Genomic DNA, 72089 nt, shown 5'->3' with positions numbered 1-72089 from the left:
GCTTGCACCAACGATCTAATCCACCCCGTCCCAATCCATTGTTTCCTGGGCCGGTGAGTCCCGGAGCTGACCTCTGTGGGGAGTCTTCCAGGCACCACATGTTGGTTTTGTGTCCATATGAACTCTACTTGCTTGAGCAGTTGGGCCTATGGCACCAAGTCTGAAGGACACAGCAAAACAAGGATTTAACTACAACCAGATGCCGCACTGTCCTCCCAGATCATCCGTTATGCTTTGTGTTAGATCTTCCTCAGATAGTCCTGCTGCCAGTGGAAGGGGACGCCTGTTTGTTTGTTTATGAGGGACAATCAAAGCGTTGCAACGTATTCACAAATATGTTTTAATTCTGGCTGCCAGCTAATGCCATGGCACAGACTGAACATCTGGCTTTGCATTTCTGCAAATGTTATTTCCATTTGTGATCTCAGAATTATTCATGAACAATAATTAATGGATAATCCTACAACTACACACACTGTAACAACAAACAGACACTTCTTTTTAAACTGCAGTAAATCTTTGTCATAACAACATGAAATTTTAACCCAACCAATTTCTATTTTATAATGATATCATTGTTACAGCTTACCTCTGCTCACCCCTGCCACTAGACGTTGAGTAAGCACGTAGCAGCCTGCTGGTTATACTATTAGCAATACAGATGAGAGATGTCTGCATGTCTGTAAAGTCAACCTGTAATTATCATGGCTGTATATCCCCGGGCGAGAGACTAAGTCAGATTTATAGATTTATTCTGTCTTCAAATTAGCATCATGCCTCAGATTCCAGCATTTCATCTCTCAGGCTGCTGGAATGTTTTGAGAGTAAAAAAAAGGAGTCATTGTAATTCACAAATACACATCCCAAAACCACCATCTGTAAAATAGTGTTGGAGAGGCAACAATATATGAGTGTACCGTTCAAAAGAGCCCTCTTTCGAGTGCAGCTGTCCTCCTTTCATTTTTGGACACAGTTCTGGACCATTTGGATAAAAAAGGGCACTAAAGTATCTAATTCTGTTCATTATTATAGGACTGTGCCCCTACTGCAGCGCAGCATGCTGCTGGAAGTCACCAGTGACTGCGTTAGGTCTTTTTGCTTATTTAGGATTCATGAATGATTTTTCCTGCTGCATTTAAATGTGTTGCTGCCACATGGCACAGTTCAGTACACCCTCATTCATAAATGGCTCCAACTTTCCACATTAAATATGTGTACCAAACAGAGATGAAACGGTATGAAAATTTAAAGCACAGTCATCAAACACAGTTTTAATTATAATTGCCAGGGAATTATATCATGGTTTATTGTGAAACCAGTATTCATTTCAGCCCTAGTATCAAGTACAATACTGTATGAGTTACGTTTGTTAATTATTGTCTTTAATCATTAGAAAAATGCTTATAAATGTACTATTTTAAAGTTTTTAATTTAAGGAGTTGACTAGCCAACGATATTAATTCACTTTGACAGATAATCATTCTGTTTCACAATCTTATGAGAACATTGCGTTGTTAAATGCCTGTGACATACTGTAATACATTAAATATGTACTGCCTTGAATTTAAACAAGTTCATTATAAGAATGTTCCATTCGGTAATTTAAACCAGGCATGAATTTTATTTTGTAATGCTTTGTTAAAATTGTTTGCAGAGTAACATTGATGAATATTTTTGATTTATTTTTATTGACATATTTCAATAACAACATACAAATCACATAGAAAGTCCATGCCCAAACCTACACACACACACACACAAAAAAAAAAAAAAAAAAAAAAACACAGTCACACACGGAGGATGGATCCCGTTAAGCGGTTCTTCATAATCCTGAGTTAAGGACACAAAATGCATAGCAGTAAACATCATGGGAGATTAATAAATACAACCCCAAAGCTTTTAATATAGGGTATGTATAATTATCAAATTAGCAAAAAAAAGAGTATGCAGGAACAAGACAAAAAAAAAAAAGAAAAGGAAAAAAACAATTAACATGTACTGTATGTGTAAATGCAATCTGAGTCAAGATATTACAGAAATTCACCCCAACATTCATCAGCTGAAGATGTAATAACATTTGAAATCCAGTATTATAATGTAAAACAATTATACCACTCAGAGAGGCTAATTTTGACTTTTGATTCTTTAAGTACATTGCATTATTGCATTATTTTTATTGCATTAGTGCATTATTTTCACTTACATACATACATGTAATGGCTTTACTACTTTTATTAAAGAAACAAATCTGAATACTTTTCACAGCAATGAAGAAACCACTGAGAACCACAAAGTTCATGAAATTTATTTCAGGTGTAAGCTCAGGTTTTCTCCTGTGCCACATTTTACACCGACGTAGAACACCCACTGCTGTTTCACTTAGCTTTTGAGTTTCTTGCTTTCACTTTAAAACAACTCCCAGAAGCACAGTAAGCCTCTAATTTTTTTACAAGCATATTTAATCTGCATGCATGTTTTAACAGCACATACTGGAATGCAGGATCTTTTTAAGAACATGTTTACAAGTGCTCCCTTACCCAGCTGTACTATGATATATGCATTCCTATGTGTCAATATGCTGTTGGATTAGTCAGATTCCAGCATACATTAAAATGTAATTTGTGCCCTTTGTTTGAAGTTAAGTGTTTTTTCCAGGAGTAAATACATTCCTCTGCTGGCTTGTCCTGGATTGATATCTGCTGACTCAGAAGAAAGATTGCATACCTACAAAGCATCTAATAGACAATGCCCCGAGGTTATTCTGTGCACGTACCGTACATGTGCAGACGGCTTTGTGTGCAGAACAATTTTTACAGTTCAACCCAGTCCTTGGGGTAGCAACACAGACTCTCATTTATTTATACTCTGTGTCTGCAGACTGTAGTCTCCTGCTGTCAGCAAGAAAGAAACATTCATCGTAAAAGAGGTTCAGGTGTTCAAAATAAGCTTACAAGCAGTTATACAAAACAACTTTATTGTATACAGAAATATATTGCCTTCAATTGAGGAAAAAAGATGCTCTCTTTTTCTGAATTAATCAGATAATTTGTCATGTAAAAATGGCTCTGTTTCTCTGAATTCAGGAGATAATTTTTGTGCGAAAAGAATTAGGCTGTTATTCTGAATTAATGACGAAATTAAAAAAAAAAAAGTAGTTTTAATAATAAGTTTATTTAATATGGTTAACCATTGATTTGAAAATGTTTCATATTAAACAAAGAATTCAGCTGTTCTTCCTTTTTAAAATATTTTTTGCATTTATTTGATAGGGACAGCTGAAGAGCAGCCAGGAAGAGAGAGAACAGATGACAGAAGGCGCATCAGCGGCCGCTGTAGAGGACAGATAGCCTCAATGCATTTTTTTTCACATGAATTATTATCTTGTTAATTCAGAAAAAACAGGCTTTTTTTTTTTTAAAGTGAATGTAATATACTTTCTTAATTGTACTAGTATTTTGTGTTAAAAATAGACATAAATGACAGATTGAAAATATAGTTGTACAATGCTCAACACTATGGTTACTCCTTCCTTGATTCAGTGTAAATCTGGGTTGACTTAAAGCATTCCCATCTGATTTGAATTTGATAATCAGACAGCACTAAGATATAAAGCCATAAACTATGGTACAGTTGTGTGAGCACTTTTAAATGATTATCCTAAGACAATACAGCCAGTGAACTCTGCGAGCCGTCCTGCATGCCTGTGCTCCAGGCTGTATTATGACTGGTTCAAGTCAGCGTCCTGCTCATACATCTTTCTAAAATTATACACCACAATGAAGAAAAGCGGCCACTTCTAAACAATGTCAAAAATTCAGATTTAGATCCCCTCTTTTTTTATCTTGTTATTGTGTTACACAGGGACTGAAAGACGAGTCACAGCGTTATGAAATCATGTGAGGAGGGCAATTATCCATCACAAAAGCCCCACAGAAAAAAAAAAAAATAACCCACCGGCTGGAGAAGACAACAGAGCCTTTTGTTTGCCTCATTGTCAGTGACACAGTGCCGAACTCCTCCTCATAATGGCTTGTTTCTCCAGTGAGCCGTCTGCCTTTATCAGGCCTACTTTGTTCTCGACAGCAAGTAAACTGAGTTTCTGAGACACATAATGGGCAGCTTATGTATAAGCTCATTCAGGTTGCGATCGGCTGTCGTGACCCCCAGATTTGAGTCACGGCCAGCGCAGAGTTAACTTATTCCTCCTCACACTTGCTGTATGCATGACACAGAGTGATTTCTGTTATTGACATTTGCCTAGAGTGACGGCATCATGTGACCGGGGGCGTCATGTGACCTTGTAGTGGAGTTGTATCATCAGTGCGATGTAATTATAATGCTGACTTAGCAGTTCAGCCACTTGAAGTCTATTGACCTTGGCCTAGTGGCTATTGTAAAATGTCTCAGCTGCTGACAACTGACCACACAATGACAGGGTTTACAATCGCCACAACTATACTGTACCAACCTCACTGGACACCACAGGCTGCAGAGAGAATCAGAGTAGGGTAGAAACATGAGCATCTAGGGCTGGGTACCAAACTTTGATACTTACATAGCACCGACCGATTTGCTTCAGTCTTATCGAGTATCGAAAAATGACTTGTCATTCGGTACCAGATTTCAATACCTAAAGAGTAAATCTTATCAGCATCAGTGAGCAAATAAGCATGCACGTGCTTGTACCAAGATCGAAATATGCTGGCGCAGGAAAAACTGTGGACAGTATATCAGTGGATGGAGCTACTGTGACATCACCCATTGGTTTGTGGACTGTAGTTTTGAAGCCTGGAGTCTGGCATTACGGGGTTTGCCATTTTGGGGTTTTTGTAAGTAGCACATGCGCAGTACCGATAAGAGCGTGCAGCTGGTACGTGATGTATTGCGCAGCATTGTTACATTATGAAACATGATTAGTTTGTATAACATGCACAGTGAAGAAATAACATGCACACATTCTGTGAGAGCTTTGCAAAACAAAACATTGACCCATTATTGATTAATACTGTCAATTTCATGAGCCCTGTGTGTTGCACTGAATGGACCCACTGACAATGGCTCATCAATTACGTGGTAGTCTGCCCTAAACTATACCCTGCTTTATCTATTTCATTCGGTGAGTCCGTCAGATGGAAACCTCAGCACACCCTCTCCTCCCCACTGTGAGGCTGTGGCAGAGAGTGTTTCTAACGACTAACATGATGTTGTCAGACTAACAGGTAAAAAGCAGAGGAACACCTGAGGCTGACATACAGACCTGAGCCAGCTACTCTTTAGCACAGACAAAGTAAGAAGATCTCACTCTGTCACTGTTTCTTAGTGCCACAAATGTCACCTACACGTTCATTCCCTTCTTCGTCTTTGGATTAGATCAGTTTCTTGATTTGGTCTAGTTATCATGATAGAGCACAGTGTGCAGAGCACCAACAGCTTCCTCCTTTGAAATGTATAATTAAACTATAATGTGTAATGTAATTTTCCTCTTGTTGAAATTGATTTAGTAAGATTGGTATTGAAAAAAGTATAATTTAGGAAGTTATCAAAGTCAAGTTATCATATTGGTACCAGTATCAAAAATCTTGGAAAGATACCCAGCCCCAGGAGCACCACAAGGTCCTCAGTCATGGTCAGCTTGTCTTTGGTATGAAGAAGCCGCTGTAAGTCTCAGTTAAGGTCTCGGGCGGCTGGACCTGTCCTCACCTTTAACACAGCATGGCATATATAAACCAGACAGCAGGACTTGTGGAGGACCAGTATGCTTTTCATGCAGAGAAGTATCATTAAGTTTCACAGAGGTGGAGAAATAGCGGGAGAGTGGTATGCATGCCAAGTAAGAAAGATATATATAAGTCCGACTCCATCTACTTAGCACACAAATTAAACCAACTTGTCAGTGAACATTTAGAAATCATCGCTTGGGTCTCAGCGGGCCTCGCTGTTTGAACTGCAGTGTAGGTAGGCACTGTTTATCCTGGACCGGGCCCTTGATTAAAATGAGGAATGGAGGAAAAAAAAAAAAAGAAATGGCTCAGTCTCTCGGTGGTCAGCCACAGCCTCCTCATCGCAGCCTCCACCAATGATCTGACTTTCCCCTTTTTTGCGATTTTATGCAATCACAACTCCAAGAGCTATTTTTAATGTGTGTTTAGGTTGTGCGCGCGCCATTCGATATTAAACATTTCCCCTTATTACTTAAAGGCCGACTTTATTTTCCCTCAAAGCTGTGACTCCAAAAACAGCTGTCCAGACACCACAAGAAAGAGCCTTAAGTCACTGGAAGATGTAGATACCACCGCTGGACTCCAAAAGAAAAATATCTACTTTTCATTAAGATTATACCATACCGTACCTTACCAAACAATTCACATAGAACATCAACATCCTCTTGGCGACGCGGCGGCGCAGATTATGTTTCTGCACTTCCATGAGTTTTGGCTTGTGTTGAAGTAAACCCCTCCAATGTCTCTTGCTTCATCCTATGGCTTCAGGTCACCGTCCCGCCTCAGCAGCGCTGTAAGGAGATATTTACGTTCACACCAGAGGTGCAGCGGCCAACAGAAGCTGATTGCAAGTGGTGTTTGTTTCCAATGAAAGCATGTTAATTCGGGCTCGGCCGCAGTGTAAACTACCTTGGCGTTTTACAGATGTCGCCTGTTAAAGTGAATCACTGTACCTGCCTGTTTGCCCGGACCTGGCCGTTCTGATGCCTCGCCAGAGAGTGTACACAACACGAGCCAAAAGGGCTATTAATAAGCCCTTCCCTTTCTAATACTGTAATACCTCCACGTGTGTAATGTCTACTCTGGGCTAATTATGTCATGTCATTTTTAGCTTTCGCAGAGAGACGAATACAGACAGCCTCACAGCCTCAGTCTGAGTTAATTTTAACTCATCTTAGGTATCATTATCCTCCAATATTTTTCCAGAAATACTCTGTTGCAAGAAATAATTTTCTAAGAAAACAGTCCACTGCGAAGTTCATCTGCTGTGACAAAGCGAGGAAACAGTCTGCCATATACACACATACACACACACTGTGTTAGTACACACACACACACACACACACACACACACACACACTGTGTTAATAGCATGTGTAATTTTAAGCATGTTCCAGCACATGATACCTCTATTATGTTTCTGTGAGAGCTTGTGATAACAAAGTTGAGTCCATTTGAAGGTGTGTGGTCCTGAGTGGTAGGAGAGAGAAAGTGTCTGGCAGGGTGGGCCATCGACCACAGTCCTCAGGGCAGACCTTGGCCAGAGCTCGGAGTATGGCCAGGCTCTTCAGCTCTGCACACATACACACACACACACAAGTATAGCAAGTGTAGTGTACGGCCACCAGTGGAGAACCAGAAATGAATGAAATATTATATTCCACTTCATATTCCAGCCTTTAACATTATTACCTTCACATTAAAGCATTTTTTGACAGCAAGGAGCACATATATTATAAAATTGTCTGTGCAGCAAAATGAAGGCCCATCCAAGCCGAACTTTATTTTAAACTACACGCAACAAGTTGTTCTTTGTATTAAATTAGATTAAAACCAGGAAATATGTTCTTTATTAGACGGTAAACAAATACCACGATACCCAAATTAGATACTATATACCGAGTGTAACAAGTCGTACTTTGTATCAAATTCGACAGAACCAAGAAATAATATTAGACAGTGTTAGATCTTTCATTAGACCCTCATTAAACTTTATTAGAGGATAATTATGGACATTTTCTACAGTAAGACCCTTATTTGACTTTATGTCGCTCTACCTCTATATTTTGGTCTTTACTTGATCTGGTTTATTTGGATAGATCTGGTTCACATATTATTTTTAAATGGGTAAGTTGCAGATATGTGATTTCACTCTCTTGTAATGTGTCCCAAATTACCCTCGAATAAAATCTAACAAGGGTCTGACACAATGGAAAATAATGCACTTTGGTTCACAGTACAGTTCTGTTATAATATGTAATTTGATACAAAATATGGCATGTTACGTCTTATTAGTATACTGTAAATAAAGGGCGTAAATAAAGTGCAACCAGACATACATAAAATATGTATATATATATAAGCCAGAAAAAGCTTATATAAATATTAAAGGCCATACTTCAAAATGTCAAGACCAAGTAGTAATATAAAATTGATTTACAAGAGAATGATCAATTTACATAGAAGTCATCATCTACAAGTTGAGATGCAATACAATAAGACCCAAAAAGTGCCACAAATCTTTCTTTATTAATGACTTTTTCAGATGGATGTGAACAATGATAGTGTAGAAGTTGCGGTATGTAGATTTTTTTCAAACAGATGGGTCTCTTAACGTATATTGATTAAAGGAGATCAAAGTCCTTTGAGTGTCTTGTATAATACGAGTGAATGTCTGAGGAGAACTTGAAAAAATTCTGGAAAGCACTTGGCAATTCATGAGTTAGGTATACTTATTTATACATAAACACATACGTCTGTTTTATGTTCACATTAAAAATTGATACCAGTTTGTATTTTCTGAAATACTGATATGTTAAATCCTTTAAAACGCACATATGAACTCAATATAATTGCCTTTCTAACAAAATAATTGCTAAAATCCCCCCATTCAGCTTGGAATAAATTCAATAAATATCTTTTAACTGAACTGTTTATTTGTCAAATGTCCCCAAAATACTATACTTTTGAAAACAAAATCAAATCTTTAATTTGTATCTGGGGTTAGTTGAATGAAACCTCCAGACTTGCGTATAGACGTGAGTAGAGGCTGTGGTCAAGGTTCCAGTGTTGGGAATGGTTTGTTGTGGTTTCCTTAAGGTAGATGAACCGCTGACCTGACCAAAAGTTGGGCAAGTAAAAAACAATATTTGGCCAACTTTAACTAAACTTTGTTACAGTATCTGGGGAAAACATCATCCATTCTTTGCATTTTCAATCTTTTTAGTTGTTAAAGAATTCATGCACTGATATCTGAGACTGCAACATCATCGTAGTTCATATTTTCACCATCAAGGTTGTTTATCACATGCCATGCCACCCAAGAAGTTATATTTCCTGCCATATGAGCTGGGTTTGACATTTATGCTTTATTTTCATTCAGTATTTTAGATTCAATCATGATGTGCAAATTATATTCCCATCAAACTGTGTGTAATTTACTGTGGCTCAGATGAACTCGCAGCGGTGCTGCACTCTGTCCTAAAGTTGAATGCTTCTGACAGCAAGGCATCCGCTCGCAATAACCTTAAAAATGTTTATACATGACCTTAAATGTTATTCTTGAAAGACTTTACTATAAAGTACCAAACAAATCCTTATGTGCAGCCTGTCTTTGCTATTGCACTGGTGATCCAAAACATACAGCCCGACAATTATTGAGTAAGACTATGCTTGAATAGTTTTGAATATATATATGAGCATCAGGATAAACTGCATGGGTGACATGACTGATTAAATCTGTGTACGTTCTGTGTGTTTGCAGCATCAGAATAGCCCTTCCCTAAGGATTCTGTAACATGTGCTGCAACTCAAGAGGCATGTTCTTCTTTTAGACAGCAAATATTTACAAATCACTCAGCCAAGGAAAATGTTTCACTGCACAAAAATAAGGTAGGTGGCAAAGACTTGTGGAAATGCTGTTGTGCCGAGGAATTTGGGTGGAGAGAAGATTGTTTGTATTTCATGTTTGACATTTTTATTCACTTTTTTTCCCCCAACACCATGACTACGAGGTTATTAAGATTTGAAATAAATGACAACATGTTTACTTTTCTCTCCGCCAGAATGCTAGAACTCGTATTTCTTGAGCTGTTATCAATTAATTACTCAGACAGATTTTTAATTATAAATGTTGTTGCTCAAATTTCTTCATGTTGCCTGAGTGTGCAAACAGGAGTGAAGAGTTGCTAATTCATTGATTGGGAGCAAATTGGCAATCCTACTGAAGTAAAAGTTTTTAAAAAATACTACTTTTAGAGTGTACTGCAATTATGAAAGTAACATAAGTAGTGTAACAGTGAAAGTAACGGTGAAGTTGGTATTACATTAACTGTTTTCCAAAGAACATCAATGTGAAAAGGCCAACAGACTACTAACTACAAGATAATTAAACATCAGTAACATTATAGTATAGTAACATTACACATGAAAAATTAACACAGCTAACATTAGCCAGCTAACTTACTTCAATGTGCTTGCAGGTTAAAAGAGTTATTAAAAGTGGAGATCTCAGTGTTTTTACGAGGCACAGCAAATATTTTATCATGTTGTCTTTTTTAAATTTTAGGTATAAAAAGAATACGAGATTGGCCAGGAGTTATTGGTGGAAGCTGCCTCTTGCTCTGGGTGTTTCTCCATCTTCACTGCATCATGGTCAAAAGTCTGGTGGTACTTATTTTTCCTCCGAGCAGCAGCAACTTGTAGAGGTGCTCCTCACACACTGTCCACACCACACCAAATCCATCCATTTACACCAGACTAGTTGTAACAAAGGTAGAAATGGCAAATGTAGCAAAGTAAAAAATATACTTAAATAAAGAGTAAAATAACCATTAAACATTTTAGTCTAAAAATACACCCAGCGATTGTTTGTTATACTGGCCCTTTAACAGTTAAAAACAAAAACAAAAAGATATTTCATCACTTTCCTTTTATGGTATTTAGCCTGGAAAAAAGTTTGGGTTTTATTTGACCAGATTTTGATAAACATCTTTGAGGGATCTGCTGCCATCCTGATGCAATCGAGGTACAAAATAAAAGATTATTTGTGAGGCTGACAATCACAAAGGAGTACATTTAAAAATTCAGCAGCAACATCCGTAATACACAAAACACAGTGTGAACAGTTTTCATTGGGATTATTTCTGCAGTAGAAAGTGGTTCTGATGAAAAGGATTCACAGTGAGGTCTGTGAAGAGTAATGGGAAAATTGTTTCTTGAAAGATGTGTTGTTGCTGATTTTTTCTAAGTAAATTCTGTTCACTTCCATTGTATTTCAGAGGAGGCATAATTATTAGAAAATGATATCTTGAAACTCACACCATGAAACCAAAACTACTTGCATGGTAATATACCACCATAAGTAAGAAAACATGTTTTGTAATTTGGATAGGCGGCCCCTTTGAATCACAGGCTGTAATTAAACACCACTGATAGATTTATGCAAATGACAGATTAAAAGGTAGTTTCCACTGGCAATAACAAATCTTTACTGCTTAGTCATACTTGCCCACTGGCCAGTGACAGGATGACTATGATACTTGAACACTTTTGAACCTGACTGAACTCCCAGCTTCATTCCACACATTCCTCTTCCTCTGCACTTACTCCCCGTCTGTGTTTTTGATCTGTTCAAACAAACACCTATGATCGCTGATCAAAGACGAGCCGTTGCGCTGCTTCGGGACGTGTGAGGGTGTGTTCTGCATGTGCGTGTGTGGGAATCTGTGTGTGTGATGATTCACCATTGATTGTCATGAGCTGCCTGCCCTACGCTACATGTTGACAGGCCATTCTTGCAGGGTGTCTGTGTTACGGTGTGTGTGTTAGACAGGCATCTCTTTCACAGAAAAGACAGGTGGCTGTGATTTACGGCCTTTTACAGGAATTGCCCCCGTTTGTCGCTTCTATGAGAGCCAATTAAAGCTCAGTGCAGGCTTGCATGCCTACATACACATGCACACACACAAGGGCTGGGCAATATATCAATATTTTATCGATACTGTGATATGAGACTAGATATTGTAGATTTTTGATATCTCTACATGTCATATATGGCTAAATTACAGTAAAGTGAGGTGATTTTCTTTACCAGGGTTGGTTAGTGGTGATTTACATGTAATCGGGATTACATAATCAGATTATAATTTTTTTTTGCTGTTTTTACCATTTAGATCATAGTTAACTTTTAGATTATGTCTTTTTAAAATATGACATTTTAACATGATGTAACTTTTTTCAGTCATAACCAATGCGCAGCACTGCACTTTGTGGCAAACCTGTTGGGAGAAAAAAGAACACTGTGCAAAAATGCATTTGCATTGAAAATGTTTTTAGATGTTTATAGAGAAAGAAATTAATATTTTTGTGGCTGCATCCACTCTGCAGATTAGATTACATTTTTGTAATCCAATGGATTATGTTACTAATTACAAAAAATGCAGTGCAATTTGTATTCAGTAACCAGCTACATTTCAAAGTAATTTGACCAAAGCTTGTACTTTACCTCAATGTTGATGTATTTAGTTAAAAATATTGTGATATTTGATTTTGTCCACATCACCCATCTCTTATACCAACCCTGCTGTGAAAATCTGCCACTACAAGTAAAAGTTCTGCAACTTTCTAAAGTAAAAGTATGTCAGTACTAAAGCAAAATGTACTTAAAGTAGTCTTTCTGCAGTAAATGGTCCCTACTACCCTTACTGCTGTACATGTTTAAAGGACAGTTCACCTAAAAGATCCTACTGTAGACAGAAAGTATTCCTACATGAAACTGCTCACAACAAGGTCTATGGATTATCTTGAGCAACTGGGTCATGATTTCTGGAAAGAGACACTGGTTTTGAATTTTTGATTTTTCATGTATTTTTTGGTGCGTTAAGCACTGCAAGCCAACTGCCATTTAGCTCCATTATATTGGAGAGAAGCCAGATGTCTCTATGGCCATTATCTCCAAATCTCTGCAACTCACACCAGAAATATCTAGATGGATAATGGTCATTTAATTTACAACACAGATCATCATATGTTTGCACTGTTCAAGAATTTGAGAAAATGTGTACCTCAAGATATATAGATTAGATATAGATATATTGCAGCACAACCTAAAAATATTGACATTATTTCTAAGTCATATTGCCTAGCCCTAAGACACACCTCTTTTTCAATCCTTGAACAAATAAAAAGTCATAAAAATAATCTTTTACTCATGATGGAGTGCTGAGGATGAATTTCAAAGCCTGAGGAAAGAAGCTGCTCTGTTGTCTGGTGGTATAGCAGCAGATACTTCTGTATCTCTTGTCAGACAACAGCAGGGTGAACAGGCTGGGACGGGTGTCTTTTAGTATTCTTCTTTTGCTTCCGCTTCTTCCTTGTTTCAACACTGCTTGGGTAGTTTCCCTTCATTTTTCAACAGCCTGTACACCACATCGAGCTGTTTCCTGAATAATTTCTGCAGATGTGTCGTATAATCATGGAATAGTCCAAATTAACAGGTAGGCCCAGAGACATTCATGACTTTAACAGTCTGTTGCCGTTTTAGCATATGGATTTTTACAAAGACATAATTAATGAGCAAAAAGTACAAAAAAAAAACTTTCTTCACCATAAGTTTATGAGGCACTTTAGGGGGTCCTTGGTAGCTTGGGGCCTAAGGCAACAAGGCCATCCTTTGCCTAATGGTAAGTCCCCCCCGCCAATAACATTACTGTTATCTATAACACAGCATCATAAAACAGTGTAAAGCAGCTGAAAAAAGCTTTGAGAAAGAACAAATTCAGGCTGCAAAAGTGACACTGAAGCAGCTCTTCAGACTCTGTAAATAAGCAGCTTCACACCACCTCCGCTTTCTCTTCACACACACACACACACACACACACACACACACACACACACACACACACACTCAGCCAGCCTCTCTGTCTCTCTCTTTCCCCATTCTTTCATAGAAACAAACACACACACTCAGACACACACACCCAGTCTCACACCACCAGCCAGCCAGCCAGCCTTTCGCTCCTCACTCACACCCTCAAATCTTACCAAGCTCAGCTCTCCCTGCTCAGAGGCAGACAGGAGCAGCACAGCAGCCTGTTAAAGGAGTTGAGGGAAGGAGCAGCGGAGTCACAGAGAAAGAGGGAGGGGGGATGAAAGAGTGAAGGGGAGAGCAGAGCAGAGAGAGCGCTGTTCTCCATATGCTGAGGAGGCATGGGCGGTTGAACAAGCTGCCCCCACTGAAGCCTCCTGACTCATGGGAGCGTCAGACCCCGATCCCCCAGAGAGCCTGGAAACGCTGCCGAACCACGCGTAAGAGAGAAGGAGGGGAGAGAGAAAAAAGTCCGGGAGGAGAGGAGACGTGAAGAGAGGGAAGAAAGCCACAACGGTAGGCTGTCCCACTCGACTGCTGTGCCGTGATGACGTCAGAGGGCATGTGACCCAGGCTCTCCAGTGACGGCACATGGAGGGCAGGAAAGAGACGAGTTTTAAAGCTGGTGCCTTTTGGGTTGTGTGAGGGCTCTGCTCGCCTCCCAAACAACCACAGAACCACAGACGTGCGGCTCGGGGTTGGTGTTTGAGGGCGACCTGGAGTGTAAATGGTTAATCGTCGCGGGCCAGCACCAGTCACAGGGACGGCGCTAAGCGAGTAAGTACGTTCCAACCACACTCGCCAAGCAAGCAAGTCCGACACCATCTGATCTATCCGCAAAGGCGATATTTGCCTCTGCAATTTTTTTTTCACTATAAAACCAGACCTGGTTGTTACTTGTGGTCATCCAAATAGTTGATACATAAAAGCATGTCTTGTGGATGGCTTTTCCATTTTTTTTCTTCATGACACGCTGCGTGCTCTTGGTTTAGGACGTGTCAAGGGTCACGGAAACCACAGAGGAACAAAAGTGGGGCTTGCTGCAACCAGAGGCAGCTATGGCATCTAACAGCCTTTTCAGCACAGTGACACCATGTCAACAAAACTTCTTCTGGGGTAAGTAGTACTGCTTCCCCCGCTTGCTGTTGTGTCTGGAGATGGGATGGGTTGGGGGGCTCCGGGTCACGGGGAGGACTCGGGGTCAGGTGTTGAGGTTTGGATGGAGGAATTAATGGGGTTTGGGTAAAGGGGGTAAGTTTTTTGGAAGTGATTGAAGAATTTGAGTGGAGGGGATCAGCCGAGGTCATTGAGGACCCTGCTATCAAGGTCCAAGCTTTTGTGGTGGAAGATAGACCCAACTATCATCAAGGCTTTTTGCGGTGCACAAGTACACACACACACACACCAAAAAAAACAAAACGCTCTACGCATTTAAAGATTCCAGTATTTACTCTATGTGATGTTTATAAATATTTCTGAAACAGGGAGATGACATGTTTGTGCAACATACCCTCAGATTTACAAAGCGATGCCATTGCGGAACCAAAAACAAAAGCACGGGTGATATTTTTGACAAACGTAAACAGACACTGCACCAGAGAGTTTACAGTCGAGCATTGGAACAAGATGTGGGGATTACTAGATTGTGTGTGTTGGGTGTCTCTGGTGTGCGTAGGGAAGAAGTATTGATTAGTTTGCCAAGAAAGGTCTGTAATCGCTTCCTGAAATTGTTCGGTCGCGCTGCTGTCATTAATTAATCAGTGTAGATTTCTGCAGCCTCCAGGGAGCATTTAATCGATAGACATAAATCCACTTTGAACAAGAAGTTGATCCATGTTGACTTCTGTGATGTTAATTTGTAATTTAAGTGGTGGAATAACTCATTTGAGCTTAAAACAATCAATTTAGTCTGACTTATGCTTCTCTGCAAATTACTTAAAAGAACAAATATGATTTGTTTTGTATAATAAACTCCTGATTAATGCTTTATTCCCCCAAAAAACTTATATTTTCAAAGAATTGCACAATAACCCTTTTCAGTTACATTTCTCTTCATTTTTTCTCGTATTTAACATTCTGCTTGGATCCCAAAGTGGATCTATAAGAAATAAGACCCCAAAAATTCAAGACCTGCAAACAGTAGCAGTGTCAACTTTATGATTTTCAATGACCTGTGAAGGCCAACTTGTACACTTCAGTTTTGTGGCCTCTGTTTTGGGTTTGCTGTGTTCTATTGTGACAGCTTCTTTACACAGTCTAATTTAATCAACAAAATAAATGATGTTTTAGGTTTACCAGATGAATTTTCAAAATTTAAACAAACATTCCCATTCCTGTGCGACACAAGAAGAAATAGACAGGCTCGGTTTAATAACATCACTCCCTCCTCCTCCCATCTGTCTGTCTCTCTCCGCTCTGGTCCATAGCCTCCGTTTCTCTGTCCAAATCAAATGTTTAAAAGATGTTTTTAAGAAGTCGCTCCGTGGTCAGACACAGCTGTTCGGGGCTCTACACAGAAGCAGGGTGGCTCCTAATACGCTCTGAAAGCCGGGAGAGAGTGAGCGTCTTCTACCAATCACCACCACCTATTACCATGTTAACCCCTGACCCCGCGGCATGTCTCTGGGGTCGCGAGCACAGGAGAACGAGGGGAGAGGAGCAGCGCTGCAGGAAATTGAAAGCATGCCGTATAGTCGAGGCAGAGAGGGAGAGAGGAGCAGATGTGTACAGATGTTCAGGTGGAGAGGCTCAAGAGGAAAGATAATCACTGATCGATTCTTGTATCCAGTATACAGTTGGTTGTTTGATATTGTGCTGCAGCTCATTGATGTTGCCCCTGTTTATGAACATCTGGGTAGTAAATCTGTCAGTACAACCACAAAAAGTCCCCTTGACAGCGCAATGTGATTTTGCAAGACCACCAGCGCTTTCTGTTGAATTTATGATTTAAAATAAATAGATGTAGTGTACTGTATTGTATCAGGACTGACAAAAAGAAGGATTGAAGTCCTGAACATTTTAATTTTGGTTAAAAAGAGGATCTGAGCTTGAGTGAAACTTGAGTTTGATTTTCAGCATTAATTAAACTGAAATAGAGTGAAATTTGAAATATAATTTATTATAGATTTTAGATTTAAAATCTCTGGCATATAAGCATTAGTTGACTTTTCCACAAAATTTCAATTCATTTGTTGGACAAAAACATGATATAACTGAGCTCATTTTATATATTTTCTTCCCTTGCTCCCACATTTCTCCTGGATCATTTTGTCTGGCGTCAGCCAGTTTCCTGAGAACACAACTTACAAAATATTGTTTTGTTAGTTAAAAAGCCACATTACTCCATCCCGTCTGTCAATTTGCATTTAAGGACATTTTTAATTTAGGAGTGAGCGCACATTCCCAGCGATAAATTGAGCTGACTGGAGGGAGTGGGCAAATATTCCAAATTGAGAAAAGGGGGCTCATTAAAATTTGTCTTGGCATTTACATCAAGCAGTTTTCATTTAATTGCCTCAAATACATTTTTTATAACTCCTCAGACTGGCAGATCTGATGGAGGAGGGCAGAGTAATCTTCACCATGTGTGGCACCCACTCAACCACCATGCCTCTCTGGGGAACATTTAAATGCCTATTTTCTCTATTACAAACTTAATTACATATAGACAATTAAGTCATGGGAGCAATTATCGTTCAGTAAAGTTGTGCAGTTGCAGTACAGAAAAAAATTTGCTTACACAGACGGACCCAAATCAACACGATCAAAAGAAAAAGCGGGCCGATGTGGGTAAATATCTGAAGACTCCGGGCGGAAAACTTTCCCCAAAGAAAATCTCAGATAATTTGCAGGGAAACCGTATATGTATTTGAGAAAGGCAGCTTCTGTTGCATAAGTGTTGCCTTAGATCTAACCACAGGCCTGCTTCTTGGAGACATCTTAAAAGTGAACCAGACATCCTCCCCTCCTCTCCTCCTCCCCCCCCTCAGCCAGGGAGAGACGTGAAGCCCACTCATCAATAGGTAATTTGAAAAAGCCAGGGGGAAAAATCTGAGCGCTTCACTGGCTGCTACTGTGCAGAGAAGACTCTTCCCTTAACTCCAGGCTCAAAGGAACTCTATTTAGCGATGCTTAATTGTACCTCTGAGGCAAACATGTTATTTAATCCCAGCAGGGTCATATTGATGGAGTAAAATGGTGCTGTGTGTGTTTGCGCACAGCACCGGCTATTAGGACTTATTAGTGCTGGAGGTTCACATTAGTCTACATAATTCCTGAGGGTAATCAGGGAGGTGCAGAGAGTTAATGTGATCAGTGTTTAATCAAAGATAGATTAATAGGTCTGTATTTTCACTTCATACGTACCAGCACTGAATGGTGGGTTGATTGTGGCCCTAAATAGGCTGTAGGCAGTTATTAAGGTCTAAATGAGAGCGTCATGGGAACACTGTAACCCGTGATTTGAATGGCCTGAAATACGTCTTTCCCACTGTGGATGTGAAAGTTTAGGAGAAAGTTGTCTGTGTTGTTCTTTTAATTTGTAAAAGTATTTGCATAGAGCGTATTTTTAAATATAAAATCAGTAGGATTTTCTAAGCTGTTCATAAACACACCAGAGAGAAAGCTGATTGTTGAGTCTCGTTTCCAGGATGTTAAATACCGAGGTTTTGGTAAAGCGTCCCGAGGACAGCAAAATAATGAGAAAGTAAGGAAATAGAGGCAAAGGGCAGGGTCTCTGCAGATCCCGTCACCACCACAAACTTCTAATGGATCATAAGTGATGCCTGTAAGGAATTATCTTTATGAGTCTATACATTGTTTTTAAAGGAAGATGATAAAATATAATGCCTTCAACCATTATATCTGAAATGGTGATAAAAGGATTCAATCAATGAATCAATGAAAATGAAACAAAAAAATCCAGAAATCCAGATCATAAGCCATTTTCTTTATGTAGTGTCTAGAGCTGCAGTGGTTAATCACGTATTAAATTAATCTCCAAATATTTTGACGATCAATTAATCAGTTTGAGTATTTTTTTGAGGAAAAAAAAGTTCAAAATTCTCTGATTTCAGCCTCTTCAATGCAAATGTTTTCCAGTTTCTTTGCTCTTTTACGAGAGTAAACTGAATATGTTTGGATTGTGGGCAAAACAAGACATTTGAGGACGTCACTTTGGGAAACACTAATCAACATTTTCACCCATTTTTTTTTTTGACATTTTGTAGACCAAACAAGTAATCAAATAATCAAGAAAACAATCAACATATTAATTGACAATGAAAACAACTGTCAGCTGAAGCCCTAATTTGATCAATGAATCAATAAAAATGAGAAAAATAAGATTGAGGCGTTTTGTGAGGCATTTTCTTTCCGTGTAGTTTCAGTTGCTGTACTTTGTTGCCTCGTCCAGAACAACTCTGAACTATCTGCTTCTTCTCCATCCAAATTAAGCAGTGAGGAGTTATTGAATCATGGCAGAAAAGGAGTTTTACTGCAGAGTGAGATTACATCCACTCCTGTAATACGGAGACTGCAACAACAAACACAGAGTTCAGTGTAAATACTTGCAAGGCACACTGTGTGTTATCCTTTCTTTTATCCCCACATTCAGTAGCTGGGGGCCTAATTACTCTGTTATGATAGTGACCTGCCAGTTGACTGTGCTTACTGTAGGTGTCTGCCTGTTTAAAGTGTTGATAATAGACTCAAGAACAGTCTTCTCAGTGGAGCAATAAAGCTTATTTGTTAAACACTATGAGTGCTAAACTCTCTCATAAATCAATGCAAATGTTTAATTTCTTCACTGTGTTTACTCTACATACATGCCAAATTGGTGTGTGTGATTTTTGGAGAGCTCTGCAAACTCATGCCACAGTACGCATAGCTATGATTTTTGCATGCGCCATAATTACCAGGTAGCTTAATGCCATTGCGTTAGCTGGTGAAGCTTTTAATGCAGCGCTGTGCTATTTTCACACTTAACAAGATCCTGCAGCCCTTCATCCATTTCAATTGCATCATGCTGGGCGAATTACCGTTATCCGATATAAGCCCTCAGAGAGGAAGTAACTACCTAACACTTTGAAAATTGGTCTATCTTGGAACCGGTTCACCCTAATGAAACAGAACACCAGTATTATAACCCGGATTCATATACCTCTTTCACCCTGCTCTTTCTGTTTCATGTCCTCTCTCCTCTCTCCAAAGCGCTCATGTTTTATTTTACTTATTTAAGTCTGAAGATGGTTTTAAGCAGAGCTGATACAGCAAACCACAGGAAACCTGAACATCATTGTTTAGCGTCCCCCCCCTCCTTGCTTTTCCGCGAAAACCAAGGCGGCTTCGCTTCCACTCGCTGTGTTTCTATAAGGGGGAAATATGGAGTGTCGAGCCTCCTAGATGTTTGGGTTCAGGCTGTAACGACGTGAGTGAGAGCGTGGCCACAGCACCTACACAAGGCCTTACCTGTTCTGCCCCCACGCCGGAGAAAAGGGCAGGTTTTTCCCCTTGTTAGTTTAATCTTAAAGGAATGCGGTATCCCCTCTGACTCAGGCCAAAACTCCCAAATATATAAACCTACTTACCAGCGGGTCATGAAAAGAGCAGCACAGGTTGGACATGTTAGCCCTATTTTTTAGGTAGTTCTGATTATTTAAGTGACAAGTACAAGTATAAACATAGAAGAGTAAAATTTTGCTCAGTTTTCGAGGAGATGGTGAAACAAGATGAGTCAAGCAGCATCAAGGAGTTACGCTGAGCTGACTGTGATCAATAGCTTGGCAGCAGGTCAGTGGAAGCTGTCTGAGGGGAGAAGTACACCTTGTTACAACGTGTCTCCAGATGCTCGTATCAGCGCTCACTTTCAGGTCATAATCATTAGTCACTCAACACAGAATTAAAAAACACTTGGCAGAAAAATTTAGTATTTTTAAATGGGACTTTGTTGTGTTTGAAATTACTACTGTGCAGGAATAGTGAGGGAGAGCAGGGACGAAAGTAGCTTTTTTGACTACACCGAGATGCATTTATTTAGACTCACCGTATTTTATTGTTAACAACATACATATGTCCTCTACTAATAGCAGCCATTGTTTTAAATTTTGGATAAATGAGTTGGGCACAATCAGAGTAGAAACTGATGTTGTGCATTGTTACTTGTACCCCTCTCTGAAGAAAGAATCAGACACAAGATGAATGTAATGATTGAATACACTGACCACAAAACAAGTACTTAACATTTCTGGAATACAGCGCTCATGAATGTTTCTGTTAATCCTCCAAGCAAATGAGCATGTTACTCTCAGATCGATTTATCTTGTTAAATGTCACCTTAGTGGATAATCCCCTCTCCCGTCTGCCACATAAAACAACTTGACACGTTCTACGTTTCTAGTGAAACCTGTGCTGACGTCTAAAAGCTAACAACCATAACTACATCTTTGGCTGAAACGGAGTTATAACTAAAAATGAACTTCTTGATATCTGCTTCATCTTGTGACAAAGTTTCAGAGTCCAGTTTTGCTTCATTTTAGAGAAAAAGCAGTTTAAAACTTGCAGTAACTATAAAGTCTGGCCAGTGGAAAACTTTGAAGCTGTTTTTCTCAGTTTGACCCTTTGTGTACTGTAGTTACTACAATAAGGTTATGTAGGGCAGTGTTAGTCTTCCTCACCCTACCATTTCTTCCATTTCTTGCAAATATAATGAGCAGAAAAATATATTTTGTCATAATATCAGGACAAAAGTAACACCATGTTACTTTCAACTTTACCCTGGCTAGCACCAGAATCAGCTAGAAAGGAAAATTAAACCTTCACAGATGCTTAACCTATGGATAGGTCTTACTTTTTAAGTGAAAAAGTTTTTCTGCTGAAACTCTGGCAAGACTGATCAAATTGGGCTGATTTTCTGCAGTGTAGTGTATTTCAAGTGGAATTCACAGCATATTCCTGACTTCCATGTTACAACGGAAAAGGTCCATGTTGCAACTGCCCCCCTTGCACTTTCGTCCCCTCTCTCCCCCTGTAAGGAGCGCATAGATGTACAGTATTGGGTGTGTGTGCTTTAAATGTGTCTATGACAGGAAGATCTGTCTGCTTGATTAATGCTCTCACTCAAACTGGCACCTGGAACCAATCCCCCCTCCTGTCACCCCCATCCCATGTGCGCCGTATGTATATATGTGTGTGTATGCAGGTGTGTGTGTGTGTGTGTATGTGTGTGTGCATTCCACACACTGTTCCTTCAGAGGGGCTGCTCAGGGTGGGTGTCGAGCAGGAGGCGCAGATGGGACCGGGGGACTTGGAGCGGAAGAAAAGAAAGGTGTGTGCAGTGCAGGGAACAATAGGTGGACGTGCAGTGGAGGGTATGGGGTGTCATTAATAACACACAGGCCCCATCTCCTAATTTGCTCAAATTACCTGCCCACACAGTGGGCCCCCTGCCAGCACCAAGGTGTGAACACAACAGATCAAATACACCTGAAAATCAAAGTGCCCACCCACTCGGCAACGCCCACTCGAGCCTTTTATGGTGGTCCGACAACTCTGAGGACCTGTGTGTGGAGGAGAAGAGTTCCATGTCTATTCTTTCATGTGAGAGTGAGAGATAAAATGTGAAATTTAGAGAGTGAGAAAAAAAACATTAAAAGGAGAAAAAGGAGTAAGTGAGACGGAGATGATACAAAGGGAAGGATCAGTTTGCGCTCGTGAGGCATCCTGTAAGAGCAACACAAGACTGACTCTTTCAAACCACCTCCCATATGGCACCGCGGGGGTGGCCATTTACCATCATCTGCCCTCCTCCTCCTCTCCCTTCTTCCCTTTCCTTCCTCGTTCTCCTTCCCCTTATGTCCTCCCTCCATCCTTCCCCTCCCACCCACGCTTTCAGGAAAAGGGTGATGACAAATGTGACGGGGCGGCGATGCTTTGGTCACCGCAATAATCAGAGCAGAGTCACCAGCACCGTACCACCTGTGGCACACACACACATGCACACGTGCATGGAGACATATTCAAACGTGTGCACGGACACTGAAATTAAATATGCCCCAGAGACACAAAAGGGGCCAGGAGAGTGTGCGTAGGTGTGTGTAGTGGGATGCTTGTCTTTGAACTTTGAACAGTGTGTGTAGCTGATATTGACAAGTCTCTGGGGAGGAGAAGGAAGCTAGAAATGGTAGCTCTCATTTGTAAAGTGGCCTCCAGAGAGAAAAGGAGTAAGAAAGAGACAGGAAGAAAGAAAGAAAGAAAGAAAGAAAGAAAGAATGGGAAACATGCAGATAACTGGAATTCAGAACTAAAAAATTGAAGAGGTGTGGAAACATCACTTTAACCCCGCTGTTTAGCATTTAGAAGGGCAATAAAAACACTTACAGTTTATAACACACTATATTGTAGTTGTAAGCAAATTTTAGGATTGGAACCTGTATTGACCTCCGATACTGTCTAAATGCTGGTATCGGAAGCAGCGAGTACACGTCTATGCACCAGTACCCAACGGGACCTTGCTACATCCCAACATGCCATTCTTTTTCCAGGATGGTGAAGTCATGTTTACATCTGAACAATTTGGGGGAAAAAAACATCAATTATGCAACAACAATTACATCATTATTATCATTTTTATTGAAAAACGTTAAAATGATTAATGTATGATTTTTTTTGTAGGCATCTGTGAAAAAGATGTTGTCTTAAGTCTATGGGTTATGATGCATACGCCAGCAGGACAATATTTAATTTAAAAAACATTTTACCTTTAACAAATATTGCCCCTCCTGTGATTTGAAAATTGCAGTTATCCATATTTTGATTTCGATAAAATTGCGATTAATTGTTAAGTCCTAGTCATGTACTATGGCAGTCATTCTCTGTATGTATTTCTTTATGTTTTACAGAGGGTTTACCCTGAGCCAGACCATACATCAATGATCGCAATCATGTCAAACCCATACGGTTATATACAGCTGTAAAATAGTAACAATAGTAATGTTTTTTTTCTTTTTTCGTCTTTTTTTTCTTTTTCTTTTTTTTAGAGCACTGGTATCGGATTGGTACTTGGTATCAGCTGCTACACAAAGTTCAATTAGGTGGGAAGTGAAAAATGGTATAGGAGCACATGTAATTTCAAGTGCCTGTTAATGTGTTTATGAACAATTATAACCCCTGTGAAGCATCTGGAACTGGTATAACCCAGTGAATGATGACAACACAGCATTAATTATATTTAATGATATATAATTCCAGCGTGTTGTGAAGCATTTATTAACGCCTCATCATTTACATGAGAGTTTAAAAAGTTTAATAATGAAGACCCGCGGAGCTTGAAGGTTCATTCTTGACCTCAGAAATAATAGTTTGACAAAAGATTCAAGTTCACTTTGTAGATTTTTCCTGGGCTTTCACCTGCATGCCATGGCCTTCTTCAGTGGTTCCAGTTTGCTCAGATGTCATAGAGAAGTAGAACTAGACTAGGTTCAAGCTCCCCATGGAATCCAGGCGTAAATAAATAATTACTTAATTAATACCGATAATAAGAATTAGTGCTAAACTGACAAATCCAGTGAAGAAAATGAATAAATATAATCAACAAATACTTTCATGTAAAGATACGTTTTAGATGAACAGTTGTGATCTACGGCATTTTCAAACTGCTATGAATGCTTCAAAAACACATAAAAATGACCTTGTGTTGTTTAAACTACCTTATAGCATGTTATAAATGCTTTATTAAATGTTAATATACTGACTACAAATGATCAATAGGGGTTAAAGCCACTTTGAATTTGAATTTGGTTACAGTGGTTAAGTACCTGTTAGGTTTTCTGTCTGACAACTTTGCTGCAAATATTCAGAAGTCTTGTGAAAAAAAAAAAGAGAAAACTTTCTAACAATTTCTGCTTGTACAGCGGTGTTACAAAACTGCAGAATCCCCTACGTTACACTTCAGGTTTTTTCAAGGCTCCTTCCTGTGACTGACTGAGGCTGGCATCGTTTGAGAACTTGTAGCTGGTGTGTTTTATGTTGATTCCTGAGCTGTTCCAGTTTACACATATTCAATCCAATCATACTGCTCCTCCGACAAGCAGCGCTGTCTGATCAAAGCCTCTATACGTACACACTGTCTGATCTTCACTGGAGCACGCCTTCAGTCTGGAGCTGAATCCTGTCACTCACCCAGACAGCTGCCCTCTTACAGTCGTCTGTAGTTCATTTTGTTGTCGCAGTTAAAAGTTTTTCCGTCAACTGTTGCGCTGTTCATTCTATTTTCTGTCTTTCCCCAAAGGAAATAGGTCTCTCTCTCTTTTCTCTCTTTCTCGTCTTTGGACGGAGACCAATAACGGGCCTTTTCCACTTCACTTCTCCTGATGCTGAATGAGCAAAGGAGGATCCCAGAGGAGCAGGAATATTTTATTAGAGTGATATTTTGAAAGTTCCTCTCCTCCTCTGTCTTTCTTCCTCTCTCGTGATGGAATTTTAGGATGCTGCAACAATTCTGTCTGTGTGTGTGTGTGAGAAAGAAAACAGCTCACGCAGAGCAAAGACAATTCAAAGTTACAGCTAAATGACAGGCTGAGAGCTCCGGTCTTTTGAATTGCATTGTTTTCTTTTTATTCCTGCTTGGGAGGAGGATTGGTTGAAAAAAAAAAAGCCCAATTGGGACAGAAAGCGAGCAGTTCAGTCTCGGGAGAATTACTCTCGGCACAAACAAAAATAGCAGTCATTTTTTGCTGACAAACACTTTTTAATGTGAGGGTGTTTTTTGTGAAGTTGGGCTCTTTTTGTTTTCTTATTTATGACAAAGCTACCAGTTCAGGAAAGAAAGGGCGGTGTATATGTATTGTAGCCTTGATTTACTGTAGCTTAAAGGAATATGAGGAGAAATAGGAGAATGAGGGATGTCAGAATTCTTTAGTTTAATTGGAAGCTCTTGTTCCAGTGGTGGGCTCAGGCTGACTGAGGGGCAGGGGCGAAAAAAATAAAAAGGGCACCAGCTGTAGCAAAAATCATGATGCATTTATGGTGAAACAGTTCCAATATGTGGTTTAGATTCAAACTGTTTTATAATGTAACTTAAATTATGACAACTACTACACTTCTGCAATAAAAACACCATGAAATACCTAACCATTTTGGGGCAATTTTCCTAGTATTTGGGCAGTCTATATGGCGCTACATCGTTTTCTCCACTGTAATGGCACCCTAGTGGGCACTTCATCATGGATTCTGGATTGAAAGAGCAAGCTAGAGGTCACTTTATCGGGTTTTTAAAAAAGAAGTACATAAGAAAATATGTTAATTTAAGGAGTCCAAATGGTCAAGACAGTTTTACCCCAGATAATTTTACTTTTGCCTGTTCTATAAAATGTCACTTTCACATGAATACTACATTACACACATGATTGAAACCCCCCACACACACACACATGCACACAGACAGACAGATATACACACCCTTTTCCTGCAGGACCCTGCAGATGCAGCAGAACAGTAGAGTTGGTCTCTCTGGTAAACAAACAGTGAGAGGCTGCTGGGAGTCTTCTCTGGGCCTCCAAATTATAGTCCGGTTAACCAAAGTCTCCGAGCCAGCCCCTTTACTGCTACACACACACGCACACACGCACACACACACACACACACATGCACACACACACATACTGTATATACACACCCACATCACATACATATGCGCACATAAGCACATGGCCTGTGCACATTAAAGGCACTATAGAGGCACACTTTAAAAGCACATATACAATCAGGTTCTAATGGGACCTTGTCTGCGCTACGGTTGAGCCCAGGGTAGGAGATTTTATAGACATAAGAGAGACTGAGAGGGAAGCAGGCCCTGAGGGGCTATCATAAATATTACCCAATCATCAGGCTCACAGTGTGAGGCAATTACTGATGAAAAAGAATCTGTTGCAATGTAAACACGGGTTTAATGTTTACTGCTTTTAACCCTTTATACCTGTATTATGACTTTTTCTTTTCTGGTAAGAGCTAGAGGTGCACTGAGACATCATTATTTCTATCTCTATCTGTATTCAGAAGTGGTTTATTCATCAGTGGTCAGTATCAATGCAATTGCTGTGCTAACAAAGCATCTAAGTGATTTAATATAATTCAATTTGAGATATATTTTCACATCCTCTCACTGTATTCTTCATCTATCGCTTTCTCTAGTTTTCAGTTAAACTGCAGCTAAAGTTTTATGAACTGTCTGAAGCCCACCACCACCTCTGCTTTTTCTGGGGAATAATGAAAAATCATGAACTGAAAAAATATCATTAATCAAAAGAGTCAGCTTTGCATTGGAAATAAAAACTCTACTGTAGTGATATACAAGTAAATAAAATATCCTTTAGTTGAAGAGAACAATTTTGGTGCTTTAAATCAGTGATCCATGCAGAAGTAATCATGGAGCTGACTTTTTCAGAATAATGAACAACCTCGGATAGAAGAAATATCTGTTTCTGTCATATTATTTGTGTTTCCCGATTAACAGATTCAGATTCAGTTGCATCCCTAGTAGAAGCTCCTTTGCTTAGCCTGACAGATGCTTCAGGGAGCTACATGCATGTGATGATGCTTGGTGGTTTGTAAAGTGTCAAATACCTGCCCCTTTTGCAGGAAAGTTGCACTAGTTTGGTGGAAGACTTTTTTCAATAATAGTGCAGTTAGAGGAGGTTGGATTGTGTAGAGCTTCTTTAATTGCCTGTAAATGAGTTCTGCAACTACTGGGGACAGTTTTCAGTCCCTGGAGAATGCAAGAACATATCAGAGTGATCTATGACGCCATAAAACCCAGTTAAAACATTTAAGATGATCAGTTCTCGCAAAATTATTCGTCGTAAATCTCTCCTTCCAGGGTGACAGCATATTCCGAGCAGACAATTTAATTGTCAGCCCGAGACCACATCCCAACAAGCCTGCTGCCAGAGAGGGATTTTTTTGTGTGTGACGTTCAAATTCTCAGCTTTGCTATAATGCAACACCACAGAATAGATTGTGTTTGAAGGACAGCATTTCACAATGTAATTGATGTTCCCCGTGGGACACAGCAGTCGAAGAGTCTCTCTGCTCGAGACTCGATTTAGGCGCTATAAAGCTGGCGTCATCTGAGTCTCAGCTAGGGGCAGAGCAGACACGACATGAAAAGGCCCTGTCCTGGAATAACCGTCAAGTACTGAGTGTGTGCGGAAAATACAGGGTCATGGGTCACATAATCAGACAATAGTCATTTATATTCTGTGAAATCATGTTTTCCCCCGACTTTCATGATGTTTTCTTTCATTGAACCCTCTTTTCTAAAGATGACTGGAATTGATTTTGTCTGAGGACATCTTCGGCTGGAAGCTATGAAAGTGAACTCCATCCACCCTTCGTTTTCTCCCCCTCTACACCCCCACCTTGTTGTGAGTCATTTCTGACCAGTAGCCTAATAGGCTCAGTGTAATTACAGGGTAAGGTTTTCGGCAAAGGCCCATCTCTGAGTGTGCTGCATCAGCGGTGACACTGTCAACTTCAATCGTTAACTCATTCAGCACAAGATGCTACATGTAAGGCCTCTCTCATGTTCACAGTCTGAGGCTTCCAGGGGCCATTTTGACATCTAAATGGCTTGGATTTCGATCTAGTGCGTGGAGCTCCAGGTTGCAGAGTTCAGACTCAGTGTTTTGGAGCGGCTCCGAGCTGGACTGTGATCAGGAAGAGATCAGGAAACAGAAAAGGAGAGCAAGATCCAAACCCTCGGAAGTTGAGTTGCTGTTGCTCGATGCACGCCCAGTGCTGTGGCTGCATGTGGTTCCTGCCCAGTACTATGTTTTCATTTCCTGTTTATATCTGATTGGCTGTTTTCTAAGAGCTGGACTGACTGACAGTTTGACTTTGATTACCCCCCAGAAATGAAGCAGCAAAGCAATGCCAGGGCTTCATGGTAAGATTTCCGATGTGGGCTCACTCACTGTCAGTAACGTTCATGATACCCAGTCTGTGAAGATGGCCAAGCAAAGCAGATATACATATATATATTTAATACATTCAGATGCCCCAAGACAAAAAAAATGTATATGGTACATTTCAAGGCATGGGTTGACAGCGTCTGTGTTTATGTCTGTGTGCAATTGAGCATCCATAACAGACTTTTTCCCCCCTCCATCTGGCCTTCCTTTACATCAATTTGGACCCAGTGCACCTGGACATTCCTCCACCCTGCCTCTGTGCATATACATACATACGTCCTTACCTCCTGTCTCCTTCCTTTCCCTCCCCTGTCTCCTGCCACTGCCTGCCTGTCCTGTCTTACCTTCCTCTAGGCTCGAAACAGGAGCGGTGGAAATGGGCGAGTGATAGCCGATAGCCCCCCTGTGAGTGCTAGTCTGGGCCGCTGCCTGTTTGCCTCTCGCCGTGTAGTCACTCTATCTATCTGGCCTGTGCCTCCTTACCTCACATAAATCATCCTCAATCTGACTACACGGACAGGCAGAACAGAGAGAAATCTCCCCCTATAAATCTGGTATTAGTTTTACCTCGCATAATGAACACAGGGCTAAACGGTCCTGGATACATGAGAACAGCATGTCTTGCAGATGTACTATAAATATTTTGATACTAGCCGGCTAGTTTGCAGAGGGGAAGTAGACCAGTGAAATACACAGAGGAAGGGAAAAGTGTAAAGTGGAATGTTGGCCTAGCCCGAGCGTCTGTATTGTCTTTAGCACCTACAGAAGGTCTTGGTCCAAGAAAAACGCTCTTTACGGGGTTCCTGTTCCCAGCCGTGGTCCGGTACCACTCCTGGATACGCTGCGTTTCCTCCAAGCCAATCCTTCAAACTGGTCTCTGAGGAGGGGGGCTCATTGTTTGATTAATAGCATGATCAGACCTGATTGAGTGATAGATGGTTTGAAAGGAAAACCAGCACGCCTTAGGGACACTCTGGGACTGAGTCTGGGAAAGGCAGCTCGAAGGAGGGTTTGATTGGTGGAAAGGATGAATTAAAGTGAAGGACTAATAACAGCATAGCTAAAGACACTGAGTAGAGCAGATAAACATGCCTGATGACTGTAAAGATATTTGACATGGACAGTATTTTGATTAAATGTATTTAAAATGCATAATTATTTATGAGTATTTGATGATTTGTATAAGATGTAATTTGTGACAAAACACTTAAGGAGCTTGTATTTGTGTGTTAAAATATTTAAAATAATTATTAAATATGTCATATTCTCACATTTACATCCCCAGGCTTAAACTGTATGGAAGAAAACTGTCCAGCAATTAGCCTAATCATAGTCTTTGGCATGTTCTGTCGGGTCCAGCAATGTCATTGGTAACTACTGTATTTCATTTGTGTTCCTCATGATTTGTAGCTTATAATCAAAATAAGATCAGAAGTTGCTTAGTGAACGACACTAAAATACAATAGAAGAAAAGAGCAATTAGCAAACACATCATGTGCTCTGGAGCTTGCAAATATAGTTACTAGCTAGAAACCAACACGTCCTCATACCTCATACTTACAGCATATATCACAATTGGAGAGTACCAGCGACAGACATACCAGACCTTAAGTACATGATGAAAGTCAAAGGTAGTTATCGTTTTGAAATGATCAGTTTGGTTAGGTTTATGCAACAAAAATACTCGGTTAGTTTAAGGAAAAGATCATGATTTTCGTAAATGATATTGCATATGAAACATAACTTAAAGCTACTACAAGGAGTTTTTAACTGGGTATAAAGTCATCTCTGTTTAATACTGATGCATCTATATGAGTTGTGCAAGTTAACAAAACATCTGCAAGAAAATTGGCTGTTTCTGTTTTGTTGCTTTTAATGGCTGCCACCAGGTCAGATTCTCCTTGAAATCAGATGAAACGAGCCTGTGTTTACATTTTCTCAGCAAGATTAGGTTAAAAAGAAACAGGAGATTTTTATTTCAATTTTCTGGTTACTACAGTTTTTTATATTATTTTTGGGGCATTTTGCCTTTATTTGATAGGGACAGCTAAAGATATGACAGGAAAGGGGGCTGAGAGAGGATGATACGCAGCAAATTGGCTACAGGTGAGACTTGAACCAGAGGCCGCTGTAGAGGATTGAAAGCTTCAGTACATGGGGTGGACACTAAGAATTGAGCTACAGGAACGCTCCAGAAGCATGGCAGCTTTTGTTCACAGGCCCCACTAAAATCAACAAAATTTGAAAGATCTTTGTTGTAGCTTAAAGTAACTTAAAATTTTAAATAAGTCAATGTTGACTGTTGTTTTCACATGAGACACAAACACCATTCTCCTGGGTGAAAGTCCTGTGTTTGACCCATCCCTCCCTATGTGGACTTTCTCACTTGTTATATTGCTACTGTCACAATTGTTACAACCACTAGAGGTCACTGCCTTGCAGTATGAGCTGCTTGCTGTTTTTTCTGTTGATGACTAGCTGAAAAAGACACCTAGCAAGTATCCTTAAATTCACAGTCTCCCACGTCCAAGATATCCTAAAATCTATGATGTCGGAAATGAGCAGAGCGCATGTTTTCGGTGTAGGGAGGTTAAGGTTAAGGACCAATACTGAGGCCACCCAATATGTGACATCAGTTTGTATATTATTGTATTTTTGTATTTTCAGATTCCAAAATACATGTATTTTTTTTTTAGATACATTTAATGAGCAACGATTTGTAAAAATACCTTTTGATGTTTTCGCACCCATCTCTGGTTGCACTTATGTAAAGACAAACTGTAACATAGACACACGCACTCACATACAAAAGTGGAAAAACTGAATTGCCATGTTTTTGGCCTCAGCCCCGGGCACTGTCACTCTACCCCATCAAAGGGCCACACACCCACCCACACACGCACACATACACACAGAGAAAACCTACAAATACTCTCTTACACATGCACGGTTCTAGTTCTAGTGACAGCAGGTGGTGTGTGACACGTCAACATCTGAAGGTTCGCTGGCAGACAGAGAAAGAGTTCTCGGCTCTGTGTGCCCCAGTCGCTCAGATCTGTCATTGGGACTCTTTAATGGCAGCCTTCGTCACATATTACTGCTTTATTTTCTCCTCTCCATCTCCCAGCCCACAGAAGTTCCTTTTTTGTTCCTATTTTTAAGTACAAGTGATCTCAATTAGGGACCTCCATGAAGGCGGTAGGCGGCAGACAGTCAGAGCAATAAGAGCAGAGAGGAAATTGTCTTTATACCCCCCCTCCCTCCCTCCCTTACTCCCTCTCTCCTTCTCTACCCTCCTGCCACAAGCAGTGAGCAGCCGCCCCCTACATGTCTCCATCTCTTTCCATGCTGCTCTCTGCCATTTCCAGAACAGAGTGAAATATCAGACAAACCTCTTCTGCATCTCACTTTCTTGCTGAGAAATTAATACATTAAACTCTATAGGCATGGCCCTTCTAGCCACCTCAAAGTCTAATGCAAAACTTGCACTCTTGCACACAGACACACCGCAGAACGTGCCGTCCCCGTCCTAACAGTTCACGGTGATGTCACGGGCTCGGTGACAAACAGTCATTAAAGGCTTAGCTGTGATCTGTGGGATCAGTGCGTGGATGTGAGTCGATGAGGTTGTGTTGGTGAGGTCACAAGGAGTAAAGTTTCTGCCCGTCGTCATCCTCCTGGTTCACTAATCGACTGCCTGGTTGGCTGGCTACCAACCCAGGTTCAACTAAGTGACCGGAAGGCTACTTTTTTTGTCTGTTCTCCTGGTTGGTTCAGTTGATTGGCTGGTAGACTGGATCTTTGGCTGCTTTGCTGCCCAGCCTGGTGGGCTCGCTGATTGGTTAGCTGGCAGTGCCGGATGGTTGGTGGCCTGCCAAACATGGAAATATCCCGTTAGAGCTGAAAAAGCCTGGGCCTCGTCACAGCCCTCTTCTAGAAAGCTATAATTAAGTGTCTTGAAAAATGCAGCACTGTGAAATGTAGCCGTAATCTTGAGTCTTAAGTGGCTGTACTTTTCCTCTTGAATGATGAGAGTATGCTCTTGTGAAAAGGAGAAGGATAAAGTGTTGTACTCTTGTGCTGTTATTATTTTTCTTTATGAACGAGTCAAATATATAGTTATTGTCAGATATAAAAGCCATGAACCCATAGATTCAAGCGTCCTGCTTAAACTGTGGACTGGTGATGTATTTTTCAGTATCAGCTCTGTTTGTCCTGTCATCTTTCCTAATGAGGTGTTAAAGCCAATAGAAACCCAAATCCACAATAGCCCTCCAACTATGTAATTAAGGGTCTTGTGTACATGTTAGTAAGCATCTAGAAAGTATTACTAATTATTGTGAATCCAAATTTGAAATATGGGTTTGAATTGGCATGCTTATGCTCGAACATTTATTACAAAAACTGTGCAGTTAATTCAACAAACCGTCATCAAAAAAATCTACAACGCCATTTGTCCCACTCAGACGGATGCAACAAAACCTCTTTTAGTCTGAGCCAACTCAACAACAGGGAACTGAAGCCGTTGTATCACTCCGGACTTCTTTGACAAAACAGTAATTGTATGTCATTTTACGTGTACGCTATATTTAGAATATTTTCACCACTTCACTTTTACTTTATAGCCTTTTCCAACGGGTTTTTGAAGCCACCGTCTGTTTTCTCTACAATTCCACCAAGACTCCTTTGACACAGGAGTTACTGATCTTCCACTGCCTCAATCGGTAGTAAGTTACGTTAGTTCAGAACAGAACTATGTTAAAACATCAAAGTCACAAAATAACACAAACAAATTCACCGATCGTTCAGTAACTCCTGTGTTCTGCAAGGTAAAAGTATTGTTTTTGTCAAAGGAGTCTTGATGGTTTTGAGGAGAGCCTAGATTTTAGGGCTGTGTATTAGCAAGAATCTGGCAATACAATAGGCATCCCCATATGGGGGTTATGATTCAGTATTTTGCAATCATTTTAACCTACTTTTAAGACATCTGTCATAGTATAAAGAACACACCTCTATATGAATAAAATCTGAGTTAAAAAAAAGTTGACTTTTTATGCAATCAGAATAGTAAAGATAGGTCAGGAGTTTAAACACAACATGGACCACTACCATGAATCTTTACATGTAACACAATATCACAATACAGTGTTTTTGAGAATCAATAAAATATCACAAAACATAATATTGTGATACTCAAGTATAGTGATATTTTCTTACCCCACTTATAAACTGGGGTTCAGAGGCTTCACAGTTCCTTATTGGACAAGGCTGTCTGATGGCAAAGTGGTGAAAATATTCTACATATAGCGTAAAATTAAACTGACATTGATTTTGTGGACCTTTTATTTTTTTAGTAACGATGATGAATTTCAGTAAGAACATACTAACCACAACAAAAATTCCTGCCTAAAACCGAACCAAAACAGACACGTGCACACACACACACACGTGAGGAGGATCTTGACAGCAAAGTTCATCATAGTCAAGAGTTAATAACACAAAAGTACATATCAATACATATTCTCCATGTATGATTATTAGGCACAACCCATCACAAATGACAATATGCAGACACAAGAAAACCAAAACAGATAAAGTGAAAGCACCCAGTTAACATGTACATCCAGATGCAGTCCTCATTCAGACGCACTCATTAAGTCCAGATATTGCAAAAATGGACCCCAAGCTTCCTCAGATTTATGTTCACATTTTGGAAGATTAAATCGCAGTTTTTCCAAGTGAATAAGCGAAACAAGTTCACACAGCCAGTTTCTGAAGCACGGTGGAGTTGATGTCTTTCGGTCTTTTAGACCTTTTATTAAGTGGCTAAAATAAGTTTTGCTGCTGACCCTGTCCTCACAAATACATTTCTTAGCTTCCTACGCAAATAATCCTGTGGGTTTTCTAATAGGAATACTTATTTTCACTCCGATTTTTGTGAAGGTTTAAAGAGACTCTTAACTTTGATATCATGTATGCATTTTTACTATTTAAAGACAGAGGAGGCTTTCATAGCGAGGATGCAAGGGCCTTTAAGTGTGTGTTTGTTTGTTTGTGTGAAACAGCAAGAAAGATGTAAAGAAGTTGACAGACGCACTGCAGTTCTAAAAAGACAAGGGAAGAGAGAGATTCTACATGGTTGGTTTGCTGTCAACATTATAGACAGCGTGTGTGTGCACATATTAGTGGTTCACACAGTCTTTGTCATTCCAAGTGGGAATGAGAACAGAAACTTTTATTATAGCCTTGATATCTCGACAGGAAAATTAGTCAGAGAGTGTCAGCTGAGTTTGATTTTTATTGAAAACAAATAATTGAAACTGAGCGGTAGAAATACAATATTACCATAAATCATAAAACGCACATCCTGCTGAATGTGGTATACTGTGGTTCTTCACTGTTAGTGACTTCTCCTACTGTGCAATGACTCCGAGCCAGTGTAACACAGTAGATGAATAATACCAGAGCTGAGAGAGACGATCCAGCTGTGCACCAGGCGAGCAGCAGCCGCACTGAACGAACAGCTTTATGCTCGATTCATTACTACATAATATTAAGTCTGTTAATACTGAGCAGGATCGGTCACATATCCAGAAAAGTTCCAGCATTCACATTTAATCAAAAGTTGATTTTTTGGCTGGGTTTAATCCAGGACACTGAGGCGGGGAAGTGGTATTTTTCTGATTGAACAGCGTATTCTGGCACATTAACGCCTTCTCTGGTGTCTCCCTCACATCTCCGGGACTTCAAACGACGGGATTTAAACTCAGAGGTCGCCCTACCTCTGACTGACAGAAAGACAGGCCAGCAGACCTTAACTCTATGAATGCGGGCTGTATCCTGCAGGGAACTGGAAGACAGATGCTGGACGTACAGCGGAGAGGCAAAGCGGAGTCAGATGGGACAAACACTCTTTGATGAGCCGTGCTTGTCAGGGTTTAAGTCACGACTACACCAGGGTGGAGGGGGGGGCGTTTGGGGCTTGGGATCAGGTTCTTCCTGCCTGTGATGGGACAATAACAGACTGTAGAAAATCCAAATTGAAGACTGATTAGTTGGCCTAAAAATGTTGATTGTCTGGATAAAATTGGGATCAGAAATTTATATAATGTTCTCATTGATCTGTCTTACAAAAAATAGTTCCAAAATTAAATTCCACTTCAAACACATATGCATTAAAAATAATTATCCTGATTAAACTGATGGCATGAAATTGACTCAAGGGTTGTTATTATTTCATCCCCTAACATTTCCTAAATTAAATTCCCCTACAACATTAAGGATGTTTTCCACATTACCCTAAATGTATTCAGTGGTGAAAAAGCGATATTATCGGAGCTGAAACTTAACTCTGTTGGAATAACTGGCTCCACGGTTCCTGCAAGGCCATGTTTATCACTATTACAGATTTAATTACTACTATTCACATTTATCCATCCATGAATTGTTAGTTGATCTTTGAGAATGTTGGACAATGTGAACCATATTTCTGGTGTTTGGGGCACATGGAGGGGAAGTGTAACTCAATCACTCTTTTTTTTCTCCTCCTCCCCGTCCACAAGACGAGGTGCCAGATGCGTGTCAGTGCTTTCAGACTTTATACATACATACATACACACATATATATATATAATATATATATACCTCCCACATCCTTACACACACATGCTAACAGACATGTATGTATGTGTATGCACACCCACGTACATACTTATGAAACATAAGAACTCAAGTTATTTCAGATACTTTAAGTACTCAGGCTTTAATGCTTCTTTTTTTCTCTCAACACTGAAATCATATAGTAAAATGTATAGGACTATATACAACTTCACAGCATAAAAACAAGCTGCAAAAGCCACGACAGGACCCAAATAACCTGACAGCTGTGCCTCCCAGTAGCCCGTTTTATTTTGAAACAGGCTCCAGAGTATCAAAGGCCTTTGTCTTAAAGGCTCTCTGCAATAAAAGCCTGTTTGGGAGCGACGGAAAAGGAACAGAGTGTAGTAATACACATGCTGCTGTGTGATGTGGCACTCAAAAAGACTCATTGGGAGACTGATGGGTAATCAGGGAAGAGGGTGGGGTGGGCTGATGAGAGCTGGCTGAGATACGGAGTCTCACAGAGGGTAGATGATGCCCTCTACAGTAGACACAGGAGGGGCAGGCGAAACAGGCCGACACGTTATAACTGCCTTCGGAGCAGCATCCACACTAAACTATGAGACATATCAGCACTAAAACAAAAACATAAAATTATTTTTGTTTTTTAGTTGAAGTGTTTTGGGGGTTTTTTTGTTTGATTGGGTTTTTTTGCCCATAGTGGGAGGTTGTAATTATGTGGGGCTCTAAAGATTAAATTATAGATTTTTAAAATAATATTTCATCAAAATGTCTGATGTTTGTTTGTTTGTTTTTTCTTTCTATGGAAAATACACAATTTTAGGCTTGCAACTAATTATAATTTTCATTGCTGAATAATCGGCTGATCATTTTCTCAATTAATCAATCAGTTGTTTTGTCCATAAAATGTCAGAAAATTGTGAAAAATGTTGATCACTGGTTCCCAAAGCCCAAGGTGACATCTTCAAATATAGATATTCAGGTTATTGGCATTGAGGACTAAAGAAATCAGAAAATATTCACATCTGAGAAGATGAAATCAGAGAATTTTGCCATTTTCTCTTAAAACTCAGAATTGTTGGTGATTTATTTAATAGCTGACAACTAATCAATGAAGTGACTAAACGTTGCAGCTGTACAGGATTTGCAAGCTAAATATTTTTGCATAGTTCATTTTGCAGTGTAAGAAGTAACCAGATTCTTTAAGTGTAAGTAGCAGAACCACATTGTGACAACAGTGCATTGAAAATATAGTATATTAAGTACAGAAGTATTAAAATGTACTTAAAGTTTAAAATACTATTATACATAATGCAGAAAAATTGTCCATGTGAGTCTTATACTACTATATATTATGGTATTATAGTAGTGATGAATTAATGTGTAAATAACATTTAGCTATTAAATGAATTAATAATATTTTATAAGTGTCATATGTTTTATATATAAAATCTCTATCTGCAAAGTTAAGCTGCCAAATAAATGTAGAGGAGTAAAAAAATACAATATTCCTCCCTGAAATGTAGTGAAGTAGAATTATATAGTATAGTGTAATATGGAAATACTCATGTGCTTCGGTTTGAAGATAATAAAGTTCTCATAGTCAATTAATGTTCAATAGTAAATGTAGAGGTGTAAAAATAAAATATTACCCTCTGAGATGTATTGAAGTTGAAGTGTGAAGTAGCTGAACATGAAAATACTTAAGTGCAATACTCGAGTAAATGTATGGAATCATAGTTACTGTACACATAACATTTTGGGTTATTTGTATTACTTAAGTTATTGTGCTAGTTTTATGTTTTTTATTAAGCTGTGCAGTTTATTTTACATTATATATATTTCAGTAGGAATATTTCCATAGCATTGTTGTGGATTTGCAGAATGAAGTCTACTCGTAGATACATCATTATTTCATTATCATTTACAGCACTTTAACTGTTATTTATTTACATATTGTTTCGTGTATTTAAGATGCTTCTTTGTGTCCCCTTGACTGAGTTAATAGGTTCCTACCTGTTATTGTTTGGGGGGACATGTATGAGTGTAACAAAGTAGAGTGTTGCTGTGAACAACGAAAGAGTGAGTTTGGGTGTTCTGTACTGTTGTTGTTTTGGTGTTGATTAACAGAATAAAAGTAGAGAAGGAAAGAGAAGTTGTAGCTCTCTTACCATCCACAGACCAGAGGGACTGGAAAACGCGAAAAATAAAACAAGAAAAGAGGGTTGCATGGACTTAATTACACTGCACCACTGTCACTTTGAGATATGCATATGAATAGTCACTTGTGCGTAATTACGCATTATCATAATAACCCAAAGGCTAATATTTTAGATTACATGTAGTGAAACTGTAGTTATATGATCATTTTACCAGCTGTATGAGGCACAGCAGAATGTTGAGTTGATTTTACATAACTCTACTTCTCAAAAGTGCCTTTTTACAAGAATCGGCTCCATGTGTGGATGAACATAAATTAAAGTAGAATACCTGTACACCTGCACAACAGCTCTCCCCTGCGACCGAGTGAAACTCTACTCCTGCGCCTCTACCTGACTCACCGCTCTCCGGTGACTCACTCACTCCTACCTTATGGATTGTAACTCACTTCTTCTCAGCCGGTCTCGGCTCTCTGTAAGCTCCTCAGAGCCGCATATTGTCAGGACATGGTGGTAACACAACACGGACTGACTGACGGACGGACTGACGCGTGTTGTACTGACTGGAAATGAGTGTCCCCGGGGTTAGGAGCGCGCTGATGGTCCGGGGGAGCGGTGGTAACATGTCGGTATGTACTGTACAGCAGTGCGTGTGTGAAACTCGGAGAGAAAATGCGTGAAACGCTCACACGTGTGTGTGTGATGAAGGTACAGACCTGTCCGCTCGTCTATAGGCGTGATAGATTCTGGCAGAGGGAATGGATCTGACTCCAGACACCACGTGTTGGAGTCGCATCAGCGCAATAATTGCTGGGCGCCCGAGCTATATAAACCACAAAAAGCCTGAGCACGGGAAACCCCGGCCTCCAAACACTAACCACATTTACGGCTACAAAAACGGGATTCTATTTTCCGCCTCCTTCATCTCACCGGCGATCGTTTTTTTTCACGTCAACCTTTTTAACCCTGTACACAAAACCTGCAGCACGGCTGAAACACTTTTAGGAAAAATGTTTACAATTTTCAAGCGTCGCGGCGTGATAAATAGTTCTGTTAAGTATTGTCGAAGCTTATTCCTTTGACTTTGAACACTTTTTGTGTGTGTACATAGCCTGCGGGCTTTCTGAGCGCCTTTCACTTTGGCACAAAGGCTTCAATGACGCACCTGGAGCAGCGCTTCTTTGACTTCTCACCAAAGGAAGACCGACAAAAACTTTTTTCAGCATCTGGGTCGACTGTTTTATTTTAGAGCTGCTTTTTTGTAATCGTATAGCCTATTACGCGCTCGGACATTTATTTGATGTTATTTATATCCACATACTAGCAGCTACGCCTGCGTTATGGCGCGTGGACGCTTCTGCCTCCGAGAAGTTTGAAAGAAAAAAAGAGCTTGTCATTTAAAACATCATCAAGTTTTCAAGGCTTGTTTTTCTTGTCGGAGAAGTATGTTTTTATGTCGTTTGAAGGCGCCCACTAAAAGTTTGTAGTGGAGAGGGTTTTGAAACGCGGTGTGCGCTCACAGAAAGTCCCATTTTCCATTGGCAGACGCAACAGCGCACACTTTCTCCCTGAGTGTGTGAGAGAGAAAGGAAGAAAGGCAGAAAGAGAGGAGCTGAAGAGCCTTTGCTGCCCTTTTTGATAATCCACGCTGTTGTGATGCGAATTCCCGTAGATCCCAGTGCCAGTCGGAGGTTCAGTCCGCCGTCCAACAGCCTCCAGCCGGTCCCAGGGAAGATGAACGATGTGAGCTCCCCGGCCGGGCAGCCTGACGCAGCGGCCGCGGTGCCAAGACTGCGTCCCCACGAGAACCGCAGCATGGCCGAGATAATCGCCGACCACCCGGCCGAGCTGGTGCGGACCGACAGCCCCAACTTTCTGTGCTCGGTCCTGCCCTCCCACTGGCGGTGTAACAAGACGCTGCCTGTCGCCTTCAAGGTGAGTCCCGGCTCAGCGAGGTGCTTCGAGATTAAAACGAGGGGAAAACCGCAAAGTCATTCAGTGTTTACTGTAACCACTAAATTGAGACAAAATATATTTTAGGAAAGAGTGACTGCATGCTTTTTTCTTTGAAAACAATACAACAATTAGCACAAAACAATATCTCTACAACTAAAGTTCATTTGTTGCATTTATTCTCTTCCCTTAGTCCCATTTTACTTTTTTTTTAATCACCTTAAATTATCACAGTTTCTAAAGAATGTGTCGTTTTATGTTGTCATTAAATTTCCCGTCTATTAAATGTGAATGCTTGAATGGGATCTGTAAGTTTTTAATGTCACTTAATAAAGTAAACTCAGAAAATTAATTTCAAAATGAAAAGGGATATAGGAAAATTGATGTTTAAAGGGCCAGAAAATGTTGAAGCTTTGTGTCTGGACATATGTATGTACAAGAAAGGAATTGCGTGTTCATATTGTTTTCTTTTCACATTTTGTAATCAAAGAAAAACTTCATTTTATTTATTATCAATTGAATGCTATAATGTTGTAAATTTTTAGAAGTAAGGCTCATCGCTCATCATGGCTTGGATACCTCTCCAACCCACCAAATAATTTTACAATCAAAGCTTTGTTTCCATGGTGATTAATTGCAGTTTTCTCTATTAACCCCTAATTTTCATTTGTTAAAAAAATAAAATAAATATTTACATTACAACATAAAATATGTTAATAATAATACATTAAATATGTTATAACCACATTGTGGCTTATGATAACCACTAGTAAATAAATTATTATAATTAGTCTGAACATGTTGAGACATAAAGCTTTATTTAACATGCAACAAAGACTAATTGTTTATACATTTAAGGCCTCTTCAGGCGTTTTTGAAGCCTTGACAATTTTTTTTGCTCCCATGATGATTCACAGGAAAGGCCCTTTTAATTACTTGACAGATATTATTTAAAGGATGGATCAAAGACAACACCAAAGTGGAAATTTGTAGCTGCAGTACTGGCTCCAAAATCAAATCTGACACATTTTAAAATATATGTGTTATTTAACTGTTCCTATTACTACGGCTCTGTAATTATTGCTGCTCTGTCGGCCTACTCATGCTCTTTTATCTGCATCCAGGAATCTGAGTGATAACACGAGGCCTCAGAGCTTTTGTTTGTAAAGACCGCATTTGAGAAGTGAAGTGAAATTAAATCCATTTATCAACATGATACATATGAGGATGGTATAGCTGTAAAACCAGTCTGTCATATTAACTAGATGAATTCTTTTTTGTTTTGATCTCACTCAGTTCTTGGCTTTTAAACTGAAGGAATTCATCAGTAAAATGTTGTGCTATAATTATTTTTCTAATTTTCTTTAACCATGAACAGAGGAAGAGAATATGTCATAGCATACTGTAGATGGATTTAATATTTTACTAATTTTGAGTCACAGATAGAATCAATGTATTTCCTTAAAACTTTGTCCCAAGTAGTTTATGAATTTCTGCCCTTTGACCTCTGTACCCCTGATAGGTGGTTGCCCTGGGAGACATACCGGATGGGACCGTTGTCACGGTAATGGCAGGCAACGATGAGAACTACTCCGCTGAATTGCGGAATGCCTCAGGTGTGATGAAGAACCAAGTAGCGCGTTTCAACGACCTTCGCTTCGTGGGCCGCAGTGGCAGAGGTGAGGCCTGAAACACTCTGTAATCCATTCACTGTTCACTACCACAACTCAGTGGGAGCTATTAGGTTCAGTGGTGTGGATTAGTGGTCACATTCCCTTCGTGGCGACCACATAATGATCTCTAGCTCTGGGCCCAATTCTCACCACTCGTCTCCTGAAGTCTGAGGGGTGAATCATGTTGCGTCCACTCTTTTAAGGGTCCTTAATTTATTTTTTTATCTTTGAAGCCAGGTGGGACAGAAAATCTCTCTCTCTCTCTCCTACTTGAGATGTTTTCCTTAGTCTAAGAAACAAAGCTTTGGACAAAGAGACAATGAATGTCAGTCCAGCATGACCTGCATAAGAGAGTGTTGAGCTGATGTCAAAAAACAAGAATTTTTTTCCTTTAAAAGGATAGTTCAGATGATTTGAAGTTGGGTTGTATAAGGTACTTAACAATATAGTGTATTACCTACAGCAGATAGCAGTCGACACATCCCCAGTTTGGAGAAACAGATAATAGTACCAGCACAGAAGCTAGGGCATTATGCTACTGGGGACATGTTCAGTACCAAAAGAGATTTCAGCAACTTAAAAAAAAGTCCACCTATAAAAATGTATATGTGTCAGTTTAAGTGTACGCAATATTTACAATATTTTCACTGCTTTACTTTGCTGTCAGACAGCCTTTTCTGATAGGCAACCACCATTATACAAGATAGATATCAGTCTCTCTAAACTCACCAAATTCCATAGGAGAAAGCAGTAATTTTACCTCACAGAATACTGAAGTTGCTGCCTCAATGTGTTACTTTGTTTATGTTATTCTGTTATTCTTTGAAAAGAACAGTTTGTATTCAGCAAAGTCACACAATCGAGGCAGCTGTAGATCAGCAACTCCTGTGTTCAGAGAGCTAAAATTACTGAATTCTCCCATGGAGTTTGGTAATAATATTATTTGGCATATATAATGGCAGCTTCCCATAAGAAAAAGCTGTCAGATGGCAAAGTACAGCAGTGTAAATATTCTAAATATATTTTACAAGTACACTGATATTGATTATTTCAGGTGGACCTTAAGTTGTTAAAATGCCTTTTGTTGCTGACCCTGTCCACAGCAGTACATTACTTAGCTTCTTGCTGGTACTCCTCTCTGCTTCTTCAAACCGGGGGCGTGTTAATAAGCTTCTACTGTAGGTAATACACTGACTATCAGTAAGTTCCTCATACAACCCCACAACAAATAATCCAAACAATGCCTTTAATGTTCACCTGACATGACCCCGCTCAGCTCGGGCTTATTAGCATGTTGGGTGGTGCTGTTGATCACCCTGCACTTGTCCTCAGGCTGTCAGGCAGTGAGACAGACACGCACTGCTATTGGGTCAAATGGCATTCCCTGAATATTTAGCATCGCCAAAGTGACACTTTGCATCATTGTTAATAAATCATCGTTTTTATGATTTGAGATTTGGCATCGAGGATATGTTCTCATTCTCTGTCACCCTCACTGAAAGAAACTTTTATTTTCTGCACTTTCACACAGAAAGTGGTCGTCTGTGATAAGTTTGATGGCGATAAGAACTGTCAGCAGCTCCACCAGTGACTTTCTTGTCAGTTTCCCTCTCTGTTGTAGCTGTCAGAAAAGGGCAGAAGCAGAGGCATCCAGAAGGGATGAGAGGTGACAAAGTATAGAGAAGCAGAGGAGGCATGATGGCTGGACCTGTTGCCACAGAAACCTTGCGTGCGTCTCTTCACTGTGACACAGAATCTAGTCACAGGAAGTGACATAGGAGCCAGGGGAGATCAGACTACGAGGTGTCTGAAATGAATACCGGGCAATGACAGAGATAAGTACAAGCAGAGTGAACTGATAGGATGTTAGATAGCTTTAAAAGTCATGCATAGAGAGGCGGGAAGAGCCAGCAGAGATGGACGAGGACTGATACTTACAGGACTGATGTACGATGACAGCAGGGATGGACAGGACAGGTGATTCAGAGAGTAATCAGATACTTCTGATAACATCATTAGAGTTAATTGTATAGTAGTGCTCGGGATTGCCTCAATAGTATGCCTGAGTTAGAGCACAGTTACACTCTTAGAAATAAAAGTGGTATTTATAACTATATAGGGTTCTTCAGCTTGTCCTCATAGTAGAACCCTTTTCGGTACCTGGAAGTTCCAGTTGGAACCCTTCCAAGGCCCCTGCTAGCTAGTGAATAAACCTGCATTTCCACCAGTTTTAACTGTAACAATTATGATCAAGGATATTGTCAACAAAGGGTGTTGTACAATGCACAACAAAAATGAGAGACCCACTTCGGGCCTGTTATTTTTGGGTTCCAGTTGGGAACCAATTTTTCAGGTTCCAAACCAATTTATTTGTGGTGGAAACGAACGATTCAAAATTAGGTGCTTGACCTGGAAGTTCCATGTTGGTGGCGAAGGCATGTCAGTGGGCTCTTGTCAGCAACCTTGAGTTCCAGGTAACCTCTTTTGGGTCTTTTCCATTGCATGGAACTGACCCAAAAACACCAAATTTTGAATCATTCTGAGCATTTCCATCTTTTTTTATTCCCTGCTGAAGTAGCAGGTTTTTCTTGAGAACCAACATGGGCATGCAGTATTCTCCAAGTTGTTGTGCAAAACCTTCTACTGTTGACATCCTTGATTGCACTGGTTCCTCTCAAAGCTGGTGGAAAAATGGGCTGGTTCAGTGGATACAACCAAGTTTTAAAGGATCTTGAAGAGAACCAGTACAAAAACAAGCAGTGGTTTGGTGGGTGTTCTACAGATAACCTAGTAAGGGGGATTTAAAGACATATTTTATAAGGTTTCTGTGAAAAACCATATAATATTCTACAGATGAGGCAAAAAATGATCCAATCCCATAGATTGAATATTGTGGTCATCCATAATTTAAAGATGAAACAATGTTACAATTACCATTGTTTAAATAATAAAAAAAAAACATCTTTTGACACAGAAGCTTTCAACAATTCTTAAAAACTCTCTTTCACAAAGAGTTCCTTGGATGAAAATGATTCTTAATGGAACCCTTAGTCCTACAAAAAAACACTGATGAATGTTTTTTTTTTTTTTTTTTTTTTTTTTTTTTAAAGGTTCTTCAGAAGCAAATGGTTCTTGGTGAAATCCTTCTGAAATAAGCTTTTTATAACCCTTTTTTCTAAGAGTGTAATAGATGACGCAGCAATGATGGTAGGGAAGCAGGGAGGCGGTGCCTTAGGTGTCCCACTTTATCAAAGATCACTCGCTCTGCTTCACCCACATACACTTCAGATCAGGTATGTGCAACACCTGTTGCACCTGTGATCTGCTATCTCTCTGAAACATCTCATCACTTCCTTGTGAGGCATGTTTACAATGAGCTAGAGTGTGGAGCAGCAGAAGAGGGGAGGACACGCATGGGTAGATGGTTGCGACTGAATGGACAGCTGCTCTGATGAGTCGTTGCAGCAACCTGCCCCCCTCTTCTTGTTTCCTGTGTGTAGCCATGGTTACATGATGCATGTGCATACCTCAGACGTTAATGCTGCTGCTGACTTGGCTGTTGCAATCTGATTCATAGTGTTCCTCGTGGATGCACATCGACCATACACACATACACACATACACACTTAACCCCAAGGCAGCAACTGCTGGGGATTATCGGGAGAGGAAGTGACTATTAAAATGCCTCTCGCCCACTCACACTGCGTTAGACAGGGAAGAAAGTCTGGATAACAAGATACTGACTCCTCCAGTCAATCTTCCATTTAGGCTCTGCCAAAGAACCTAAATAGACCCTCTCAAACAGCCAATGTTGTCTGCCGTTAATCCTCTTAAAGTCGATTTTTCTTCGGTTTGTATTGGCCATTATGTGATCACAACCACACTTGTGACTTAGGGATGGTTTAGCGATGAATGCAGGTCATTGTCTTCGCAGATGGTGTGTCATTTGATGTTGTTTGATGTCACCACAGGCAAGAGCTTCACGCTGACAATCACAGTATTCACCAACCCACCACAAGTGGCTACTTACCACCGAGCCATAAAGGTCACCGTGGATGGACCGCGTGAGCCCAGGAGTGAGTACAAAGGCACGCACATACAGTACAAACAACATACTACATCCTTTAATTTGCATTTGAAGGGGTACACTGGCAGTATTGTACTTAAAAATACGTGGGATTCACAAGAGGAAGGTTTTAAAAAGAATGAGCAAAATTGAAGCAGCAGAGGCCAAAATATCCAGACTTTTACTACCTAAGCTCCCTCAAGCTCCAAAACACATTGTAGGGCTGAGACAAAACACTTGTCCCCTGATCTGATACTATGACGACACTTGTCAGTATCATCATAGTATCCACTAATATGTGGTTCTGCAAGTATTGCGATGCTATCATTTACTGCAATTTTTGCTTGTTTTTTTAAACACTGGACCTACAGAGGAAGTTGAATGATACATCTCTAGAGACTGTATATCATGAGTCGTATTTCTGAAAACGATGCACATCACGTCAGTCAGTTTTATTTCAGCAGCATAATTTCTATACTGCGTATAAAAGAAATAAAGTAGTGTTTGAATTAAACTGCTACATTTAGCTGTTCCTGTTCATTAAGCAGTGAACAAAAAATAAAATAGAAACTATAAATATACCATATATTATATGTGTGTGGCCCTGTCTTGGCACACAATATCTCCACAAAGTATATTTTTAAACTTTTTAGGAATTTTAAGCTTCAGTTTTGACCCCTTGAGTTTGCTGTAGCTGGTCACTGTCAGTAGCTGTTAATTTGTCCTGAAAGAGCAGAAGAAATATACGCCTTAAAATATTACAACACATGTTGTTTCATATTAAGCATGAGGAGTAAAATGGATCAGTTTGTAAGATAATATTACCATGATCAAGCTAACAGACTAAGCTTTCTCCCAACCCTGTAACAATTCCCACAATGCAACTAAATAGCATCTTTCAGGAGACACTTCTTGCCTTCTAAATTGCCATTTCATTCAAAACCCACTGCTCCAGTTTGTAATATGCACTCATAACTCTCAAGCCTAAGCTGAGGCTCCCTCCAACAGAAGCTCTTACTGCTATACAGTACTATTGTTGTGAACTATGAGCAGGCTGAGTGATGAGTAAACAAAATGTAAAAATTGGTGGTGTGGCCCTTTAACTATGCTGTGGGTGTGACTGACTATGCAGCTGTCCAATGGCAGAAAATGCCCTGCTAAAATGGTGACAGCCCAATAAAACAAGTTAATTAACAAAAAAAGTTTTACTGGAAAAAGATGTGATTGTGTTAATGAGCAATCAACAGGCATTTAATTAAGTTTGACCTCTGAGAAAGCAGCTCAGCCTCCTGTGCAACAGTTTGAGTTAAAGAAGAGAAATAAAAAGTGAGGCAGAATATTCCTGAGAGGGTACACTGGGTAGCAGAATGCTAGCATCAGCTCATTTTAATGGGCCATATAAAAACAACTGAGGAGGGGAAAAAAACTTTACTATAGCCATCAGTGCCAACTGGTCTGGCATGCAGCTGTTTCCCCAACCCTCCTCCCTATTCATAAAAAAAACATATTCTCATCTCATGGCGTCTCAATGAACAATATCACATCACAAACAACCCACCCGCTCGCCTGCCCTGTCACATATGGCACCAGGGCGCACAGAGACACGGAGGAGCCGGAGACAGTAGGATTAGTACCACCATCAGTCTCTGTTTGTAGGAAACCTGCCCGTGGTGCCAAAAAACACCCCAGACACTCAACATTCAGCGTTCATCAACACGCAGCCTGAAACAAAGGCACATGCTTGTCGTCAAACGCACATGTACTCACAGTCACACCCACTTTTTCTCCTCCATCCCCTCTCGCTCTTGAGCCCTCTTGTTTGATCAAAAGCATTTCCTGTGCATCTGCTGTCCCCCGTCAGATGACTTTCAAACAAGTCCTGTTATTTGGTGGCGAGCAGATGGGAGTCGGAGCAGAATTTGTTTAGAAAAAGCCCAGTTTGGTCTCAACAAAGTTGCAGTCTTAGATTTGTGTCCAGAAAGCCCTTTGTGGAAGTCTGGACATATGTATGTGACAGGGCTGCAACTAACAACTATTTTTTATTATCAATTAATCTGTTAATCATTTTCTTGATTAATTGATTTGTTGTTTGCTTCATAAAATGTCAGAAAGTGGTGAAAAACGTTGATCATTGTTTTGATGCATATATGTGTTTGTTTTTTCCACAACCCAAAGGTATTTAGTTACTGTCACAGAGGGGTAAAGAAACCAGTCACAGAATTTGGACATATTTTCAAAACGATTCATCTATTGTCAAAATAGTTGGTGATTAAATTGATAGTTGACAACGAACTGATTAATTGACTAATTGTTAAAGTTGCAGTGTGTCTTTTACCCTGCATTAAAAAAAAGAGCAAACAAACGGCTTTTATCTCCAGTGTGAAAGGGTGCAATTGGCATTCATTTCCAGGTCAAATGACTTTGCAGTGTCAAGGGTATCTAGCAGCTCCAGCTCCAATCGGCAGTGACACGCTACTTTTCACCCCTTTTCAGTGGAGATAACGAAGGCTTGTCACCTCCATGTGTAACTTCTGTGACAATTTTTATTACACATGCTGCTTGGTTTGACTCGATTAGTCTCAGTGCATCAGTCCAGGACAGTGGAGCTTGCAACTGCTTGATAGTGTATATTTTATCAATGATGAGCTTGTCTTTAGTCGAACTGGATGGTAGATAAACAATTTATTTCCCCCAAATTCTTCTCAATAAAAGTCTCCCATTGTTGTTATCTTAAACCTTTTATTTATGAAGCAGCAACATCAGGAAATGTTTTCACCAGCAGTAATTTAGCACCACTCCTGAACAGCTGAAAGCGAACATGAAACAGTAAAATAAAGCAGATACCTGAAAGTACAAACAGCAACACAGGAGAGAAACCAACTTCATACCACAGAGATCCAGTTAGAAACTACAAAAGTTCTTAGAGCTTAACAGACAAGGACTTTTAAAAATTCTTTTTGCTCTCTTGCACAAATATGAGCTGAGTCTTTGCCCTAGACACACAGCAGATAAAAAACAGAAAGGAAAACTCATCCTCTGGCAATAGGAAAGGGGTCAGTTGCCTACTTTTATTCGATTTAGCTGTGTTTAAAAAACCTTTATGAACACACTAATTTTGGTGTAAAACAGGATAAACCAGACAAAAGCAGTACCTGACATCAGGTGAGTTGATTCTGGCATAGTAAAGAAACTTTTCACTTTCATCTATTATTCTTCCCTTTGTCGCAGACTAATTTGTGGTCTAAAGGTAAAAGTCTGCATGTTCTAACTTCAGTCTCAGGACAGTAATTTAAGCAATAAAGAGTATGTCATCATACGTAACCCCCTGAACTTCTTTACTTTGCTGTTAAGTGGTCAGAATTGCAGCGCCGGTGTAATTTACCCAAAAACTACAGCCAGAACACGTCTCCCTCTCAGGGGTCATTAAGCTGAGGTCGGAGGGTGGCAAAACACACATGTGCCCTCTCAACCACGGCCTCCCCTCCTCCAGGTTTTCAGCACGGAGAGACTCAGAGCTGAGAGCACCGGCTGTCTCCAAAACTGTGATTCTATCTGTGAACGCTTCATTGACACATATGGGGGGTGGGGGCTTTGTTGGCCATTACAGCTCTATTTTGTGTTAAACGAGTGGGTAATTAGGAGGCCTGTGGTACACCGGGCCCCTGCAGGGAGGGGTCCACACACAGAGACACACGGAGAAAGAACAGTGGGCTGTCTTAAGCCTGACATACACTGGCACTCTGTGGCCCTTTGCTGTAAAAACAGTGTTGCTTCTGGAAAATAAGCTGACAATAACACTTGATTTCAACATTGACGGGAACCTGGTCTAAAAAGTTAAAATTAATAACCATTCTGCTTTTTATTGATTTTTTTTAATACCTAACCTGGTGTTATTGGCAGTTTTTGCTCCCTGTTAATGACTTGCCTGGTTGTGGGTGTCTCATTCAGGAAGGATATTTTGTGTCGGCGTGTTTGATGAGCCTTATGGTAGCCATATGAGTCTTCCTGAGGGATGTCATTTCCCCAGCAGTTCCTCATCTAATATCAGTGGAGGAATAAAGTCGGACCACCCGTGAATGAGCAGGGCTCATATCTCTGAACTGTGGCGCTGAAATTTAGCTAATTAATTGCGTGGTCAGAGTGACGAATATCAACGAGGCCTAGTTTAAAGATCTGCGGTATGATTTTCCTCAGAGGTTTACAATGTGTGTGTGTTTTGGTGTGTGTGTGTATGTGTGGGTATGGTAAGTGGTTAGTCAGGTCCCTCTGGCCACTGTGTTATTAGCGGGAGGCTAACTCGGTTTCTGCGGCTCGCATTGTGCTTAATCGCTTGACAGCTCTTGGTTACCCTGTGGTTTGCCACTGCACCAACTACTTGCAGTGTGCGCACATGTATGTGTCTGTGTGTATTCATGCATGTCAGCGCGTGTGTCTGTTTGCTCGCCTAGATATGATTGCAGATGCATATATGTGTGTCCTCTAGCGCCTGCGTCTGACATGTTTTGCAGAGAGACTGTGTGTTATTGGTGTCATTAGTCTAGTGTAGCCACAGTGCTGATTTGGAACAGAGCTAATAGACCTCATTAAATGTCATTTTGGGCTAATAGACAGGGAGTGGTTGTTTAAACCAATATGCTTTTATAGGTGGTTCTGTCTCCTTTCAGTTGCTCCTGACGGTGGCTGTGGCCAGCTGAGACAAACTTCCTGAGTGATAATAGCCGAGCCGTAATAACACAATATACTAGGCTTTCTGTCCAAACCCACTGTTCTCATTACAGTTAATTGATGACAGACAAACATAGGAGGTGACAAAAACCATTGTGGCGTCACACACACTGTGTCTTGCTGTGGCATACTGCAGTGGTTATTGCGTATAACTGAGTGCGAGACAACGTGTGTGAGTGTGTTAAGCGTCAGTGGTGGAGGTTAGCGGTCAGGCCCGTTTCTGTGCTCTGGAGTTTGAAGCCGCTGGGTCTGGGGGATCTGGGCTTGGGGACAGGGTCGTGTTTTGGTTCGATTTTGGTCAGGGTGTTAACAAGTCTGGTGAAGAGGCCCTAGTTACTTACAGGCCTGCAGACAATATTAGTGGCTCAGGAGACCTGTCTGCCAAGCCAAACTCTTCCTGTGACACACACACATACTCACACTCACACACATATACACTGTATTTGGAGATATCTTTCTCTATATATTCACAATAATAGCTCTAATGATCATAGTAACTTTGTATTTCTTTTTTAAAACAAATTACAAAATGCTTCACAGAACAAGACAAGAATATGTGCACCAATACACTAATGTACAGAAAAATAAAGCTAAAATGTAAAATCACATTAGGAGACAAGGTGGCTAACAGTAAGCTGAAAATTATGAGCATGAAAATGCATGTGGAGGGACTTAAAAGTTGACACAGAAATAGCAAGTCTAAGTTGCTCCAGCAAGGAATCCTAGTCGCCTCTGGTTACTAACCTTGATCTAGGAACAGCTAGGAGACCCTTGGCAGGACCTCAGGCTGTGGTCCGGCTCACAAGGGGTTGACAGGGGTTGTATTTTGGGACCTAGATCTAATTTAGCCTTCAACGTAATCAGCAAATGGTTGAAATAAGTTCTTAAATTAACTGGTTAAAGGAGGATAGAGGTTAGATAGGGCTGATGTGATCACACGTCCTTGCATCTGTTAAGATCCTTGTTTCCACACTTTGGAACAACTGCAAATCAAGAGATAGAAATCTGGCTTAAACATGAAGAAGTGATTTACAGTAGTCCAAATGGGATGAAATTAAAAGCAATGGATAATTTTCTCAAGGTCAACAGAGGATAGAAAATTCTGGATGTGATTTTTAGAGCAGGACTGTAAAACCCTCTTGACTTAAAAATGACATTAAAGTAAATGACTTCAGATTTAATATTGGGCTGCACATTACACATAAAAAAATACCTGAAACATGCTTCCAAACAATGTTTGGCACTGATAGAATGTCTGAAATTTGTGTGGTCCTTACTGGTGTCCTCTTTAATGACCACCAGGATACCATCAAATTGATACTGACCTATATAAAAGCAGGGAAAAAATGTCTTCAAGAGATGGCAACTTGCATAATAGACTAGGCTACTGAATTCTCCTGACTGTTCAGGCCTTTGAAGAGTTTTGTCAATCCATATCCTCCTGGTTTTCTTTTGTTTCTCTGGACGACATGCTGCAGTAACAGGTCATCTGTATCCATTCTCATGAGCTGCCAACACAGCTGGAGCATGCAGCATGTGCTTGGCGACACTGTTTACAGAATGTTATTATTTATCAGCTGCTTACATTGTTAGCATTACAGTTACGGTTATAGTTATCATTCTCAGGCCCTTTATTTCCATTTAGCTGCAGGAGATTGTTGGACAACCATTGCTTAATTTAATCAAGACAGTTAATGAGAGTGACAACATTGCAATTTATTATTTATACATATGGCTCAGTTTTGTCTGTATAAACATGAAACTTGATAAGTTATTTGCAAAGAATGTAAAACAAAAAAAAAAAACAATAACAGAAAACAATAGTGAACCCAAAACTAAGCCTTGTGGCACACCACACGTTAGATAAGCAGTGGGTGATGATGAATGGTCTACTGTATCAAATACAGCACTCAGCACTGACACCTTTTCTCACTCACATGCACTCAGACATACACTCACACACCTAAACAACCTTACTGAAGTGGTTGCTAGGCTACATCCTATGAGAACTCTGTTTAAAAGACTCCCATTGTCCTGCTATACAACCCTGTGTTGTATAATGGTAAATAAATATACCTAGTACCTTGTATCTTCAGTTCTGCCAGACTGGAAACAGTGTGAGTAAGTGAGATGCCCTCATTAACATGTCTGTCATGACGACACCAGAAGGCCTCTGAACAGCGTCACACACACACACACACACACACACACACACACACACACACACACACCATTACATGCGCCAGCAGGAGGGTACTATTTACCTTGGGCTTTGTTCCTTACAACAGCCGTTTATGCTCAGTGCTAAATGCTAAGAACCTCACCGATGCTAATTACACTGTACCACACTATTTAGATGATGTCAGCCAGCTTTCATTTCATTTCCTTGAATTATGTACAGGAATATGAGGCCCTTTATGTCTCTGGATTATCATTCCTTGTCAGTGACTGCATCAAGCGGTATGTCCCAAAATATAATATGCTATTGTACAGCATCCAGTTAATTGACTGGGATCTGAGAAGACTCAAAACTCTTTTCACCCTCACAGACAGATACATGCCCACACCTATCTACTGCTGCTTTACTCAAAACAGCTTTTAACAATGGGAGCCGGACAAATAAAACTCACTAAAACATCAGGAGGAAAAGGAATGAAAAGAGGGAGGGAGGGAAGAGGGGAGGGGGTAAAGAGAGAAGAAAAAAAGACTGCAGGCTTTTCCAGAGGCAGTCAGTCAGTTGAATGTCTTATGAAGTTCCTTGAAGAAGTGCCAAGGCCTTTACAACGCAAAACACAAAATCATTCAGTGGGAGGGAGAGACAGAGAGGAAGACAAGCAGAAGAAAGAGGAAGAAAGGGAGGCAGAAAGTGAATCATAAAAAGAGACAAAGATTAAGAAAGAGGGTCCGGAGTTGGTTGGCCCTGGAGCTACAGCAAAAATACATCTCTGAGGGATTTGTTCTCCTCTGTTCTGAATCAAAACACTTTAATGCGAGCAGAGAGGTGCAGAGGGAGCCTGTCTGAAAGCCACACACAAGCCAAAAGCTGTGTCTGTGTGTGTGACTGCGTGTGCACTTTAAACTTTATCATACAAGTGTGTATATAATGTGTTTTTGTGTTCAATAAATGTTTCGCCTTTGGGAATTATTGTGTATGTCTGTGTGTGTATGTAAGTGTGTGTGTGTGTGTGTGCCCTTCCCTTGCCTGGCTTGCTTCCTCCAGGCTGGAACGCATGGACCACACAGACGGCTGGCAGGGCTCCACGACAGCCTGGCTCCCCCTTTTCTCTCCGTCTCCTTCTCTCCTTCGCTTGCTGCCTCATCTCTCACACCTCCTCTCTCGTCTCTTTTTCACTTCTTCCTCTTTTCTCTCGTTTTCCCCCTCCAATTCTGTATTTATCATCTCCTTTCTCTCCTCCCTCCCCTGTCCAGACCCCCATGGTAGACGGGCGTCTGGCTGTCACCCACTCAGCGCTTTTCCTCCCGAGCTATGCTCTGCCAGCTTCAGATTGCCACCTGAAATAATTCATTGTTTCTGACCACTCACAAAAACAACATGGCCACTGTGAGGGCTCCACATAAAAAAGTGAAATATGGAGCCAGTGTATTCATTCATCCACTTTACTGGCTGTTCCACTGTGAGATGACTGACACACACACACACACACACACACACACACAAACACAGACAGGCTGATTCAACCCAGGCTCCATGAGCATGGGGGTTTTTCTGAATCAGCCCCAAAGATACATTCATCCAATCGCACCCGGTGATCATAAACCAGACTGAAGGGCTTAGAGGGCATGACGTGACACCAAATTTATAAATTATCCCATTTATTCAGGATTTTCTGGCGCTCCATTTTTTTCCTCACATGTTACTTAGTCAGGCAGCAGGCAGGAGAATTTCCCTCTGATGATGTGTCTCTAGTGATAGCTGAAACGTGGTGTGTTGGTGGGGGGAGGAGGTTCTTGAAAGGAATGAATCGACAGTTTGGAAACATCATCTTGCCGAGACATGAGGACCTATTCCACTCTCGTGTCTGTACAGTAAAGGTTCTGTTATGCCTCCCTTTACGTACGAAAAAAGATATGTCCCACCATCGCTACCCCACATTCTTCTTTGTGTTCTTTATGTTGGCATGGATGTTAATCAATACATCCACTTGAGGGCGCCACTCAGAATCAAAAGTTCAAATAGGAAGAAGAAGAAGAGTCAAAGTTTCTGACATTAGCGAACATGGCAACACTGGAGGAAGTTGTAATAATATACCTCTTGTGAAAGAGGTAAAAGTCAAAGTAGTGTTGTAGATGGCAGTGTCTGTACGGTCGTGAAATACGTAACTGATGACATCATTTACAGTACTTTCAGATTTTTAAAACTTCTTTATGTTTTCTGGTTGTGTCTATTTTTAACTATTGGCTACACTGCTATGCTGCCCCATGACAGCTGGATCTGTAAGCTTTCAGAAAATATGCACCAATATGGACAAAATGAATGAACGCTAACTTCCCTGTCGATTAAACAGCAATTCTAATTTAGACCTATTTATTAATCATTAAAACTATTTATTAATAGATAATGTTAAACATGTTATCCTACAAAACAACTCAGTGAATGCATCAAGTTTTCAGACTGAGCAGAGTTGAAGCATCTTCGTTTAAACTTTGTTGTTTACATGCAGCTAGCCAGTTGCAACACTGTGGCTAACATTAGCATTGCTAGCAGCAACAGCCAACTCTCTACATCTAACATCTACATGCCTTTGCTCAATGTGGTTACACATTACTCCGATTGAGTGTTCATATGCCAGTTTATTCTGACACAGCCCATAGAAAACCTTATTTTCATTTATTTAGTTTGCATTTTTTAAAACTAAGTTTATTAGAGAGCCAGGTTAACTGGTACCGCTGTTTCCAGTCTTTATGCTAGGCTAAGCTAGCCAGCTGCTGGCTGTAACTGCACATTTACCGTGCAGACATGAAAGTGGTATCAATCCTCTGATCTAACTCTCTGCAAGAAAAAAAAATGGATATTTCCCCAAAACTATTTCTTTACACTTTTTTGCCCTCAGAACATTTTTTTTTTTTAAAACACACTGGTACCCTTGTCATGAAATCCCAGTACAAACCATTCCCTAGCTAAAAAAACTTGAGACTTTTCAGCCTGGACATATGAAGGAACAGCTAACCATCCGTCAAAGATCTATGTGCTCAGGCTTAGATCCAATCCAATGCTGCCATTAATTATAGAGGACTTATATTCTGTTTGCCTACTTGCTCTTACTAACTGTTATCAGATCAGCAGGGGCGAGTTGAATCCAGACTTATGTCTCTGGAACGGCTGTAATAATACTATTCTAGGATCAGTGTGCAACTGTGTGATTAGAGATACTATCTATAGAGGTGTTATCTAATCATTATTAATCTTTTTTAGTGTGTGGCTGTGTGCATGCCTAAGCCTGGTCTGTATGTGCATGTGCAAGCAGGGGTGTACAGTATGCATGATGCATGTGTGCAAATGTGCATGATTGCATATGCAGACGTGTGTTTGCATACGTCCACTCTTGCATGTGTGTTTTCTACGTGTGTTTCCGTGTGTGTATGCAAGTTGCTCACATCTGGTCTGAATCTGTCCATGTTTCCGGCCGCTGGCTGGGCAGGGAAGTGGCAGGCGCTATCGAAAATCTCCGCTGTTTTCACAGGGATGATGGGAATCTCAGGGACTTTCCCTACGGCAGTGAAATCATCCGCCTTTCCCGCTCCTTTAAATACCCCCGGCTCATTCCTCCACCCTGCTAGGGTTCCGATAAAACAGCTGAGACGTCTTGTGTTTGGCAACAGTTGTCCTCTAAAAGGTGTAATTAACTCATGAAAAACTGTATTTACTGTCAAGCCCTGCTAAACTAATGGACTTGAGGTCTGGCTGTTTGGAGTGTAAATTGGACCTTAATGTGGTGGTTGACATGCTGCATTCCTATAGGAGAAAAATACGTTTAAACTGGGATGCATCCACAGGTTTCTTGACAGTATGGTCATCCAAGTTGGAAGCTGAGAGCTACTGAAGCTGTGACAACACGTTTGAGCTACCAGTGACAGAGAAAAATTGTCTTTATCTCTTTAAATAAAAATGTAAATATATGTCCTTTTTTCGTGATCTCCCTCAGAGATGTCGAAATCCTAAACCCTCTCTAACTATTTCACCATTCGCTGTTCTCCGTACTCAGCACTCCTCACAGAGCCTGTGTCTCCTGACTCGTTCAGACCCATCCAGAGCTCTTAATTTACTGGTCATCAGGGTCTCTTCCTCTCCATGTGCCTCCTCCCCCCATCGCGTCTGTCCCCCTCTGTCTCCCCTCATCTCCCTTGGTCTCCCATTGCTATTTATTCCCATCACTAGGAGACGGGCTGTGCACAAAGGCCGCACTGTGTCCCGAGGCTTTTTTAGAATAGAAATTCGGTCTGTTGAAAATGGAAACGCTATGATTGACTGGGCACAGCTTGCAAAGAGAGATGAGGAATGCCAGCGAGAGGCACAAATTATCCGCAGGAATGATGGAGAAATATTATTAATGAAATATGGCCATGAATTATGTTAAAAAGCAAAAAAAAAAAAAAAAAACTTCAATAAGCTGAGGTTTTTAAGTAGCTGATATTAGTTGCGTTCCAATGCAACTATGTAAAGAAGCCGATGATGAGATTGTCTGTTTATTTTGAACCGTATGATGCCAGTCCGGTAACGTCATTGCAATAAAAATCATGGTCTGTCTGACTGTCACTGGCTGCATTTTCACTGCTGCCATTCTCAAGTCATTGCAGAGCAGAATTCCAGTTGTTCCAGAATAGATTAATTTGTTGTGAAGAGTCAGATGGTTTAAAGAGGCGGAAATATTTTTTTTATAAACTTGCAATAGTGGAAAAATGCTGCACAGAGGACAAGGGAGATTATTTTGTTGTCGTTTTTAATTTATTTGACGTTGAAGGTAACATAAAATCTGCAGAGAGAGAGAGAGAGAGAGAGAGAGAAGTGGCATGTAGGGCTGCAACAAACTAATGACTCTTTTCATTATCAATTAAAGCTATAATATGTAACATATCTGCATTAACATAATCATAAAATCCTAGACATATGCTATATATTTTGTGAAGTTCTAAACTTATATTATCCCAAATGTTTCCAATAATGTTCAAATGCAGAAAAATGACTTTCTGCTAGTTTCTAGTTGCTATAACTTTCATAAGACACTGGATATGTCAGATACATCAGAGCCTGCATCATGTCAGATAGATTTTCATCAACTCTGGTGGTTGTTTCAATCCCACGCTATTTCACATCATCAAACTACGTCTTTTATTATTGTTTTAACATGAGAGAGAGACCCCTAGTGGCAGAACTTAAATATTGTATGTTTAATCGATTCAGTTTATGAAACTGTCAAATAATTGTGAAAAATGTTCGACACACTTCCCCAGTCCAAAATGCAGACTCTTCATTTACTATTATAAATGACAAAGAAAACCAGTAAATTCTTACATGTAAGCAGCTAGAAGAGGTAAATGTTTGACACTTTTGCTTGAAAAAATACTGAAACAATTCATTGACTAGCAGAATAGCTGGCAATTAATTTTCTTTCAATTCACTAATCCATTAATCATTTAATGGTTTGACCAGTATTTCACACATCCCCCCTGCGAGGCTGGTATCTGTGGTCTTTGATCTTTGTGAAGGTGATTCAGGAACACAAATGATGATTTTCTCCCCTCCTCTCCTCTCCTCTCCCTCCACAACACCCACCCAGTGGTGCTGGAGGTGTAGTGCCAGGCCTTTGTTCCCAGTGCAGGCAGCAGGCAGGTTGGGCAGGATTCTGAAGTAGCTTGCTGTTTCTGTCTGAGCCAGCTGGAGCTCTGCCAAGCACAGCAGGAGTTTCTGCTCTCCTCTGTTTGATATTTACTTTACCGCCTTTAGAGGGGAACTAGTGCAAGACCAGACAGACGCACTGACACAGGCCTGTGTCAGTGGTGAAAAGGACTGTGTGTGTACAGGCCTCTCTTTTCCACCCCACCTTTGCTTAACTATAGTCTACACCTGGGCCTGTGGGTAGGTTTTGCTGTGGTTCCCACTACAGGGATGATAGCACCACTGGGGCACAAATGGGCTCACTTATACAGGGCAAGGGACACATTGTCTTGTGCTTGTGTGCACAGTCTGTGTTTGCAGTGTGGTTGTGCTGTATTTGTACATCAGAGGAGTCTAGAGTTACCAGCCTAAGAGAGTGATGAGAATAGAATCAGGGATATAAAGGGTGTAAAATTATCAGCAGAGGAATGCAGGAAAAGAACGGGTAAAAATATATTTGGCAAAGGTTACGACTCCTGTGGGGATAATGATGCGATGGCGTGAGAGCTTGTGTTTACCTGGGGAATAAGCCTCAGGTTAAAAACTCGGCATACATGCAACTTCTCACTCTCAGTATCGCCCTGACTTAACTCTCTCTTTTTCTCTCATGAGAGGTGATGCAAGGTAATTTCCCTCTGTTAATTAGCAGGATGTAGCATCCCATTCCCAAAAGCCCTGTACCTCCTCTTTGTTTAGGAGGACAAACTATGTTTACCAAGTAAGCCATGGCACACAGAAGAGCTGAGTCATTATATGTGCATTATTCTGGAGAACTGACAGGCTCTAAGGCAAACAAATGAACATCATTAGGCCTACAGAGCTGAGAGCATCATAGTTGATAAAAAATATGGTTTGCATGCAACATCACAGCAGTAATTATCATTATCATCAAATAAAACTGTTCTATTGCAGGGACCATCAATGACTTGTGCAACTCCTCACCAATAAACCACTGTTTTGTGTGTGACCGCAGGGCATCGTCAGAAACTAGAGGATCCTCCCAAGACTGGTCTCTTCTCAGACCGCCTTAGTGAGCTTGAGAGGATGAGGGTCAGGGTGACTGTTCCAACTCAAGGGCCCCGGCCGACTCTCAACACAGCGGCCAACTCCTTCAACCCGCAGGGACAGACGCAGATAACGGGTGAGCATCCCATTCTCGACTTTTGCCTCAAACCCAGCAAAGATTGGGACTAAGCACGATAACAGCGAGCATCCGCCTTGATGAGGTGAAATAGAGCAAGATCTTACTGTGCTGTAGCTGATCCTGACCTCCGACCCCATGTGAGAAAAAATGTTTTCTTTTGGGATTTCATGGTGAGAGGTCCAAAAGATTTCAATACAAAATCATTTTATTGCTCTACCTTTGATTAGCATCAGAGGTGTATTTCATTCCATAAAATGATATCAATACCTTAATTCCCTTTATTGAACAATGAAACCTATTTCACCCAGAATGAAAATAGCTTTTGGTTTCACCTTCTGGGTTGTCATGTTTCTTTTTGATGTGTGTAATCATGTTTCTATGGGCTGTTTCCAAGGATACAAGGCATTTAATTAAGGCTGAGCAAGTATCATCTTCAGTATCATTCAGCATAATCATGTATCTGCTTTCATTTATTAACATGTTTATGATATGATCATACCATGTTAGTGCTTTGCAAAATTCAGTCAAAATTAACAGTTTCCAGAAAATTGTAATTAAAAAAAGCAATAAAATGAGTCATAACAATTGTGCACAATATGCAGTTTACATATTGTGAGTTTTATATTAATATCAGAAAATAGTTTTAATAATATTGCAACCTTGCTTTCAGACAGTTTGCCCAGAATTAACCTAAGAAGTCGAAACATCTTGAATATACACCACAATTTCTGAACAATGGCCTAATTAAGCACGCAGTCACAAACTGAGTCACAAATTAGGTAACATTTACTGTTTGTAAGGTGAAATATCAAACCCAAACTGGAGCCATGGGTACATCCTGATGGGACTGCAGACTCATTTGAGGGATGTTACAATGCCTCCGAGATCGTCTGTCTTTCTCTACTCCGTCACTCTATCAAGCTACATCCTAGAAGGTAACACCATCTCTCACGGTTCAGTCAGGATGGCTGCTACCTGATCATCCACACCTCTGGATTCTCGTCACAGGTCGTCATTTAGCTCTTAGTTACTCTATGGCACGCCTTTGTAGTGTTACTTAGTGGATCATTTGAGGGATGGTTAAACAGCGTAGCACTGTGTGAGCGAGTGCACAGTCTCACACTCCGGACTGGGCATTAATTGCATGTGAGCAAACTGCTTCTCAGGTGTTAATATTTTGAGATGAAACTTGAACTTTATATCAAAGCGCAGCTTCGAGTAGAGCACGTTCCCAACCTCTTGTCTGACGTACCCACACAGCCCTGTCAGTGAACTCAAGTACAACCTGACGTGTTCCAAATGTGCTTTCAGTTTCTTTTCAATGGGATATAAATTATATAAAAATGATTATTGTTATTGAAATGATTTTATTTCATGAACTGTCAATTATTAGGTCAGTTTCGTCCCATTTGCATTCCTGCAATGTACCACTGAGCAGGTTAGCCTCAACTATTATCCATTAGTTTTAGCTAACTTAAACCATTACTGTTGTTACATTAATGTTGTTTTGACCATTGGTCCATTAATTTATCTAACAGTTTCAACCATTTTTCCACTACTTTTTGCTAACCATTTCCATTAAATTTAGCTAACTATTTCAACACTTTATGCTACCCTAACCCTTTATCCATTACTTCAACTAACTATTTGAGCTGTTAAAAATTGTTTTTAACATAGCAAGTATTTAAACCTTTTACCCATTATTTTTTAGCTAACTTTTTAAACTTCTTCACTTGCTAACTAGTTTTCACACACTCTCGATGTCAACGCTTAACTTTAAGAAGTTACATCTAACTCAATACATGGCCATATTTTTTAATCAAATCATCTTTTTTTAAATTAGCTGAGCAACTGTACCATCTTTCTACACACCCACTGGTAAATGCAGAAGAACCCATAGTCAGGTCCCACTAGCTAACTATTTCCACCATTTATCAATTACTTTTAGCTACATAGTTCAAGCCTGTATCCATTACTTTAGCTAACTATTTGAATTCTTTATTCATTATTTTTTTTAGCTAAGTATTTAAACTTTTTACTCATTTTTTGCACTCTCAAACCCAGCACTGAGTTTAGAGAAGTTACATCCACATGGACAGACTTTTTAAATCAAATCTTCTTTTTTTTTTCGAAGTAGTGAAGCAACTGCACTGTCTTTCTACACACCCACTGGTAAATACAGAAGTACCCCTAGTCACATATCACTGAATTAGAAGTCATAAATCACAGCAGATTTGTTCACCAGCTTCATCACAACACATAAAAATAGCCCGCAAACAATGCAATACCATTTGACTTTCATGCTCCATGCGAGGGTTGCAGCACAGACACACAAACAAAAGTGTGTGCGGCAGTTATTTTCTTGGTTGTCTGCTGGTGTGTTTACACCCTGGGTGTGTGCCAGCAAAGCTCTCTGTGCCTCAGCTGCAAGCACAATGTTTTATAAGGCAAACAGGAAGATCTTCTCTGCGAAGGTAAACATTAGATGTGTCATTATGGAGGATGTTGCATAACGCGCCCAACTGATACTTACCTCTAAACATCAGCACAGCGAAACAGACACTAATAATGTCTACAGTCAAGTTGTTGTGAATGTTATTTTCAGTTTGCTGCTCATTTTAGCAAAAAACAATTAGAGCATTTGAACCAGCTGACGGGCCTTTGGTAATCATCTTTCTTCCTGTCTGTTTTCTCTTTATATGTCTTTCTGGGTTCTTTTTCTCCTTCCTCCTTTTCTTCCCTCGCTCCATTTCTCCCCATCAGACCCTCGTCAGTCCCAGTCCTCTCCTCCCTGGTCGTATGAACAGACGTACCCGTCCTACCTGAGTCCCATGGCGTCCCCCTCAGTCCACTCCACCACCCCCCTCTCCTCCAGCCGAGGCACGGGCCTGCCTGCCATCAGTGACGTGCCTAGACGATTGCCAGGTAGATCCACTACTCTGCCAATGTGTGAAACCATCCTGTCCCATCAGGACTGCCTAAACCTCCATAAATAGTCCAGATGATTCATTTTCTTGTATGATGAAAAGAGGGAAGGGGACAGAGAAAGACAGACGTGCATACAACAAGCTGAATACTATCAGCACATCATCAGTATAAAGGCTTTAAAATGAAATGTCTTGTCGGCTAAAAATACAGATATTTCTGTCACAACGATAACATTTTAAATATTTACACGTGACACGAGTATGTCGGCGTTGTGGACGTTTTTAGAAGTGTCTGAAACGGATATCTAACTCACTATATACAGAGATTGCTCAGCGTCGTTCACGTAAGGAAGTGCAAAATCGCATTCCTTCAACACTACAAATTTAATTGTCCATGTTAAGACAAATTAGCGAAAAAAAAGCCTTGCATTTTATTTTGAAAATATTGCATTTGAATTTGAAGAGCATTCTATTTTATTTTTAAAAGGGTTGTATTGTATGTTTAGATCTGCCATCATCAAAAGTCATCAAAATAAGAATAGGCAGAATAATACCTAATAGCAACTATAGCAGCAAAATCACATTCCTTCAACTGTATAAAAAGTCCATCGTAAGACACATCATATCAGTGATAACAACAAATTACTGACGAAAAAAGAGAAAAAAAAACTGTCAGCAGTCGTTTTCTTATTTTGCCCAGTGAATGTGGAAATTTTGAAAAGCATAGTATTATATCTGGAAAACCATTGCAGTTTATTTTGAAGAGCATTGTATTTTATTTTGAAAAGCTTATTTTGTGTTTGCATCTGCTGATGCGTCATCGTGAAAGGAAAAGGCAAAATAATATGTTGATTCCAGAAGAGAATTGATAATGAAAATATGTGCATATATCAGTATCAGCATCGGCCAAAACGAGTTGGAAAATATCGGTGTATCAGATATTGGTACATCTAATATTGTGCATCCTTAACAGGAACATGAACAAAGACTGCAAAGCACAAACTATAAGCTACTATTTACCAGAGACTAATACAACACAGCGAGCTGCTATTAGCTCATTCTCAAATGAACGTGAGGAAGGAGGCATGTTGTCAGAGTCCGACTGTCTCTCCAGAGAGCGGTTTGGATGGCGTGGATGACAGCGGAGGGGAAAAAAAGCGATTGTTTCCTTTTTTCCTCGCTCCAAGCCTTTGATCCCAGAGGAGTATGGGTAATAACAGGCCCGGGGATAATAACAGGCTCGTGACTGACAAATAAAGTGTCTTTATAGCGATACACCACTCTCACAAGGAATTCTGGGTAATTGCATTAGCCAGTCTGTTTGCTGTAGCGGCAGCATCTGTGTTCCAATTTGTCTCTGTTTTTCCCCCAATGTGAAAGCTCCTTTAAACTCCCAACATGCCGCCAGACAAGTTTCTCCCCCATACACCTGTTTGACTCACTGCCATATGAGTATTTTTTTTCTACCCTTCTTTTTTTTCCCCCTTCTGTTTTCTTGTGCTACACCCGCCTCCGTGTGTGTGCCCCGAGCGAGGGTGAGTGATTACGCGACGCGGCCGTGTGACTCTGCATTAGAAAGGGTTTAAAATCCAGCCAGCTGCCTTGTCAGCTTTGATTAGTTTGGTCTTTCCCTTCAGCTTTCATCTTGCGAGCGTCAGGCTTTGTTCTCAAAGTGACACACAGGCCCGAACCTCGCCTCCCGCCTTCACCCACTCGCACACCTCGAGCATTTAAAGCCTCCTAAGTGATGTGACTAAGGCTCTCAGATCTCTGGAGATCATGTTGACACCTCGCCAGGGCCGCGCTGTAACAGTATCCAGCCACAGAACATACCGACAAGTACAAGCAGAAGCTGATATGGATGCTCCGGCGCAAACTCCGCACCATCCCGCCCCCTTCCACACACACATACCCACACACCTTTACACAACTCCAGCTCATGTGCTGAAATGTTAAGAAGCCGTTGCAAAAGTTCATCAGTCAAGTAAAATTCGGAAGTGAAGCTCTAGAGTTTGTAAAATCCATCCAAATATTTAGACAATGTTCCACTCTGGTTTCATTTAAACTAATAAAGTTCGATCTGGCTCATCATCACAGGGCCCCTTTGAACACTTAAAATAGGTCCAAATGTTAAAAGCAGGAGTCAGGAGTTTATTGAACAGCGCTGGTCATGTCTGAGATCACACTGCTCCTCCACAGCGGAGACAATCACCTACTATTTCTATTAGAATCAAACGGATCTTGTGGAAAGAGGAAGTTTAAAGGCCTTAATTGGCAGCATATGCTATCTGACGCTAGCGACAAACCCGGCTTCGCAATTCCTCCCTGCACATAAACACTGCGTCCCCCTCCTCCCCTCCCCTTCCCCGCCACCCCCTGTCCTCTCACAGCAGACATGGTGACACGGAAGACGCCTGGTGATTTATGATAAGAGCGCCATGGCTGGACTAAACCACTGAGAGGAGACGGGAGGGAGCGCGAGAGGGGGAGGACCTCCTATTCTCCTTAAACTCTGCGCCCAGCGCGAAGCTCGCCGCAGCCAGTTAGTGGTTTTTGGGTATTTTTTAAGGGATGAAGCGAAGAGAGGAACGAAGGGTGAGATGGAGCAGCTCCTTCTCGGCTCGCTCGGCGCGCGTGCACACGGACACACACATACACACACACGCTGGAGCCGATGGGAGGCGAGGAGAGGAGCCACATCAGAGCTCAGCCCTGCCTCATTATGGATCTCATGGAAACTGTTTCTGCTCAAAGTGTTTCCACATGTGCAGCTCCTGATTCATCCCAACTGCTTTTTTATGTGCATACAGTATTCACACACATACACACCCCCCTCACCCACCCACCCACACACACACGCACACACACACACACACACACCGTTTGCACACACACACACATTCGCATGCATAAACAGTTATAGATACACATGAACATACGCCAACACACACACAGAAACGTAAATATGCAGAGGCGTAAACATATTGCATGCGTGGGACTTGAGTGATGTGTTTGTTAACTTTATCAAAAACTCAAGGGTTGAAGTGAAAAACAGCACTGACTGAAGTTGATGAATACAACAATATTTATGGATAAAAGCGCTTCCATAACTGTGCCCACAAACTCCATTAGTTCAAATCTTTTCTAAACGACTTAATACACATATCTGGTTGGAAATATTTGATCGCATACAATCCAGTTTACTACTGTTTCACTTCTCAAGGGACTTATTTGTTAAATTCAATTACTCCACAAGACAAAGTGCTAAATAGTTTAAGAGTCCAAAGCCACAATTCACATAATCAGAACTGTCAAAGTGGTATGAAGAAGTGTCATTATTGAGGTTTATATGATAATATCTGCTGTGCTGCTCATGTCAGAGAATCTTTTACAGAGGTGGAGAAAACACACATGTTCTGTACTCAAGTACCGATATTTGTGTGAAAAAAGTTTCCACATTAAAATGTCTATTATATATTTTGTTGAGTTGTGTACTTAGATCCCACATGTTTCCAACAATGTTCAAATTCAGAGAAATCCATCATTTATATAAGTTAACAGTGCGTTTCCTGCTATCATTGCTAGTTAGTTTCTAGTTTCTACAACTTCTGGCAAGACACAGAATATATCAGATGCATCAAAGATTTAAGGATGTCAGCAAACACAACATATACGTGAATAAAACTTTACCTTGAACATGATTTGTGCGTGAGTCATGTCAAATAGATTTTCATCAACTAGGTGGTTTGTTTAAAAGTAAAAATAACATTTCTCATCATCCCATGTGACCTCGCAACGTCATCAAACCACGTCTTTTGTTATTGTTTTAACGTGTGAGAGTCCTAGTGACAGAATTTATATATTGTGTGTTAATCTGTTGATTATTTTCTTGATTAATTGATTAGTTGTTTGGTCCAATAAAATGTCAGAAAATTGTGGTAAAAATATCTATCAGTGTTTCCCAAAACTCAAGATGATGTCCTTAGATGTCCTGTTTTGCCCACAACCCAAAGATATTCATTTTACTGTCATAAGCGAGTAAAGAAACCAGAAACTATTCACATTTAGGAAGCTGTGATCAGAGAATTTTGACTTTTTTCTTAAAAAGGCACAAAAAGAATTATTCGATTATCAAAATAGCTGGTGATTAATTTAATAATCAGTTCATAATGTATTAATCATTGCAGCTCTAAGTTAAGTACAGATACCTGAAAACTCTGCTTAAGTACAGTAATATTTGTACTTAGTTACTTCCTGCCAGTGATCCTAAACACACGTTTCTATGTGTTTGTGTCTGTAGGTTCCTCTGACCTGAGCCCGTTTCCTGGTCAGTTTGACCGTCAGTTCCCGGGCCTCTCCTCCCTCACAGAGAGCCGCTTCTCCAGCCCTCGGATGCACTACCCGGCCACCTTCACCTACACCCCGCCCGTCACCTCCGCCATGTCGCTGGGCAGCGCCCACTACCACACCTACCTTCCCCCTCCTTACCCGGGCTCCACCCAGAGCCAGAGCGGACCCTTCCAGACCAGCAGCACGCCCTATCTCTACTACGGCGCCTCGTCCGGCTCCTACCAGTTCTCAATGGTTCCCGGCGGGGACCGCTCGCCGTCGCGGATGATCCCACCTTGCACTAGCGCCTCCACAGGCACCTCTCTGGTGAACCCCAACCTGCCCAGCCAGACGGAGGGAGGGGTGGATGGCGACGGGAGCCACAGTAACTCCCCGACTGTTCTCAACCCTGGAGGCCGCATGGATGAAGCAGTGTGGAGGCCATATTGAAGAAAAGCAGGAGGCGGAGATTGGAAGTCAAGTGATGTCATGGTTTGAAAGCACAAAACCTTTTTTTTTAATTGAAAAGGGGATTTTTGAGCTCTCATCAGCTATCTCTACCTTTTGCTTGGAAATTAAGGTTGAGATTAAAAAAAAAAGAAAAAAGACCGGACTTGTACGGACTTGTCTTCCTGGAATGTGTTTTGACCAAGGCACTACAAAGGGAGTCATTCTCACAGCAATAATGAGAAAGACGATTTTACTAGGCCCAAGTGGATGAGACATTGTTTCAGTTTTATTTTAATCCACAAGCTAAGGGATGTTTCAACAATATTTGTAAAAGACTTCCTCTTTTGTACAGTGTTTGTACTTCAATAAGGCTTTTTGCAGAGCATGTTTTTGTACTACGACAATATCAAGATGCAAGGTAGGCACTGAGTAGCAAGTGATGAGAGTAACACTTATGTTACCTTAAGTGGTATGGACAGTAAATTTGCTTTAAACCGATTAATTTAACTTGTATATTGTGGGTGAAACGTTGATGTAGATTGAGGCGTTTACTTAGTTTTAACTTATAAAGCCATAAATTATGTATTGTATTTGAAACTTGAGTCAAAGAAGTGTAATCTGAATATTTTTGATGCATCTATATGACTAAGTTAAAATGTTTTTTTTTTTGATAATAGGTAATTTAAGAGAGTGAGAGGTTTAATTGTTTTGTAGTACCCAAAGATTTAAATTGTTTCGAATATGAAATGTAATTTCCAAAGAGAGTATTGCGACATGTTTCTTCTGGTGTAACTTTCAGTTTAACTGCTTCACACGTTAAGAGCCCAACATCCGTGCTAGGCGTTGACACACATTTGGCTTGGAATTAAACCTTTGGTATTTATTGAGCAATAACTCGTATTGTGCCTCTTGGCAACATACCATGAAAGAGAGAGCTTCAATGGGGAAAAATAATTATCCGTTGGGGAAATTCTGCTTGATTCCTCCAGTTTGTCTAGTCTGACATGCACACAGATACTTTATGTATTTTCTTGTCCAAATAAGAAATGGTACATTCATGCACGAACTGATATGTAGCCCAAAGATGATTATGGCAGTGCCACGCCTCGTGGTGCTCTGAGTGCACTCCAAAGCAGAAGGTCAGACTTTAAGGTTCAGTTATTTTATGAACTCCTCAGGACTGGAATAATCCCACAGATTTGGAAAATCTGAATTTTCATATCCAGCCCGGCTGAATGCTCTGTCAAGATTATAGGGAAAACATGCCAAGTCTATTATAGCTTTCATATCATGTGCAAAAGATAGCTTTGAAAAAGTGTGTCTTAGTGCGTGACACACACGGGTACTTTTTCTGTTTGTTTCATTGCATTTTTCTCTTTCAGTCCCTGAGACTGAAAAGGAAATATCACAGTTAAAGACAAAAGAGACTGTGACATTCCTTCTGACATTTATTTATTTTCCTTTTTTCTTTTTTCTTCGCTTTTGTTGTCATGGTTTTCCAAATGGATTTGTCTCGTCCTCACTAACCAGTGTCACGCTCAAAAATCAGTCTGTGGCACCAGTGTGAGGGGAGGTCTGATATTTTCCAATTTGAAATTACTATGTGAGATTTTTTTTTTTTTTTTTTTTTTTTAAACAAAGTGTTGGAGTTAGAGGAAAAAGTGCAAAAACCGAGGTGATTGGATGCAGCTGCTGGCAGCAAACTGGTAACCAAAAAATATGGGAGACTTGTGTATGTTTGTTTCATAAAGCACTTATTTCTTGTTTTATTTCGAGCAGCACTTGCGGCAGGCTGCCAGCAGGGCTCGTGGTTTTGGTCCTCAGTGTAGATATAACGCCACTGGAGTCACACACACACACATGCACACACACATACACATATATACACACACACACACAGAATGGATAACACTTGGCCAAACAAGCCATTTACATTGGAGTCGAATCTGATCTCACAAGGCAGTTGGTATTTGTTTAAAAAAAGCATTTTTCTTGCTTTCATACAGTATGATATTCAGTGCATGTAGGTAATATAATAACCCAATTTGAAAAAGCTGAGAAAAACATGGTCCTGTCCAAGGATCAGACTTCAAGCTTTTCACTGAAGGTTTGCACGCAGTGCCTCTTTTCCAGTCTCTGCAGAGGATGTTCTGAACTCACTTAATGGAATTGAACATGTCACACTACATTTCCCCGACTGCTTCGGCCCAAACGAAAAGTCTTTTTGCTGTTACAGTGTAACATAAGAAAGCAAATAAAAACCTTTTAGATTGTTGTGATTTTATAGCTTTTTTCCAATTACAGATTTATTCAGTGTCTCCATAGTAACTATGCACATCTGTTGGAATTTATTTAATCTGCTTCTTTCTTTCCAAACTCTGAACAGGAAATGGTCTTTTAAAAACTGTTTACACATCAATGCAGCACTGACATCCCATTTTGTCCTCATCTGCTTTTGTTTGTGTTGTGTTTTTTTTCTTGTCAGAAAACAAGAGGTTCATCCTTTTTCTTTGCTTTGGTTAAATGTTGCGTACAAACTGTCTTCAGAAATCTTGTATTATTTAATGATCAACATGTATGATATCCAGGAACCGTACCTTTACCCTGCTCTTATGTAAAGTTTACTCGTTATGTCTGTTGTTATGCTTCTTCTCTCATAAACACTTGTCAGGAAATTTAATCTAATGGAGACTCCGTTAGGTTTTGCTGGTACGTTTCATAAAGATCATCTTTTTTTTTCAAAGGGACAAACAGACCTGACAACAATGAGTGAAATTGGCATTGTGATTGTACATTTTGTTTATTTTAAGAATAAAATAGGAATTTTGTAACTTAATTTTCCCTCTTAATCTCATCTTTCCACTGGAATTTTAATTTTGTTTAATATAAAAAAGGCAATATGCATGTGATTATCCACAACATTTTCTGAGTATTTAGATTTTCCTGTCATTTGAAGCCCGTCTCCACTCAAAAATGTGTTTTGCTTTTTGTAACTTAATGAATGATGTATGTGCAGTTTGACACCAGAAGGATGTTTTCATGTTCATCTGTTTGAAGTTGAAGTTTCTTTTAGAGCTGCAACTAATAATTATTTTTATTTCTGATTATTTTGCCCAATTAATCAGTCAAACATTTCATCTATAAACTGTCAGAAAATTGAAAAGATGCTTTTCACAATTTCCCAGAGCCCAAAGGGACATGGCTTCACTTACTATCATACACTGTAAAAATAAACTATGTATTTTAACTTTTTTTTTTTTTTTAAAGTTTGTGTCCAGGCTGCCTTAAAATTTTAAGCTGGCTGAATTTGAAAAACTGAGGTAATTTTTTAATGGTACAAAACAAATAAAAGATTTGGCTAAATCAAATAAACATGATATTAATTCAGTCGTTCTTGAGAAAACATGTTCAATAAACTCAAGACGTTCAGTTGAAGCAGCAACTCTTCAGTCACACTGATTTGAAATTGATTTCCTGTTACATTTTCTGTGTGAAGGATTAAAGACTTGCAGCTAACTCTCAAACACTGCATGCTGATCATGTTTCTTTAGAAAGTTAAATTAATGAGTCAACTGAACAACTGAACTGTACAGTATTTATTCAACATTCATTCAACTCATCGTTTCAAGTCAAAAGAATCCTAGTTAGAAGAGGTCATGTTTACAAATGTTATGAAAATAAACACTAGAAATTTTAAGTTTAATTATCTTGAATTAACAAACGTGTATATTTATATATTATGAGAAAAGATTAGTTGATTCCGCTAAATTCTATTGGGATTTTTTACCAAATAGAAGCAAATCCGTACAAAAAGCTGGAACCAACAAGTGTTTGTCATTTTGCTTGAAAAATGACTGAAATTATTAATCCATTATCAAAATAATTGACAGTTTTCTTTAATTCAGTTTATAGATTAATCAACTAATTGTTGCAGCTCTACTTTCTTAGTTTTTTTTAATATAAATGAAGCAACTTTATTTGTTCATATGGTTTGGGCTTGTATGCCTTTATTTGTTAGCACAGGGCCACAGGTGGGAGTTGAATCAACCCACCGAGCCACCCTTTGTGTTGATGCTGAAACAGTTTAAGACGTGTGCGTACAAGCGTAATTTTGTAACACCACAACTAGTTTGAAGCCAGTCATGGTTCAGTAAGTAAATTACACAATAGTGAAGTAAATACCTGTCCACACTGAGTACTAACTTTTCAGTCAAGTACACTGTTAACCATTTTAAGTTGGTTCAACTTAAAAATCTAAGTTCCCCTTCTGCCATAAGAAAAGTGAGTTAACTGAACATGGGTTGAACCTGAGAAAACATTCAGGTTCAATAAGCTTATTAAGTTGAATCAACTAAGTATATAGCAATAAGGACTGAATTCAATACTGACCTTAATTATGGTTATAATTCTTTTAATTATTATGAAAAGAAACAACCATTATTATCTCAACATGTATTAACACGTTTCCAAACAATTGCATGCTGGGAACAACATGCTGATCATGTGGCTTTAGAAACTTATTTTAATGACTTAAGTGAACTCACGGGGCATCAGAGGCTTCAAGTCAAAACAACTAATATTTATGAGTTCTGAAGTCGT

At 40.1% G+C, this 72089-nt stretch overlaps 1 protein-coding gene across 6 annotated transcripts; it reads left to right on the top strand.

The window, feature by feature from the left end:
* Positions 1-13769: 13769 nt before the first annotated feature.
* On the top strand, positions 13770-70326 carry runx2b (RUNX family transcription factor 2b). Of its 6 annotated transcripts, none has more exons than XM_084736886.1 (8): positions 13770-14364; positions 14580-14703; positions 40002-40264; positions 41805-41961; positions 45927-46031; positions 59614-59781; positions 62548-62709; positions 67012-70326. In XM_084736886.1, the coding sequence occupies exons 2-8, from the start codon at positions 14646-14648 to the stop codon at positions 67488-67490; spliced, it is 1392 nt and encodes a 463-aa protein (XP_084593012.1). In that variant the 5' UTR covers positions 13770-14364; positions 14580-14645; the 3' UTR covers positions 67491-70326. The 6 variants fall into 6 exon arrangements, with proteins under 6 accessions (XP_084593012.1, XP_084593013.1, XP_084593016.1 ...); XM_084736887.1 differs by having other exon boundaries at positions 13770-14368; XM_084736892.1 differs by lacking the exons at positions 13770-14364; positions 14580-14703 and adding exons at positions 39075-39381; positions 39657-39660.
* The last annotated feature ends 1763 nt before the right edge of the window (positions 70327-72089 follow it).

The sequence above is a fragment of the Lutjanus erythropterus genome, chromosome 15 (genome assembly GCF_056507025.1).
Source record: "Lutjanus erythropterus isolate fLutEry1 chromosome 15, fLutEry1.hap2, whole genome shotgun sequence".
Taxonomy (NCBI): Eukaryota; Metazoa; Chordata; class Actinopteri; order Lutjaniformes; family Lutjanidae; genus Lutjanus; species Lutjanus erythropterus.
The sequence above is the reverse complement of the archived record's forward strand: the minus strand, read 5'-3'. Positions and strand labels throughout refer to the sequence as shown.

Excerpts from the sequence above, each read along its gene's own strand:
- runx2b (XM_084736892.1), top strand. The coding sequence starts at position 39,088 with ATGGATCTGACTCCAGACACCACGTGTTGGAGTCGCATCAGCGCAATA. Across the intron at positions 40,265-41,804 it reads CGCTGCCTGTCGCCTTCAAG|GTGGTTGCCCTGGGAGACAT; the intron begins GTGAGTCCCGGC and ends TACCCCTGATAG. Across the intron at positions 41,962-45,926 it reads CGTGGGCCGCAGTGGCAGAG|GCAAGAGCTTCACGCTGACA; the intron begins GTGAGGCCTGAA and ends ATGTCACCACAG.